The sequence below is a fragment of the Halichoeres trimaculatus genome, unplaced genomic scaffold (assembly GCF_033239565.1).
Source record: "Halichoeres trimaculatus isolate MK-OKI-2021-1 unplaced genomic scaffold, fHalTri1.1 fHalTri1_scaffold_21, whole genome shotgun sequence".
Taxonomy (NCBI): domain Eukaryota; kingdom Metazoa; phylum Chordata; class Actinopteri; order Labriformes; family Labridae; genus Halichoeres; species Halichoeres trimaculatus.
In genome coordinates this window covers 19,642,072-19,714,160 of record NW_027437199.1, presented here as the reverse complement: position 1 = coordinate 19,714,160, position 72,089 = coordinate 19,642,072, and the positions used below count along the sequence as shown (strand labels likewise).

The 72,089-nt window shown below is 40.8% G+C and overlaps 1 protein-coding gene across 1 annotated transcript; it reads right to left on the bottom strand.

The window, feature by feature from the left end:
* Positions 1 to 14,598: 14,598 nt before the first annotated feature.
* Positions 14,599 to 70,862, bottom strand: pdzrn4 (PDZ domain containing ring finger 4). Its single transcript, XM_074698189.1, has 9 exons — positions 70,431 to 70,862; positions 36,337 to 36,605; positions 34,329 to 34,431; positions 25,304 to 25,402; positions 21,961 to 22,023; positions 18,900 to 19,001; positions 18,585 to 18,701; positions 15,519 to 16,571; positions 14,599 to 15,434 (listed from the first exon to the last, which is right to left on the bottom strand). The coding sequence occupies exons 1-9, from the start codon at positions 70,497 to 70,499 to the stop codon at positions 14,862 to 14,864; spliced, it is 2,448 nt and encodes an 815-aa protein (XP_074554290.1). The 5' UTR covers positions 70,500 to 70,862; the 3' UTR covers positions 14,599 to 14,861.
* Between the last annotated feature and the right edge of the window lie 1,227 nt (positions 70,863 to 72,089).

The following is a 72,089-nucleotide window of genomic DNA, read 5'->3' as shown; positions in this document are numbered from 1 at the left end:
AATGAAGGAAAGAATCAGATCAGGAAGTGAGACTTAATTTCAAAAGACTTCAGGGGATTGAAGCAGCTTTAATTTGAGTTCTAAGATATTTCTCAAAAAAATATAAAAAAAATGAAAATTAAAAAAAAAAATAATAATAACAATAATAATAATAATAATAATAATAATAATAATAATAATAATAATAATAAAATAAGATAAAAAAATTGTCAGTGTTTTTCTAAATGAGACAAACGTGAAAAATAATAAAATAAAATAGATAAAATAATAATATAAATAAGAAATAAGAATTAAAAAAACATCTCTAAGTAATTTATCTAAGTATTGTGATGAAGATACGAAATTTATTGAACTCTAGTGCAAAAATCTTGAAGTAAAGGAGCTTTTACCTCATTTACCAGATGTTATTTGGTTTTATTCTTTATCAATCTACTCTAGACTCGAGCCCTCTTCCTCCTTCCTCCTCCTCCATCTTCCAGAGGATCCAGACTTTAACTACCCCCCTATAATTGCTCTGGCTGTGAGGATCTATTCCCAAGTGCTTTTGTTGAACAATAGGAGCAGCTAATGTAAAAATGTCAAAGGTTAAACTCCTACACGGGCATTAAAATGTAATTAAACCTTTGTCCCAACACAAGGAGAAGAAACACAAACATGTACTGCAAACAGTCTGAATGCACAAGGGGAAATGTAGGGTAATGTTGAAAAGGTTTTATGCATTTTAAACTACCTCCTTCTTTAAGTAATACCAGTATCTGTATCCAGGTACCAGCGTTAAAGAGGGGGTATTCTGCTTTCTCATATTGTAAACATGGATATGAAGTGCCAATACTGGATGTTCATGATAAACGTGTGCAGATTTTCAAACCTCTGCATATTCATATGTTGTAGAAAACCCTGAATCTGACTGATCACAACACCCTTTTCTCACAAAAACAAAACAAAAAAAAACAAAACGTCAGATTCTCATGAGATCTCTTTAAGATTTGCAGAAGGGATGAGATCGTCATGGATGAGGTGCACCTTAAACATTGAGGCCTGGGGGTTTGTGGAGCAAGGAGTCTTAAAGAGAAAGCAACTAAAACTAAATGTTTTCAGACAGAGGCTAAAGTTAGGGTTTTCAAAACACTAATGAGAGGAAAACAAAGATTTTGTTTCTTGGAATGTTAAAGGGTTTAAAACAAGAAAGACTTCATATCCATTGCATTTAAAAAGTGAAAGTTAAAGGGTTAATGTTGGTATGTGTTTTGGCAACCTATACTGGTATCTGAACCACTTAACAATACTAACATTAATCTTTAATACCAAAAAAAATGTCTGAACTGAATAGTAGTGCTGTCAAGAGATTAAAAGAATTAATCAAGTTAAACACATGTCGAATCTGTGATTGATCATGATTAACCTCACATTTCCTTTGAGCTTAATAAAGTCTACAGATACAATCTATTAAATACTACAATTGACTTGGGTTTTGTTTGAGTGGTGCTGTCAAACTATTAACATATTGAATCAGATTAATCACAGTATTGCTGTGTTTATTAATCATGTCTTATTTTGCATGAGCAAACAGACTCGGAAAAAAAAGGAAATATTTTTTTGCACTTAATGTGTCAATGAAGTACCTTTAATAATTCATGTTAACAAAAAAAATTGTGCTTGTTGATGGAGCCTTGTAGAGACAACTACAACCTTTGTAAAAACCCTGTCCTCAATAATATTAATGGGTCTGGAGTTCATTGCAATCCATTTTGCACCTTTGTCAATTTCTCTGAGGTTGACTGACTGACTCTACAGCCTGCAGAGTGTGCAAAATAATTAATGTTGGTCAACTATTCTTTTTTATTAATTTAATTTAATTTAATTTAATTAATTTAATTAATTTAATTAATTTAATTAATTTAATTAATTTAATTAATTTAATTAAATTAAATTAAATTTAATATTTATCAATTAAGTTGTCAATTAATTAATTAATTATTCTTTCTGTATTTAAATCTACTAGGACAAACTGCCCAAAATGGGTTTCCAGTGACATTTTAGGGATTTTGAGTTATTCTGCACAACACATGAGTTAATTGACTTAAAATTTTTAACTAGATTAATCATGATGATGGGAAGATTTTGACAGCCTAATGAGCACTAAAATATTCACAATGGATATTAAAGAGGGAGTATTGTGCTTTTTTGGTCTTTATCTGTCCAGCTGGTGTCTCCGAAGTAGCTTTATATGATTTACAGCTATAAGCAAAAATAATTTTAAAAAGGTTGTTGGAGCTATTTAGGTTTTACTTAATTCAACATATTTTTCAATGAAATAAATCGACTCAAAAACTTTTCTACCAAACAGTGGAGCTGCAAGTCAAAGGGTTAAAACCAATACAGATATTTTAGTATCATGTCTAGATGAAGATAAATGAACTCACTACTGGTAACTAAAACCTTAATTAGCTTAAGTTTCCATGGAAACCACAGATATTGGCATTCACATCCAAACCCAAAGTTAGCTGTATCACCACTGATACATCAGAATTCGTTTTCAACACTGATACATCAATTTTTTGTGTGATGACACAAACATCTAAAAAGTACTTGTTAATAATATATTAACATCTTTATTCTATGAAGAACAACAATATTGCTAGCAGAGTGTGTACAGTTCAGCTTAGCTTGCAAAGTAAATTTTAACTTGGTATTTTTTTTTATCATACTCATACTCAAAGGTTCCTCAGTTTCAGCCAGAACACCAAGGGCTGAAATAATTTCCTGAGACAGAAAATCATGAAACACCTGTCTGTTGAAGGCTGTGAGGCTACCGCATCCCTCTCTGGAACCACGTCTGCACAGGTGATGATATCCCCTGGCTATCCAGAGCCAAACCACAGCGATGGAGGCTTTTAAATAAGCAGGATTAATCATTTGATCGTACCTGTGATTGCTCTCCAACAAACTTATAATGGCGTGAATGCATGTTGGGGGAGCATGTTGATGTCCTCGGAGGATGTGGGCTACAGGAGAAACCATTAACTATTTGCATTTAGATTGTGTGTTAGCTCACAATATAGACATCCAGATTCAGACATGGGAAGAGATTCAGACACGAGGAGGGCCCATGAGATAGTCGTCTGAGGGAGCATGTGTGGATGTTTTGTGCGTACATGCAGTGAAGGTGGTCTCGTGTTAATAGCCATGTCTACCCCCAGGTTCTCCTCAGGTCTCTGCTATCAGCGATGAAGGATTGGAGGAGCGTAGCGTTAGCTCTGCTGTAGCTTATTGCTTATTAGTTGGCCTGGACTTCCCTGAGGACAACATGGAGGTAAATGTAAGGGGGATTTAAGGACGTTTCGTCTGATGTATGGGGGGATTACATGGTTATAAGGAGGCCTGCAGGGAGGCTTTGATGTTTAGAGAGGCAACCAGCTGAGGGGAAGGAAACATGAGGATACAAAAAGCACAATATCGAGTGTGTTTCTGTCTGTAATTAATCGAGAATTACATGATGTACGTTTATTGTGCACAAAACCTTTGTCTCTGTTCATGTTTTCACCACAGTCTCACCCAGAGACACTTCTGCATCTTTAGAAACCGCCGCATCAGTCTTCCTCCCTCTCAGCTTCACTTCATCAAACCATAAGTACGTGCGAGACTTTCGCTCCATCAGATCACCAGAGGGCCAAGCAGCGTCGACTTTTACATGACGAATCTTCTCATAACAGCGGCAGCATCGATCAGTTTGTGGAGCAAATGTAAGTTTGTTAGTCAGGGAGACAAATGTAACGTGTTGAATGTAGAGTTTGTCTCTATTGACTGTCTGTTGAGCTGATATTTACAGAGCTCTGCTGTGAGAAACACTTCATCAGTGGAATCGATCCCTGAGCAAACACTCCTCTGTTCTGCTGTCAGAGCCGCCGCAGCATCCAGATATTCCTCCATGTTTTATTTAATTTATTATTATCATGTTCACCTTCAGTCTTCCTCTTCCTTTTTGGCGCTGTCTTCACCACAACCTCACAGAGCTGCTCCTCACGACGCACGGATCAATTACTCTGAGTGGGATCTGACTTTGTCTCATTTCCTTTCCTCATTTTTCATAGCTTCAGAGGGATTATCAGGGCGGCGGCACCATCTGTGCACCTTTACTCGAACAGAAAGAGGAGGAAATGGTGTTGGAGACGGTCTCGTGGAGGCACGTGTTCCTCTGGAAATGGGTTTGCCTCTGGAATCAATTTGCTTTCGTTAGGCCTAATGACACTTAGTTAGGCTCCAATTTCCAAGCAAAGCTGTGAGCTGAGGATGAAGAGACTTGGAGAAAACACTTCAGGATCCATATCACTACTACAACGCTCTTCCAGCGGATATTTCCTTACCCAAACCCTCAAGACCTCAGCTGTTACTCACCCGAGACATTTTCTTTTCCACTGTGTTTTTTTTTTATTATTAGTTAGATTTCTAGATTGAAGCAAATTTGAAGCATAAAGAAAATAATTCCTAAAGGACTTAAAGATCAGGATGGAGAAAGTGTTGCGAAACTACTTTTATAGCCTGCCAAGAAATGCTCTAAAATTGATAAATGAAAAAAATGTTGTTACCACCACAGGCCCTTAGCATGCTGGCAAAGCAGAATATGCTTTTAATGGAAATAGATCCTGAAGTAACGTCACAGAGGGGAAAAAAAAGTTAATAAAAACCCCTGGATTTTAAAAACACATTTGACTTTTTATGAATGATAAAAGATAAACCATGATGATGTCAACGAGTAATAATTAGCATGATGACTGTGAGCTAAAGAAAAATTGGGGTCAAAATACAACAAACACACCTCACCCTCTTCTCCCATCCACACCAAACAAAAGCTAACAGGTGGCTTCTAATGAATGCCGCTGTGATGATTTGGTTTATTTCTTGTCTATTTCAGGATTTAGGTTTTCTTGTGTGTCTGTCTTGTGGATGTATCTGGAGTTTCTTTGTAATTATTCCATGTAATTAGAGTGTAAAGCTGCGTTTCCACCAAGCAGTCCAGTATGGATCCTGTTTGTGTTTCCACAGTCAACCATGCCCCCTCGTGATAGGCAGCATGTATTAACCCGCTAATAAATCCAACGAAGAAGAAACTAGTAGTAGTAAAGTAGCTCCACCTTCTGGGACTGGATTGGTTTAGTCTGGCACCCTAACGTAAGTGTCCCGAAAAGTGGGAGGGCTTGTCTTGGTTATTAGGGGATCCCAGGATTTGTCAGTGGAAATGTCACAAAATGTGTGCCGTACTGAGACGAAGTGAACTGAACTGCTTGGTGGAAACAAGCCTTTAGAGGGCTGTGTCAGACCAAAACAACTTAACATGATCCAAAAAGTCACTGCCTGTGGCTCATTGTACTGACTCTGATAGGATGGCGCTTCACGATGGCATACCTGGGCCATGCATGTGCCTTAAAGGGGCTGTGAAGAGGTTGAAAGTATTCTTGAAAAAGTCTCTCTTCTAGATTTATGCCTGGTCGTAACCCACACTTTAAAAAGAGATTGTCAGTGCCTATATTGCTGGTTAAGGTTATTTTAAACTGCTACTTCTTAGCTTCAAGGTTGGGTCGACCAAGACCAGATTAATTTATGGCACATCTATGTCTCTATGACAACACCACGCCGTCTGACGGGAGAGAGAGATCTGTGTTTTTCTCTGCTGAAAACGATTTCTGTGATTAATTTTGTAGTGATGGTGACACTGGAGCCTAACTGTCAGACAGAAAAAGGACAGAAGAGCAGACGAAAGATAAACAGGAGAGAGATAGAGCACGAGCTAAAAGCTAAAACACAGGTTAATCTGTTTGTGATAATGTTCATGCAGCAGTTATTCTGCAGTGGTCTGTTCAAACTTGAGAGTCTATCAATAAAATGAAGAGTGAGGTTACGTTAGCTCTGCTTGGTAGATGACTGGTATCAGGCTGTCAGCTGTCCTGAATATAGACAGCTACTGAACTATACAAACTGACAGTGTTAACTTGCTGTCACGTTAGCCTACAGATACCTCAGAGCACCACACTACATATAGCCAGCTACTACAATGTCTGCTTGATGTCACGCTTTATACCGTATCACTACGTAACTGTACTGATAAATACCTTACCTCAGAGCGTTGTATCCAGTAAAAAGTTGTCTTGAGCAAAGAAAATTTGCTTTGATCAGATCTCCATTTAATTCCAAAACAAGCACACGCCTCGCCAAAAATAATTTACAACAATATGCAGAGACTCCGGGCAAGAAGGTGGCGAGGGAGTGCAATTAAAACAGATCATCCTCACAGCATCTTTAAGTCTAGTTCAGATTAGAGTAGTATGACAGCCGGGCAATGGTGCTGCAGTGGGGGAGAGCAATCGTGCTTGAATACAGCACAGTTCATGGCCAGTGTGACCGCGCCCTCAGACCCCCTTACACCTTCTGTATTTTGCACAGTGCTCATTGTCCCAGCAGAAAGCCAAACACGACCAAAGACACACAAAGACACCAGGCTGAATGTCAGACTCAAACTGCACAAAGAAACGTATTTGCACTTTAAGCTGCTTCTTGAGCAATACTCTTGTGTTGTCACGTCCGAGGTCAGGATACACTCTTCACACTGGCTTTAAGACGCAGAGGGCTGCAGCCAGTTGATGTCTAATCTGAAGAAACCCTGTTATTGTCAGACCCTGGTTGTTTCTGTCCTCTGTGTGAGAACACAGACTTTGATCCAGCAGTTCAAAGTTTAGACACAGATGACCTTTATCAAAGGGAAACAAACCTTTTTCTCTCAGTGTGACAAAGCCTCTTCAGGACGTCTGTTTCCTCTCTTGTACGGTGAACTGCATCATCGCCATTGTCCCTGACCTCAAAGGCCTGAACCTCCATCAGTGTGTTTGACTGCAGCAGACAAAACCAGAGATCACACAGTGGGTGAAGAAAGAGTTTGAAAAAAGGAGACATCACGTATACTGGAAAGTACAATATTTACAAAAGGTAAGACATCTCAGCTCCAGTGCTGCTGCAGAATTGCAAAAAGCTGTTTCTTCACAGATTTATTTATGCATTGCATGTTTAGTAAAATAATTGCAAACTTGTTTGATAGAATACTCAACTTCTTTTTGCAGCTGTGGTACACAAACTGTTATTACACTGCTGCTGCAAACATCCTTTAACTGAACGTTTTGCAGGAAACCAGGCTGCAGAAAAATAGTGTTTTTCCTCTTCTGCTCAAGGGGGCTTTGATTCCCCCGAGCAGAGCGGAGCAGAGACGGTGTTCCCTGCACAACACTCGAAACCACTGAGCCCACCAGGACGCCTGCAGTAAAGCAGTGATAACAGAGCAGGATAAGGAGCAGTCAGCCGGATCAATAGTTGAGCACATCACGGGCTAATCAAAGCCTGCACCCCACAGGAGACCCTGAAACAGAATATGTTTGTCTCTGCGGATAAACCTGGTGTCAGGGAGGCTGGATTACGAAACCAGCTGCAACCAAGCCCTGCCTGCTGGTGCCACCGGATTCAGGAAGAAAGCCAACTTTTGTGATCAAGATAGGATAGAAATAAGATATTAATATATTAATAAATAATTAATATTACAGTTAAAGAGCTCGGTAACGCTTTAAATACTCGTGTCTTGACTACATTTGACAACTCATGCCGGCTGTGAGTTCACTCTATAGACTGTATAGCGTGGACAGCTTGGCTCGCCCATTTACCATTATACGGTTTTGAAGCCAGAGTCTGCACAGTAGAGGCTCTGAGGAACTCAGAATCTGAGTGGAGCTGTGAGACAATAATAATTTTTTTTTCTTCTGAGAATCTTATCTCTTCTTGGCTCTCCCTCTCAACATATTTTACAATCCCCGAAAAAAAATACACAAGAACGGCAGCTGTCAATCATCGTTTAACATAACGTAAAGCCCCATGTTTAACCTCTTATAATTAATGAAAATGAAACTTTTCAGAAAATAAGGGCTTTAATACAAGGCAGCAAAATAATATCTTCAAATCACCACAACAACCGGACGTGAGACATTTCAACAAAAAGTATTCATTCATTCATTGTCAAACCAGGGGGGAAAAAACAAAACAAAACAAAAAAAAAAAAAAAAAAAAAACTTTTTTCAAGTGACTGCAAAACACCACCACAGGAAGCTACCTAGCTTCACTCATGAAACTTTCAGGAACAACAAACAAACAAAGGATGCTAATGGTGAAGTCATGCTTGTAAGGTGAAGACAAGAGATTTTAGAATGGGACAAAAAGGGAGACAGACTGAAATGGTGTAATTTAAAAATAAAAGTAACATCTTCATGTCCTCATAGATTTGGTGATATCTTCTTTATAATCACTACCCTACAAATCATCAGGAGACAAAAATCATTTCTGACAACAACATTAAAAAGCTTCATCAAATAAAGAAAGAAACACCAGATTTTCAAGTTTTTCATCTTTAATGGAGCAGCCGAGGCTCTGAGATATTTTCATAACGACATCCTCTGTATAATCACGCTTAAAGACACCCACACCCACACAAAAAATGTCACCTACCACCCGTCAAACCGTCTAAAGTAAAGCACACCTGACTTTGTTCTAGTCCCGCTCATTCCCAGCTGCTTCAAAGGCATCATTAGATTAAAGCCAGCCGGGGATAGCGTGCTTTTTCATCTGCTGCAGAGAGAGGCAGCTCAGCTGCTGGAATTTGAATGAGACAGAGCTAAATGAGAAGAATGGCTGAAGAGGGGACTGGAAGTAAAGATGTGACAGATTCGACTGTATGTTGGGAACAACATCCAGCTGTGAGGATGACTTTAGGTTTGTGGATAGGGTTTCCAACAGAGATCAACCTGACTATTCTACAAACAGGAAAGAGTGAGTAAACAAATGTCACTCTCTGAAGAGGAGGCACCTCTCACAGTTTTCTCTTTTTTTAAGGAGAACATTTTGTCACGTTACCTGGACTGAACCCTTCTTTCTTTTTTTCTTTTTTTTTTTTTTTTAAACTCTGTTCTTTTGCTGAGGGACTGGTGAGTTTTTGTCCCCATTTCCTGACTGCCCATCCACCCTACAACTTTATTTATCTTTTTAGCTTGTAACGCTAACTTTTCCACCTTATAATCAGTCCTTACTATAAGCTAGGTTTGTGGTTCCAAAAGTAGGGGTTGAGACCCTCTGGTGGGTCTATTCAAGTCAATGTGTCAACCAACACTCTGTCTGCTCTATTGTGGTCTGACTTTGTCACTGCTCTGGCCTCTGTTCCGCGCACGGCGCTTCCTGTGTGAACTTAGCGTAACGTTGGTGTATTGTTGAATTGTCCCATAAGAGGGGTATACAGTCTCTGATAGACCCATTTAAGGGGTCATCAGCTGAAAAGTTTAGGAATAAGGCTGACCTGTTGTCTTGTTTTGGATTTTTAGTTTTTAAATTAATAAGAAATATTGACATTTCTTATTATTTAACTCTTAAAAAAGACGGGTACGTTCTAAACTTGCCCTAAAAAAATCTCCAAATTTAAAGATTCAACTTCAGATGCTGTTATGGTTTGCACTTCAGGGCCAGCACATACAGGAGCAGTTACAGCTATGGTCTATGACTTGGGAGCTTGGTAAGTATTAATGACATAGTTTTTGAGGCTGTTATGGTCTGATGGTCCAATCTACACAATATAAAAAGCAAAAAGAACAAAAAATATCCATTCAGTCCATCAGCTGCAAAATGGCACAATGATTGACCAATCCAAACTGCCGTTCCCCTCATTTCGGGTTTGTGCGTGAGTCCATCCAATCCCCTGTTTCCCCTGCTCCGCATCGTTCCGCCATGGTCCCGCCTCGTCCTTCCCCACTACCCCTCACACGCCAGTTAGCTTCTCAGCTACCGAAGCAGCATGGAGCCAGAGAAGACCGAAACTAGGAAGCTGTTACTGTCACCCTTCACAGTAAAGGGAAAACAATGAAAAAGTTTCAAGGAAAAGGCTGAAGCAAGGAAGAGTTCTGAGCGATACAGGTGCCAACCGAGACAGAAGGAGAGAAATGTCTAATGACTAAACGTTGCTGGTTGGAACTGGTAGGCTCTGTCAATAAATTTTAGCATAAGTTAGCCACACATCTTTAGCATTGTAAACTGAGCTAGTGAAGACACGCTGAGAAAGGTAAAGCCTTGCCCACAGTCGGCTCTACTCTGATCAGCTGGCAGTGGCAACGCCAGACCTGCTTCGCTGGCTAATTCATGGTTTTATTTGCACCAATTGAAAAAGCTACCACCGTGTGTTACAAGGGGGATGACTGTCTTGTTTGTGACATTTTCTGCTGGTCAGCTTATTGCTCTGTCGGAGGGGGCGTGTTGTTAGGAGGCGAGGAAGGGTGATATGACCTGGGGGGCGGGATCTTGGAACACAGGGGTAAGAGGGAGCTTTTTTTTGCGCTTTCCAAATCTATCTCACCTGCCAAACTAGGATTCAGATTGTAGACCACTGCTTTAAAGTGTATATAATATGAGTATTTTTTGATTGGTTTGTGATCATTTTTACATTTTAAAATGTATCAAAGCTAGCAACTTGAATGATACGTTTTGTTAAAAGAACATAATTTTCAATGCCACGTTTTGGTTTTTTTTTTTCATTACTTTGCCACTCTGACCTTGCTGATTGTTACATCAATTTTATGAAAGTTATTTCCTTGTTTTGTAATTGCACTTTTGTAAATATTTTTCATTGCACTAGGGAGGCTTTCAACCACTAAATATCACATATGGTGTCAGAGGGTGTCGCCCTTTGTAGCATATACAATCAATACTCTTCTACAGTTTTTCTCCTCATAAACATTATTTTACCTTATGTCTACAAAAAAAGCTCATGTATTTCTAAAACTTCAACATTGTCTAACTGCACGTATAGAAACCAAGCCTCTGCTACACCACATGATACCACTGTGACAGATCAATATTCAAATACATCCAGTTATCTTCACCGTGCACATTTGGATTAATTATTTATAAAAGTAGCTTTTGAGTCTCCAATTATTCCTCGGTTGCTGCTCTGTTTCTGTCACACAGATATATGTGAGGTTGGACATTATACATTGGAGAAATAGATAAAGGGAGTGTGTGGGGTTCCGTTACCTGATTTCACATTATGCATAAAGCGTTTTGCTATAGGGGTGTCAGTCTGATGTGTCTCATTAATTCCTCGTCTCAGTGAGCTGTGGACAGATGCAGCGCAGTGACAGAGGATGAGGAGTCTCCACCAGTTTCTCTTTAATGTTTTGATGCAGGGCTGGGGTTAGCTTTAAAGCCTCATATTGCTTAGTGGACACACAGCAGCCATAAGCCCTCTGTGATGTCTGAGGGTGAAGATGGAGATCTGGAGCAGACAGGTGTGGGGCTTCTCCAGGTGCAGCAATCATTGCAGTTTACATGCTTCTCCCATGTGTTCAATTAGCAGTCATTTCCTGTGTAATCTCTGACAAACAGACTGTGTTTTTTAGAGTTTAGGGGATTGTGCAGTAAGTTGGCAGCACAATGAAGGCTCTTCCTGCAGTTTGTATCTTAGATCGACAGCCAGCCTTCCTCCTCTCATCCTCTGCTCTCTGTGCCTGAATGTGTGTCAGGCAGAGGATCAAAAATGCGTTGTTCCCTGCATGAAGCAAGAGATTTTCCACACAGAGAGCACATTTTTATTTTAGAGCAGGGAGATGCGAATGTTGAGTTGTACCTCTGAAATTCGAGCATGTAAACAGCTGGATGGAGGATAAGATGGAGACATCTCTGGCTGCGTGCTGAGCGTCACAATCTTGTATTTCTGACACTAAGAAGAGGAAGACGACACAGATCATGTGTAGCTGCAAGGTGATGTGTTTTGTGTGGAAAAAGGTAACCAGAAGGTCAAAGCCATGCACATGCTCAGATGAACACTTCCCACATGGTACAGCTGAGACAGACAATGGATCAATCCTGAAAGATATGGATGAAGTCTTCTGGAAATACTGAGCCCAAACAAGCTTTGTTCAAGTTTGGACCTCAAAATGGACCTTTAGCCTCTTTGCAGACAGCTACAGGGTGATCTGTAGTCATGCCCTTATATGGGCAAAACCATTCCTCCACTTGAGAGTAAGGCCTGTGGTCACACTACTCCAATATTAACCAGACTTAAGGCACAGCATGGCCCGCTTACTGTGAAGCATCTGTTTACACAAACTGCCATCTCTTCAGAGTCAGCACAATAAGATACAGAGATGTTAGGTCTTTTTTGTCCCCTCTAATACTCCTGCTATTGTTTCAAATGGTTGTCGAGAGGAGCGGTGGCAGCGATCATACGTCATGGATCATACCTCATGCCCACATGCTTGTGCAGTGTACCACGCTGAAGCCCACCTCTCTGAGGTGTGCCAAACAGAGAAGTGAATTGTGCTCAAGTACGACACACTTGCGGTCACACTGGCCAAATGATCAATGACCCAAAAGACTTTAGGGTTAAAGCGTGCTGAAGCACAACAAAGTTTGCCAGTGTTTAATAACTTTAAAAGTAACAAGATATATGTGTATATAAAAAACCCTCCATTGTGTTTTGATATAGAAATGAACTATTCCGACCCAAGTCTTTTTTTAAACCAAGCTTTAAACATCTATTTCTGTTGCAAAGACTTTGGGTTTTTTGAATGGATGTCTATGTAGTTTCCAGTACTTTTGCAGTCAGCCCCAAGTGGACCCTCGAGGAAGTGCAGTGTGTAAATGTCACCTGAGGCAACTCAGATGTCATTATCTGAAAGGCAAATCAGATGTTGTTTTATCTGAAGAAATTGAGGTGTTTTAATGTCGACAAAAAGTTTCTTAAAATGTTTTCTTTCTTTTTTTTTTGAGTCCATTCTGACTTTTGCAGGAATTTGTTGGTTTGGTAACCTCAGCATCTCAAACTAAAACAGGCTGAGGAATATTGTTAAACTCTGACAAAAAAACATTGGCATAAGGCTAAATAAATTTGACTTTGCTTTTAAAGCTAAAACCACTCAGTTCAGGGCCATTCTGGGAAAACCTCTCCATCCTCTACATTCAGAGTTCAAGTTTCTCAGACTAAGAGAAGGTACACTTTCACATGTAAGGCCAAATTAAACATATCTTTAATCATTTGTCCAAGTGACCATTGTTGTTTACAGGCTGTAGGCGAGACTGATTGAAATGATGCACAAGTGAAATGTGCTAACTCTGTATTTATTTATTTAGTTATTCATTTATTCATTTTTTGTATTGTGCCATACTTTTTTAATGCTTTTTCACTGTGTTTAAGTTGTAAGAATGTATGTTTTAACTCCTGTTGCAATTCAAATTGACCTTAGGGGACAATACAGATTTTCAATTTAATCCTATCTTCATTGACTTTATCTTTTTTCATTGGAGGTTGCTGTTTGGAAAACCCGGTGACTGCATAAGTCAAGATGATATATCATCTGGGTTCCTTGAGAAAATTTAAAACAAAAACTGTTCAGACATTTAGGCATAAAATATTAGTGATCACCTGTGTAGTGGCACAATAGGGAATTACAGGTAAGTATCAAAGTCATTATGATTTACAAGGACACCATAAATATTATCTAAAAAATTGTTAAAGCTATTAATTCAAAAGCCATCAGACAATTTAAGCAAAAAAAAAAAAAAAAAAAAAAAAAAACTTCATTGTGGCATACAAAGAAATTGCAAGTTTCTTCAATGGACTTTATATATTTTTACCGCATTTCAGAGGAATATTTGTATGCAAAGTAAATACTTACAGTAAAGTCTTTGTTTGTATAATTATTTTATTAAAAACATCACCATTAACAAATACTGAACTCAAGGCCTCTTCATGAACTTTACAGAGAGAAGCAGCAGGTCTGAGTTAAGAGGCTGTGGTTTGATGCATCGTTCAACAGCTGCTTCATATGGAACGTTTATAACATGAACAGAATAAACAGAAATTAATTTACAATAAATATAAATAACATTAAGACAATATAAATATGGATTTATTTAACATTTGAACATAATTCACACATTCATGGTTTGTGGTTTGGGTTGACCCAATGGCTACTGGAGTCAGTGTTGGACAAACTTCGAAACTGTTTAATTTCAGAGATTGTAAAGAGGTAAAACGGTTTCCAAAACATGCCCCCAAGCTAATGGGCAAGCAGATGTTTTAAGACGGTGTCATTAATCCATTACTTGATCATTTCTGAGATGTGCTTTTGTTGGTTTTTGTCCTTCACTAATTCCAGTGTTTCTTGTTTCTCTTTGTGTTGTGGTGTCATAAACACAGTACAATCAAACAGCATCAACTCTGACCTCGGCGTTACAAACATAAATAAGAAATCCCAATAGACAGTTCATCGACATTCAGTGTAAAACTTCCCTTACAAAAAGTCACTTAGTTTACAAAGTGTGAAAATATCGTATATTCGTTATAAAAAATGCCACCTCGAACAAGGCGAGTGAAGTCACTTCATATGCATCAAAACAAAAGACCGGAGAGTACAGGAACACCAAACAATGTGTACAAAAGGTTCCTGATGGCGCTGGTAGTAGCGCTACACAGCAGCAGTTGTGCATCGTATACATGAATTAACTTTCAGTTCGTCACTTCTCTCAGTTCGAACTGAAATGCTACAAAAGTCAGCTGCTGTCAGAATCCAGTGCATTAGCAAAAAGCCAGTGTAAAGACAGTGTAACGTCAACGGTTAAGGTCTTGTGAGGAAAGCGTGAACAGACTGTTCAAACATTCGTAAAGTGATAGTTACAAAGTTGCCCTCAGGATGCTACAAAGTCTAGACACTTTTTGTACACAAACAGTTGCTCTTTAAACTCAGATTGCCTGGTGATCAAGTGTTCGGTTCATGACAGTCTGCTGAGCTGTGTCACACAGTTGTAACGGACAGGAAGGCGTTGTGTACTTTGGAGCCCTCTGGGACTCTCGCTCCATGACTCATCAGCTCCTGAATTGTCATCCAGTTGTCCAGGATCTTCTTGTTTCGCTTCTTCATCATCTTCTTGTGACTGAGCTCCAGGATATTGATCTCTTTCTTGCCCTCGGCCCCGCTGGCTGGCCCCTCCTTCAGACACTCGAGCCGGCTCTTCTGCATGAACTCCCTCCTCTTCCTTTGCTCCCTGGCCCGTGCCAAGTGCTGTTTCCTCTCCTCTTTGCTCCAGTAGCGACCCATCTTCATCTCGCTCATTGCGTCATCATCCGTGGTCATGCCTCCACTCCTCTCCTCCCGGATCCTGAGCGCCCGTTCCCTTAGGATGCGGTCACGAGCAGGCCTTCGGGCCACGTACCGTGTGCCATCAGCACGCACTTTGACCTTCCACTCCAGACGGGGTTCCCCAGGGCGCCCTCCTCGGTGCACCGGATCTCTGCAGACGCTGAGCAGACTAAGCTGGCTCTGGGAGTACTCCAGGGATGAGTGCTGTTGTAGCAGCTGCATGTAGCTCTGAAACACAGAGACAAATGTTTAAACAGAATCATCTTCAGAGGTGCTAACAGCAAATCTGCATCCTGTTGATATGATACCTACCTGGAGCTGTCTGGATCCTCCTTGGCCTGTGTAGGGGGTGGTCTGATAGGGAGAACCATAGGGAAGTCCTCTCCTGGAGTCTCTTGTCCGACCTTTCTTCTCACACCTCTCATCGTCTGCAGGAAGGGCAGGGTCTGACTCAGACCTGGAAGGGTTACTTTGTTCCGGGCTACTTGAGATAACAGGGCCTGGGTCTGCTGGTCTGCCTCGATTTGATGTACCTTGGGGCTTCGGGATAGGGATGGGGCTGGAAGGTGTGGAAGAAGCCAGTCTGAGGTTTTTCTGGTTGGTGACGTTGATATGTCTCTGAAGGGAGTGATCAGGAGACCTCTCCATACCAAGCGGTGTCGACCGTGCACTTTCTGCTGTGTTGTAGGCACTGGAGCTGTCCTTCTCTCTGATCTTATCACTATCAGACCTCTCTGGGTACTCATGGATGTCAGCTAACCTGCCGTACCGCTTGTGTCCATCTTTGGGGCTCCGTCCTGGTGAGGAGGACTGTGGTGGATCTATCTGGTGGGTCTGACGGAGCTGATGTGCCTGCATGATGCTTTGGCACTCCAGCTCGATGCTACGCAGTTCTTCGTTAAGCATCCTCAACTCCTGCTCCACTCCTTTCCCTTCCTCAAGATCATCTACGTCTTCCGAGTCTCCACCTGCTTGCTCAGTGAGACTACACTCTATACTGTGTCGGATCGAGTACACCCCACACTCGCCTCCGTTACGGATTTGACACTTGAGCTCCAGAAGCTGCTGGAAGCGGTTCTCTAACCCTAGAACTCCTCCTCCCCCGTTACGAATACTGAGAACCCCATCGTGGCTTTGACCTTTGGACAGTGTCCTTAGACTCTGGCTGTCCTGTGGCGTGGGTCCTCGTCTTGTGTGTGGATGCTCTGCCCGCCATCGTTCCCTTAGGCAGTGGGCTGGGCTCCTCCTTTGAACTCTGGCTAGAAGAGGCTGGTGCTCTGGACTGTCTGTACTGCGGCCAAACCCGCTGTCTTGGTTGTTGGAAGAACAGGTAGCAGTGTCTGTTGTCTCGTCTTCAATCTGATGCTGGTTTCAAAAGAAAAACAGAACACTTTTTGATTGCTTGTACAAATTTCTTAGGATTAGGGATTCAAATACAAAGTATGTTTGTAGATTTTCAGTATACCTCTGAAAAGTACCTCGACAAAAACATTTAAGGCCAATGCAAGAAGCAATGTCTCGTTCATGTTTGAAGTCAGTTTGTTGAGGTATGGGCAGTTGATGGCAATGTACTTTCAGCCAGATGCAACAAATTTCCCACATCAATAAGAGTTGTTCAATTATGAGACCCATGTGGGTATTAAGAACTAGTACTATCCACACTATGTGATCCGCAAGCAAGCTAGTTAGTGCTCTAATTCAATACAGCAGTACATGACCCAGAAATCTACTACATGAATATAAATTATATATTGGGAATAAAGATGTTTTATCCTATAATAACTTTTTGTTCTCAATGTGTCTACAACACAGAGACCAGTTTGGTGTTGATCTGATTAAAAAACAAACAAACAAACAAACAAAAACTAGGGTAAGTTGTTTAAAGTACAGACCCTAAAGATTGAAAAAAAAAAAAAAGGCAAAACTTGAAAATTTAGCTAAACTTTAGGGCCTCCTGTAAGGATTTCAGCACATTGATGAGACTTTTTTGCAGGTATTGACATGGTAGTTATAAACCAAGATTGCCATGCATGTAAGCTAGAGTTGGCTGAGGGGCTGACTCTTTTTTTTTTTTTTTTCTACATTTTTTGGGGCTCTATAGGGGTTGCTTTGGTACAACAGAAGATTAGGGCAACATAAAAAAAAAAATAGAAAAATACATTTATGAGTTTAATCTCATGAATTTACTAGAATAAGGTCAGAAAATTTACGAGAATAAAGTTATTACCTTGAGCTAACCTGTAGGTTTTCAAAAGATCCAAGACATGTAGCATAAAAACATGAGATCACGTATGAGTAATATGACTCTGATGATGCTACAGCTCTACTGGGTGAAGTTTTTTGATATTCCTGTATTTCATAATTTTGGTGTTGCAATTTGCAGACATTTCATTCAAGTGAGAGGCAGCTGTTCATAGAGACCAAAGCAAGAAGAAAATAAGTTCTTAGCATGGAGACTACCTTGCAATGATAGCAGAGAGGTGAAAAGCAATGTTCTCCTGATGAGTTATTGGTCAGGGAGAGTTTTATCTGTGAATATCTTTCTAACTTTACTGAAGTTCTTCACAAAGCCCCAATTTCTTAGACATCTTTTCAGGGTCTTTATACTTATTGTTGTGCTGATGTGCCAAAATATAAAATGACTCCTTTATTGTGAAATAAAGTTCAACTTCACAAGACTTCACTGTCCTCATTTTTGCACAGGGAGCTGTTGCTCTCCTGATAGCCTAGGTAAAGAGTGAAAAAATACTTTTTTCTCGTAAATTTACAACTTTAAATGTGTGAGTTTATGACTTTATTCTTATAAATTTATGAGATTAATATCGTAAATAATCTTTTTGTTGTTGTTTTTTTGAACATGGCCCTAATCCACCATTGCACCATGGAGTACGTATTTGCATGAAACCAATGGATTCCTACATTTTTCACCATGACTTACTTTGGTACAAAATGTTGTTTAAAGACAAGCATGTTTGAGCTCAAGCCAGCTTTGTGGCTGATAATCTCATTTAAATCATAGATTTCGAATGGGCAAATATACAAAAGTGAGACTATTACAATGAGGAAAGAAAGTCTGATCAGTTATGAACTCAAACATTAGCCATAGCTCAGCTGCAGAAGCCACAATCTTCAGCTAACCTGCTCCAAAAGCTGTTTACAGTTGTTGGAATGCAAGAGTGTCAAGTATCCTGGTATTAAAATTAGGGTTTTTATACTTCTGAGAAGTCAGGCAAAAAGCTGATAGTTGGGGAGGAAAGATTTTAAAATTACATCAGTGAATTTTCAAACTCTTAAAGCTCTGTCGTCTTTTTTCCTGTCAGCTGTTCAACTTTTTCCCGTCTCTTATTTTGACAACTGCCTCCAAGCTCACGCTCTCACCTCGTCTCCCCTGTCAAAGTTGTTCTCCCTCTGCTTCCTCCTCTCCTCCAGGATCTCCATCTTCAGCTCCTCCACCAGCTGCTGCTGCTCGTCATTCAGCCAAACCTCCTCCTCCAGCTGAAAATCACAACATCTCATCAGAAAAGTCTTTCTTTCAGCATCCATGTGTGTGTGTGTGTGTGTGTAGCAACCAGAAAACCACTCTGACAGTTTGAGGGAGAGGAGAAGGCACTTAGCAGGCAGGTGTTGTTATCAGACATGACGTAGGTTGTCAGGAGAGGGCAAAGGAGGCTGTGTTTGTGTGAGAGTGTTTACCTGGATTTCTGGTCTTGTCACCAGAAGTATGATGCTCCTTGCGTCTTCACTTGACAGCAAGGCAACAGCTTTCTCTCTGTCTTGCACCTCGCAGCCATTTATCTGTACATCAAAAGACGAGTGGTAGACGGTCATTCGAGGAGGAGTGAACTCGTAGAAAGTCGCAGCGCATACTCCAAACGGAGTCGTCTGTAATTTAACTGTCATCATCTTCAATTAAAGTGACATGAAAGGAAAATGAGCATAATACATGTAACCATTGTTTCCATTTCTACAAGACACACCTTGAGTAATCACATGCTGACACGTCTTTCTTTGTTGTGCTCTTTCTCCCCATTTATCTCCCTCCGTTTGTCTCTTCAACACTTTACTTTCTTAATATGTCTCATCTACTGCCTGTCTCTTCTCCCGTCTGCCATCACCTCCTCCAACTCCCTGCAATCCCCCAGAAAAGGCGCAGAGAGACTTGGTAAGGGGAGTCAATTGCGAGTGCGTAGTCGGACTTGGCTACAGTCTGCTCTCACTGCACATCCAGACACACAATTAACTGTTCTCTGACAGGTGGCGTTCATCTTTTCTTCAGCAGAGTAATGGGGCTGTCAGAAGAAGATAATAGGGCCAGGAGTACAGCCGGCCCTGCTGCCCACAATCATTCACACAAATGGGACACAGAAACACTCGCTGAGAGGGCGGAGGTACTCCAGAGTGATGTAGTGTACACAGTGAATATGGAGGGGGAGTAATGTTGGTACACTGTCATACAGACTGGAAGTGAGTAAAATTGTTGCTCACAGTGAGAGTACATTAGTTTAGAGCTAGATTTCACGTATCCTGTTCAGGAACATCCAAAGAGAAACAGATTCATTTCAGGACAGAGATGTGTCAGCATCTGCAGCATGATTTAAATCAGTGAGATAGAAATGAATATTAATACCACTTTTTAACAGCAGGGGGTGCTAGCTCCCTTTGATGTCTCTTCTTTGACATCATTAGACCTCAAAGAAAACAACATCTAAAACCAATATTTTATGTGGAATAATGAAAAAAAAATATTAAAGGGAGGATTAAAGAAAATAAAAGGTTAAGACTGTATAAATGTGGGCGTGGTCTCAGTGACATCACCCATTGGTTTTAGAGGAGGGGTTTTGAAGCCAAACATTGGGTTAATCCTAAATCAATCACCCTGTTTGTGTGGAACTTTATGAATTCCTAGACTTTAAATCTTCAGAACAGACACGTTTCAAAAAAAGCTACCCCTCTAGAGTTTGAATTGCTAAACATAGATAAATCTTTTTACTTCTTTTTTTTTTTTTTTTTTTTGTATCAGACATTTTAACACAAGAGTTCATGGGGAATCCTTGGCTTTTCCAGAAAGTCCGAATGAACAATCCAGATACTGCAGATCTGACCATGGATGCTGGAATTCTGCTTGGGTTTAATCATAGACTGTACCTATAGATGGATGTCATATTGACCTAAGTAGCAAAGCCAAGTCGACAGGTTGCAGCAATGATCATACAGACCTACAGAGCAGCTGAGGGATCATTTCTGTTTATATATACGTGTACACTATGTGTTTGAATCAAAGCCTGTATGAATTTTATTATTATTATTCCAATCTCTGGTCTACATGCGCCGCTAAAATCAAACAGAATAGTCAATAGTGCATCACGAGATTTTTCAAAGCTGGAGGACGACAGTTTGCTTATCACGGTGTTGCAATACTCTGTATTGCGAGTTTTTCGTCCGTCCAGTCTTGAAATTATGTTAATTTCTTTCAAAGTTTGGATCAAAAACGAACTTTCCGCAGCAGTCCAGTGCTGACGGCTCGCCGCCATTTTTAAAGTTGAGGAACATCTCTAGTTGTCTAACGTCATATCTGAGCATGTACTGAAAGAACGCACCCTGACAAATTTCCGTTTGAGTGGATACATGATACCTCAATAGGTTTGGGGACAGGAATATGCCACCCCTATGAAACGGATTAAATGTCCATTCAGATTGGCACTTTTCTTTCAGAATGAGGTGTATACAAAGGTTAAACCGAATGTAAGCAGAATATTTGGGTCCATGTAAACGTGGCTAGTGATAAACAACAAGCCCATTAGTACTCATCTTAAAGTTTTAAACTTTTCATCCAAAGTAAATAAAAGCAGCAAAAGAGAACAGATACATCTAAGCCCGTGGCTTTATCCAGCATTTCAACAACACCTGTGGGTACGCTAATGGCAGAATTGCCACACCTCTTCCGCTGTTTAAAGGATAGCAGACATCATACTCGTGTTACCCTTTAGGACTAAATATACAAAAAGAACAGATTTTATGGAATCTAATGTATAATTTGGAAAAGCATGACAATGTCAGGATAAACAGAACATTTAAATTTCTATCACTGTTTATGTGGAGTATGCACGTACAATTTGAATCTTTTGGATAGCAGTTTTGATAGTTCTGCATCCAGCTAACACGACAGCCAAATAGGTCGTTTAGTAATGATCCTTTATGGTCCCTTCTGTGTAAAAGTGGACCCAGGGCGTAAAGACTAAAACTCCACCAGCCAGAGTCCTTGGCTTCAATTTGGGGATGCACCAATCCCAGTACTGGTATCAGGTATAGGCCTGTTGCAGCCTCTCAAAACTTGATCGGGTATCGTTTGGAAAGGATTGATTCAAACTTGACACTAAGGCTAAAGTATGATTTTATTTACAGTATGAAATTTTTCACTCAAACATTAAGTCCTGTAAGTTCTGAAATGCTGTTTTTTCCAAACTGCAGGTAAACATTCAAACACTTTATACATGACATAGATATCAACTTCAGTATTTCAATATGTATTCATTTTTTGGCCTTTTACTGAAAACATTACTAATCTTATCCCACAGTAGGACATGCAGGTTATTATTTTATCACTGGATACCCAAAGCCCAGGTACCACTATCGGGACCATAAAAGTTGGATCGATGGATCCCTACTTCACTTCCATACAACAGTTAGAGCTGGAGAAGTGTCGTCCATCTATGAAAACAGTCACCGGTTTATTCACTGAGACAAAAATACACACCTGTAGAATACGATCTCCTTCTTTGATGCGCCCGTCTCTCGCTGCGATGCTGTTCGGCTCAACCTGCACAGAACAAGAATATAAAATCAATGCTGACAGCTGGGCCTTGTGTCTCTCTGTTCTTAAAAAATAAGAGCACTGATGTGTCACTCTTAACACCTGCTGTCGAAATAAAGGTCTGTTTTCTCTCTGACAACCTTGTATTCTTGAACAATACAGGTGAGTTTTAAAGGCTTCACATTCATACTCCACTTAGAAGCAGGTGAGTGACACTGACTGAGGCAACATCCAAGTCTTTGACGTGGTACAAAAGAATATTGTGACTGCAGAAAAACCAGAGGAGACAGTACAGGAATAAAAAAAACAGCAGCTTGAGTCGTGTGCAGCTCAGACTTGATTCTGTCGTCTCTGAAGGAATCAACACGTTTTGCAAAATGCAGACAATATGCAGCGCATCAACAATCATTTCATGCACTTTGTTTTTCCTGCATGCAAGATCAAGACAGGGAGCAACACGGCGAAAAACAAAAGTAGAAATGCAGAAAATAACTTGTGCACTCCCCAAAGTGGCACAAAAATCCCTGCATGTATACATTTTAATGAGGGAGAATTAGCATTTTTATCCTTTTATCAAACAAACAAAAAAAATAAATGCATTTCTTCCATGCAGACTTCTTCCACCTTCTGTTAGGGTTCAGCAGGTGTAGGTGTTTTATTAACAGTTAAAATTCAAGAAACAGAAAAACAAGAGAAAGCTAGAAAAACACTCATCAAGTTTGTTTTTTTCTTTTTACAAATCCTGCAAGGAGCCAAATCCTCTGCCGATCTGTGGCGTGTGCGTTCCTCCAGCAGCTGTCTAATCCTCCTAACAGCTCACACACCCTTTCCTTTTTGTTCCCTGACAGGATTGAAAACGCACCTGCAGTCATTCTCCCGAACACTTGTCTCATTTACTCGGTTTGTAATGCTCAAAGCTCCCATAATTCAATCTTTTGTTCTTGTTTGTCTGAGACACTAGAGTAATGTTTTTAATTCGTCTTATCAACCATTTGGCAAAGAGGAAGTCTCATTTTCTGAGCTGCAAATGGATTTCAAAAAGGAATCTTGGTATTGTCTCCCGTCTTTACTTAGTTTGGTATTCAGACAGGGAACAGGAAATGGGATAATGTGTCATTTCACATGCAGTCTGAGGGAAAGGGTTGGAGGTTGTTGCTCAGAGCTAATTAAAACCTTCAATTAAAACATGTAAGAGGAGGAGGGACGGGAATGACGGGACAGGAATCGCATTTCAAACCTGACTTCCTCCTCGGCCGTGCATGATCATTCAGAGCTGATATTTGACTGGCAAACATTTCTGTCTGCTTTTTCTTTAATTCACTCCGTCTTGCTCTCTGCTCCAGGATGTAAAGACGAAAATTCAAATGGGATTTCAAACCATCTTTTAATAAAAAGGGGAACTGATCACGGGAGTCTGAGCTCGATCTGAGGAACATGCAGGCTTTTCTATATCAGACCTCATCAGGGCTTTCACCCCAGTGCGCATCATTTGATTTTACAGTAGAGTAAATACGTTTTGTGGGGGATAATTATGAGGTAGAGAGAAGCAATTACCACGGAAATTCAGAAACAGTTTACAGATCCCTGTCGTTCAAAGGTTTAACCTGGATCAGACTGATTCAATTTCACTTTCTCCTTTTTTTTGTCCTGAAAAGTTGACGTCATTCAGTGCTCCTTCAGTCTCAGTTATCAAACCTAAACTTGGTGAGACCATCCTTATCTGTGTGCAGACTTCACCAGATAACTATATTTGGATTCCAGTGCTCTTAGATATACTCTGTCCACAGGAGGCGCCAAAATCAACACAAACTGAAGGATTCGCACAATTATTTCACACTTGATATGTCCCAGCTTTACATTTTGCGCAGCTTTCTCTTCTTTTGTTGTTTGATTTTGTTTTATATTTTTGTCAATTTTGTCAACATTCGATCCTTGTATATATGTTTGGATGAAATAAATCGTATTTAAAAGTGTTTTACAGTGTTTTCTGCTATTTTATTTGAAACAATTCATTGATTTTTAACGTATTATGACCTACGTTTTAAAATACTTTATTCCTGTAATTCAGCCTGTATCATGCACTCTACTGGAAACAGGATCAACAACAGGATGGAAACAGGATCAGGACAACTTATATCAGATTTATTCAGACTAGTTTTCTTTAAAATGACCAACTAGAATTCTTAACAGAAAAAAGGAGGCTTTCATTTTTTTATTCAACTAAATCTATAATTAAATGTAGGTGTAGGCAAAATAATCAGAATCAGAAATACTTCATTGATCCCTGGGGGGAATGGGAAACAATCTCAAACAAAAATGTCTATCCATTTGTTTTCTTAACTGCTTATCCTGTTCAGGGTTGTGGGTGACTGGAGCCTATCCCAGCTGTCGTTGGGCGGAGTACACCCTGGACTGGTCACTGGCCAATCACAGGGCTGACAGAGAGACAGAAAACCTCTCACACACACACTAATACCTAGGAACAATTTAGAGTGTTCAATTAACCTGGTGAGCATGTTTTTGGACTGTGGGAGGAAGCCGTAGAGAACCCGGAGAGAACCCACACATGCACGGGGAGAACATGCAAACTCCACACAGAAAGGCCGAACCAGCCAAGCTGGGAATCGAACTGTGTTGGGTGAAGTCACTTTGGCTCTTATTTATTTATCATTTTTTTATTTTAAAGATGTTCTGTGTGTCTGGGGTCTAACTTCCTTCAACAGGGTTCAGAATACACAAGGTCCCATATTTCTTTCAATTTCATGTGTAATGTACTTTTTGTTATTTTCTTGCACTATGACCCTTTAGGTTTTGTTTTAGGAAGATCATGGCAAAACCTTTAAAAACAAATAGCCAGAGCCTGTATGTACGTCCAGCCATTAGCAATGAAAACAGACTGTCAATACCAATTGTAAAAAAAAAAAAAAAAGAAAAAAGAAAAGATGGGTGAGTTAATAGAGCACTGAATTGATGGTGATAGACCCCACCATTGCACAACCACATGATGACCTATACGATATGTATACATATACAGTACAAAGAGAACAGATATTTAGGGATCCAATGAATCCTTTGAAAAAGTTTTACAATTTTGAGACATAGGCCTACAGCAAATTTAGATTTAGGATACAACATTTCTCATTATTAATTGCTGTTTAAGTGGAATAAGCAAAGAGCAATTTGTATTGGTCAAATAACAGTGCATTATGTCTAATGGTCCCATTCCTGTAATGACTGAATGTGCATATGGGCCTAGAAAAAAAGCAGCAGGAACATCTGTCTCTACCTGGCTGACGTAGATACCGATGTCCTCCTCGTCATCTGTTCTGTAGCACAGCGTCAGGCCGAGCTTCTCCTGGCTGTTTGGTCTGCACAGTTCCACTTCCTGTTACACACAAACACAGAAATATCTCCATCACACATTTCCACCTGATATGACCCATTAGGTTCCTGTCCTGAGTGGATCTGATGATTTCAAACCCATCTTTTCAAAAATACTTAATACAGAACAGCTGACACAACACAGACCTGCTTAATTTTTATGCTCTGTTTCTCTAATCACTTCTGGAAGGTGTTGTGGCTCTGTAGTCCTACATAATAAAATTCTGCTGTAGGCAAAGAGGATCTATGGTAATGGTCTACTTATGCACAACATCCAGGGAACACACTAATGTCTGTTTAGCTGGCTGGATACTAAAGGAGGGAAAACACCTTCAGGTAATACATGTCATCAAACACAAATCACGTCATTCTTCTTTGGCTCATCAGAAAGTGATGTAACACAGCTTTTGACTTGGTATAAATGTCTCTTTAACAAACTCCAGGGCAGTACAACAAACAGAAAAACCTTTATTAGCATCATAACTTGATTTGTACCCTTCAGGTAGTTAGCTTTCATTTTCAGTCAGTCCTCGATTCTGCTTTTAGCTCAGATTTTTTCTCCACCAGCTAATTTAGAAAGTTTCATCCATTAGCGGCTAAATGCTCTGCTGTGTTGTCGAGCTTGTTGCTAACATTTTGGAGCTACCTTTAATGTCGAAAGCTGCCTGCAAGCTGACACTCTTAACAGGAACTGCAGTAAATTATGAAAGCAGTTAGCTAAAAAGATCATAACAAGCTAACTGTCTTTAGAGCTAAAGGAAGCTGCAGTAAACTTTGACGGCAGTTAGCTAAAAAGATCAAATAAGCTAACTATCTTTGAAGCTAAAGGTAAGTGCAGTAAACTATGGAAGTAGTCAGCTAAAGATATTAAATAAGCTAACTTTCTTTGGAGCTAAAGTGAGCAGCAATAAACTATGATAGCAGTTAGCTTAAAAGATAAAATGAGCTAACTATCTTTGAAGCTAAAGGGAGCTGCAGTAAACTTTGATAGCAATTAGCTTAAAAGATTAAATTATCTAACTTTCTTTGGAGCTAAAGGGAGCTGCAGTAAACTATGATAGCAGTTAGCGAAAAAAGATTTAAATAAGCTAACTATCTTTGGAGCTAAAGGTAGCTGCAGTGTTGTATGTTGTCAACAAAGAGTTGGACAAAGCTGCTAGCCACATTGCTTCTATCTTGGCATTCATTGAGTTAAAGTTTTGGGGATTGCTAGTTGCATCGGTGGAGATTTTTTTTGTCTTGTTTTGCTTCTTGGTTCCTTGTCAACAAAGTAATAGTCTTGCATATTGCTACATTAAACTTCGCACACACAGACACAAACCCAGCATGTGTTCTGTGTATCAACGAAATACATGCATGTTGGTCCCACACCAAAAACCAGCATGTGGCCCCATACAGAGCAGCTTTTTGATGAATTTAGAGATGGTATTTCACAGGTCCCTCCTCTCCCAAAGGACATGTCTCTAAATTTAGCCTCAGCTAGCTACTAGCTTCTTTTGATCTCCTCTGAGTGTAAAGGTAATCAAATAAAGATAACTCCGGGGTAATCTTTATTAACCCCATGCAGCATAATTCATTTGGGGGGAGGAGGGGGATGGTGGGTAACAAGGGGGATCAGAGCGCGGAGCAAGAAGAAAACCCCAGCCCCTGAGTTTTTTTTTTTTCCCCGTCATGGGAAACCCAGATAGCTGAGATTGACAGCGCAAGTAATTAATTTCTGTGGCATTTAACCCCCTGTGCAGACAGGCCTGACCTTCAAACGCTGGGGTGTGTTAGGAGTTAATATTATTATCACACACTGCACAGGTTTTGACTACCCTTAATACAGTTTCTGATTAAAACAAACCCCGCCAGTCGAATCAAACGGCTTCAGTCCACTCTAAGAGCTCAGGTTGAAAGCTGACTAGCATTAGCATCACATGACTAGACTCTAATTCATGCCTCTAAGTTTCAACTATGGCACGGCAGCTGCTCCAAAGAGCAGTTTCACACGGGTCATAATAGATTCTGACACTTCCAGGAATTCATCTTCATCATCTTCTGTATCTGGTTTCCTGATTTTTAGCAAGAGAGCTCAAATTAACCACATGCTACCAAGGTAAATGAGGAATAGAGACCCATGACAAGGATGGCACTCCGTCTTTTAGAGCCACATTAAACATCTGTCGGAAGCATTTCAGCCTAATATGCAATTAACAATTACGTCATGTTTCAGTGAAAAGAAACGACCGCCCGTGCTAATGTCCATCAAGGCTCATTGTTTCCTCTTTCGCAGACGATGATGTCCTTTCAGCTGTCGCTTTTTACAGCCCCGGTCTTGAAGATGGACTGGTGATTATTTAGCCAGGAAGGGTTTACAATTTATTTTTAAATGACAAGTGTCTTGTTGTGCTGTTTTCTCATCTGCTTAAGTGCAAACCAATTAGCAACATTAGGAGGGGAATGGCTATTGACCGACTCCACACGAACCATTCGATGCTGGCAGGGGGTGACAAGAGAGTTTGCCATCAGGCTTATCTTGGATTGGGTTGGACGTTATTGATTTGTAAAGAAAAACAAGGTTAGGAACTTGATTTATAGATTCAAACAGGTGAACATATTTATCAGGCTGAGTTTGTGTAGACTGTACATTGCTCCTGTTTATTTTCCCTATCTGGCTCTGCAGTTGGAGAGACCTGTAGACTGTTTTTCCACATGTTTTATTTTATATACATTTTATTGCTCTTTTTCGTGCCTTTTAATTATCTTTTAGTTTTATTTTATGTTTTCAATTGTTTTTTTGTATTTCACATGTAGTGTTCTTTTGTCTCATGTTAGCTGCTACGTTTTTTATATTTTATCCTGTTTATTTTTTCACTGTGGTCAACAGGGTCTGTTATTAAAGTGCTTAAGAAACTATAAAAGGACTCAGAGTGCAGACCTCCACCAATCATATTGTGATTGTCACCAACATTTTAGTCCTACTTTAATGTTATACTCCCTTTCAGCAGACTGTCTGCTACAATTTGGTGTTAGTTGCAGGTTTGTATGATAATTTGTTTCCTATCAGTGTTGAAAATTATGATGACCCAGTACATGTTTCATATTCCAGATCTTAGTATCCAGAATATTGCCAGGATCTGGATCGTACTTTTACATCTGTCAGAAATTATGGTGACCTTGTCTTGTATTGTTTTGCAAAGCAATCCGACCATTTATCGTGGAGTTATATGCACATATGGTGAAAACGGCCCTATCTCACAATGATAAAGAATCCTTTAACAAAGTCCTGGATCCGGATGGTGAGCTGGATCACCTCCAAATTTTAGTCACTTCTTCCTTATCCCATTTTGAATATTTCCTGAAAATTTCATCAAGATCCGTTTGTTATTTTGAGTTATGTTGTTCACAGACAGACAGAAAAACTCTCCCAAAAACATAACCTCTTTGGCGGAGGTTATAAAGTTGGAGTTGGAATTGGAACCACAAACTTTAGCTAACACTCTGTTGCTGATGCAGTTGTGCCATAACAAGCGGCAACCTCCGGTCTAATAATATGAGACAAGGGTGAAGTGCTAAAATCTGCTGTTTCTCAAGTGTCCACTTGAGGCTGGCTCCGGAAGTACCTGGAGTCACATTCACACCAAGCCAAAAAAAAGCCATTTTCAAAGCAGAAATAAACCCATTGACAGCCTGGTTTAAAAAATATCTCCTGTCTGAGTCGCTAATTTTACTGTTGACACACACTTTACGGGGGATGAATTTTCTTTCTAACTCGGTAGTTCAGAGGATATTAAGATCGTGAGTTCGCCCAATCAAAGGCACAGCTCAGGGTCATGTGACCAACAGGCGCTCTATAGCTCTACACAAAGCTCTTGCCATTATCAATATGTACGCTACAGCCAACATGCTTCATTTACCGTTTCAGAAACAGATGGGTGACGATGAGGAGACTACGTTCATGTTTTATACAGTTTATGGCCTTAACCCCACTTTGCTTACATCTGTACTCAGCTGGTAGGGCTGAAGCCGACCGCTTCATCAGCCAAACTGTTAAACTCTAGATATTTCACAACCACAGGGATGGAAGTAGAGGAGGGGAAGACAGCTGAAGTAAGACAACAGAGACTTAAGGAGAGGAGATATAAGCTACGTCTTCCCTCTCTCATTATAGACAACATGAGATCTGCTAAATAAGCTGGATTATGAATCAAGTATTTCTGAGTTTGGTTCTGATGAAAATGGTAGCTACCTATACATTTTTGAGGGTGAGAGTATACTCGCTCATTAAGACCATTTTTCAAATCTTACGTCCCCATTCCAAGTTTCCAATCTCTCATAAGAGCAATTTTAAATCACAAGCGTCTCTTATGTTTGTGTTGGTCATAGCTTGATCAGGGATCAAATGTGTCCCTGCTGTATATTCACACATAAAAAGCTCAGTGGACTCTTTGTTCCAACACCATCCCTTGCATACTGATAATTATTTTGTTTTGGATGATTTTTAAAAATCCAGCCTTTGATGTTTGGCACACGCTGACGATCCATAACGAGGACGTGATTGTTTTGTATAATTTGGCAAACGGCTACTTCACTTGTTTCTTCTGCCATTTCATTAACCGGGCTATACAATCTGGTGACCATACTGCATATTTATTAAAATCAGCCTTTAAAGTTAATATTCATAACCTAAGGGGATGCAAACACAAGGAACTCAAACTTTCCCGGAAAGCTTTGTCCTCTTATCTGAATATTCTACCCACATCTTTTTACACCTAAAGTCTGGTATGTGGCATTACCGTAGATTGTTAGGTTTTGGAAGGAAGCAGGAATAACCTGACAGCAGTAATCCTCATGTGGACAATCCGAGCGGAGTGAAGCCAAACCTGTCAGAGGTAATGTTCCTCTGAAAGGCAGCTCTGTTCAGTTCCATCCGAGAGGAAAAGCCATTCATGTTTCAGTTAGATACACACGGATGGGCAGAGGTAAGTGAGGAAGGGTGGTTTGGTGTGTGTGTGTGTGTGTGTGTGTGTGTCGGGCGGGAGTTTGACAGTCAGTGTGTTAGCTTTGTAAAGCCGACCTTGTTCTCATACTACTGCTATTACTCCCCACACCCACCCACCTCTACCACCACCACACACTGGAGACTCCTTCACCCAGATGATGCTATAAGGTGAGGCCACAGCTGGCAGCAGAGGAATCCTAATGACACACAGTACAGTTCACTGAGCCAGGAAGTGCTTATTAAAGCAGGGAAGGGACTGACTGTAGCAAACATCACTCATCACTGTCACCCAGTGTGACTTGGAGGTCCACTGTCTGAGGGGTGTGATGTGTCTGTCACATTAGGGGCACAGAGCAATGACTGTATCTGTGACTGCGCAGCATGACACAGCTCAAAATATTCAAAGAGCCGAAATAAAAGGACAGGAACAGATTACAAATCAATGAATGAATCAATGCTGATTTCATCTCTGTGCTGTCAACAGGTTAATTATACCAGTTATCCAATACTTAAGCTTTTAACCTTTTAATGTGCAGATGCCTATCTGTTAAGCATCAGCATTTTACTGTACTAAGTGCTAATTAGCAAATGTGTTATGTGTTACTACTTTTCTCAGGGAAGCCTTGTTTCAGTTCGGTCTGTCTGGGTACGGCACACATTTTGTGTTGTTACCTTTGACTAAAACAGGGATAGATCTAGGGTTGCCACTTTTGGGGCAGAAAAATAAGGGACACCCTTAGCAGCAGGGGGGATCTGGCCTGAATGCCAACATTAGAGTGGGGCACCAGTTATGGTAATGTATCAGTTAAAGTTTCATGTCAATATGTAAGAATTTCAAAATATTTTTTTCAAAATGTATTCTGTCCTGTCTGTCCTTTTGTTTTTTTTTCCTTCAATCATAAATGATACTAGTTATCAAAATTGTATTGAACTTTTTTTATGTTGTACTAATGAAACGTCTGTATTCTTGATGTATCAGTAAGAAATAACCAATCTGAGAAAATATATTCAGTAAAACACTGAGGCAGCTTAAAAATAATTCATACCTTTTAAAATCTCATTCCATTGATTCTTTTAGTAGGATTGACTTTTCCAAACTAATCATATTTTATTAGTTATTTAAAAGATTCCTGTATGTGGAGAGCAGTGGCGGCTGCTGGTCAGTCAAGAAAGGGAAACTCATTTTTTTCTGGCCTACATCATAAATTTGTTTATTTAAACGTAAATTCTACTCTCCGTTCCTTTTCAAGAAAATGATCTGTGACCCTGTCGTACCAACCAGGTGTTTTTTCCAGGGATTTTGCCAGTGTTCTCTCAACCCTTGTCGTTTGAAAGGTAAACTCCCTTGGGATCGACAAAGCCTCCGGATCAGTCCAGAACAACTCAGAAGATGCTCCGGTGGACGGTTATACTTCAAGATCGCTGACTGGCTCATTTCACTGTCAATCAAAAAGGGATTCAGCCTCAGACAGATCATCCAATCATCATGCAGAAGCCCAGCGTCCAGGCCAGCCCACTGCCTCATAGACCTTCAGAGACGCTTAGCGTCCGATGGGCGGGACAAGGCCCAACGTTTATCCAATGACCGTCCAGTTTCCACAGTGGAACAACCCACTCTACGCTTCCCTGCTGAAGTCAGAAGACGCTCAGCGTCCGACTGTGGTTAAAGCGCTGAGACGCTGTGGGGATGAATGAGAAGGAGGTGGAGCCAGTTACCTGTGATAGGAGCTGATTCTGAACAAAAGATGAAGGAATTCTAGCGCATATTTTCTCAATGAAATGTACACACAGCAGTACATAACACCACTTTTTTGGGGACATTTTAGGGGGAGCTGAGCTTCCCTTGCAGTCTTAGCGTAATCACCACTGCTGGAGATGCTTCAGGTATGACGAACTGTGAGTGTCATTTGTTTGTCCTGATGTTGCAGTATTATTGCTCTCTAGCCCCATGCTGTCGGATATCCAACAGGCCACCATGTACCACAGAATTAGCACTTGGCGACAGATTTTATTGTGTTTTTTGAAATTGTTTCACTCACACTGTCATATCAGTCATTTTGAACTTTCAATTCACGTCTGTGTTTCTGCATCCTTTGCTTTTTAATGTGGCACGGGGCGGAGTACCGAATGCAGCCACAGACATGTGTACTTCTAATTTCCTGTGACTTTCTTTCACCCAATTAATGATGAGCACTTATTCCACGTTTAAAATCAACCAAACAACTGCCTTTTCAGGTGGGCGGACCCAAACAAATGTTGAATTCAGGCAGAGTGGCGCTGTGTTCAAGGCAAACTAAAAATATGCAAAAAATTGCGTCTGTATTTTACGGGACGGGTGGCAACCCTAGACTGATCCCAAAATTAGCCACCCATACTCTCCCAGATTTTGGTACCCTTCTGTTTGGGTGCAAGACATACCAATGCTTGGTCTTGGTCAAAAGAATCGTCACTTCCTGTGCGACAGAGGCTGTATTTCTCCTCGTGGCACACAGCCTTCTCCGCAATGAAGCTTGATTGTGTGTAACAAAGAACCACATGCCAATCAGTAAGAAGTCAACTTTGTTTTCTTCTTCGTTGGATTTATTAGTAGGGTACACTGTGTCGTACTACTATGCCGCCATGCCATTATGTAGCTGATGCAACTACCAGCTTACACGCCACATACCAAAAAGGGCATGACTGGTTGTAGAAACACAAACAGGATCAGGCATAGCCAAGTTTTACAACATGAGGGCCCAAATACCAGAAATCCTACTCTTCCTTTAAGAGGATACTATTTTATGTGGTTTGAGTGTTGTCTCCTCAACCGGCCTTGGAGCGATCAATTCAGGGGATAATTTAATTAACGCCATTATTAAAAAATGATAATTCAGTGGCTGAAACTCAATTTTAAAGTAACCTGGCTTATTAAAATGAGGAAGGTTGAATCATTCTGTAACATTCTTACTCAAACCTTCAAAATGCTATTTCACATTTTCTTTTTTTCTTTCTTTTTTTTTCTTTGTTGGCTGTGGTTTGAAAGCTCCCTAAATCCATTCTGATATCAGTGAGGGCCTTCTTTTTTCAATAAAAGAAACTCACATTTTCTGTTCAGCTTGAAGTGGCTGCCTGAAAAGGGACACAAACAATTTCTGAAGGACGGAGCATGATGAAAGAGAAACTACTGGGCTGTGAATGAAACGCACTGATAATACAAGAGAGGCCATTTGGAGGAGTTCTTTCGCTTCCATTGGATGAAGAATAGCCTTCCATCTCAAACCCCGGGACCCTGTGTCTTCTGCACAAACTGTTCTATATGTTCAGCTTTCACGAGTGGACTCCAATGTTCTTTTATTGTGTCATTGAGGGAGTGATAAACATCATGTTTGTTGGGTTTAGCCTTGGGTAATCTCTTCCGATTGTGTATTAGTGATGTAAAAGTGACGTTGGTCTAAATGCATAAATGAAAAAAAAAATTAGCCTCATGATTCATAAAACGGCTTGAATAACAAGTGTGGTAAAGCTTCCGGAAAATTGCACCAAAAGAAAAACTATTTTTTCTCTCACTGGTGTTTTAGAAAACCCTTATTTAGCCTTTGTCTGAAATGCTTCACTTTAGCTTCTGTCTCTTTAAGACTCCCTGCTCTAAAAACCCCCATCCCTCTGATTGGCCAGCCCTCTGGCGGCCTTTCTGAGGCAGAGCTTGGTGTTTAAGGCCTGCTCCTCCAACGTATTACAAACCAATTAGGTGATTTTTATACCGTGAGCTCGTCATTTTAGTAAGTCTCCTGCAGATCTCACAACACTTTAAGATCAGGGTGATCAGTTTACAGACAGATTCAGGGATTTCTACTTCATATGATTATGTAGAGGTTTTAAAATCTACACTTGTTCAGTCTGAATATCAACACAAGATGAAAGCTTCACACAGGAGCTTTAAAATCAAAACAGGAAGTAGATACTGTACCTCATATTCATACTCTTCAGTCCTCTCCACCTCTGCTGGAGTATTGGACAGGTATTCCGGACATTCATAGAACTCGTGCTCCATGGTGTGGATGGAATGACAGCTGAAGGGAAAAGAATAAGATAGTTACCCGTCGTCGACAACGTCAATGTTTTGTATGTTTTTCAACAGGGTGGGCTAGAGAAGGGTCTGGCAAAGCTTATCCATCAAACTAAACTAGTGTACAGACAAACTGACTGGACAAACTAAGTGGTGCTTAGTTTATAGTCCCATTTCCACCTAGTGGTTTAGTTCGGTTTGTCTTGGTACAGCAGGTATTTTGTGGTGTTTCCACTGACTAATCCTGGGATAGGTCCCAAATTACCGACCCATACCGTCCTACTCTTTAGTACCCCTCTGTTGGGGTACCAGACACACTGATCTGACCCCAGAAAGCGGAGCTAAAAACACTGCAGTCCACTGATTGGTTGAAAGAATCGTCACTTCTTGTGCGACTGTGGCTGCTGTATATCTCCTCGTGGCACACAGACTTCTCTGAAAAAAAGCTTGATTGTTCTTTGTAACTTAAGACGTGTTTCTACCGAGCAGTCCGGTTCGATTCAGTACGGTTTGGTACAGTTAAGCCTGATCCCATTTGCATTTCCACAGCAGAACTCGTGGCAGAACTCAAGTGGTAGGCGGTGCGTAAGCCGGGTGCCAAAAAAGCTGTTAAACAATCGTGTGACGTAGATGGATCCGTTCAGTCTGGTATCCATGCGAAAGGGTCCCAAAAAGTGGGACGGCTCGTCTCGGTTATTTGGGGATCTGTCCCAGGATAATTAAGTGGAAATGCCACAAAATGCGCGCCGTACCGAGACAAACTGGTCTGCTTGGTGGAAACGCGGTTAAAGAGCCACATGCCAATCACAAAGAAGGCGAATTGCTGGATGTCTTCCATTGTTACTCTTTGTTTAATGAGTCACGTTTTTGTTCTTTGTTGGATTTATTAGTGAGGTACACTGTGTTGCGCTGCTATGGGACCACGCTACTACATAACTAATGCGGCTATCAGTATCCAAGTATCCAGCTTGCACACTGTCTACCAAGAAGGGGCACTGCTGGCTGTGGAAACACAAACAGGAACAGGCTTTTCCGATCCAACCTGTACCAAACTGTACTGATTCTTCCCGGGCTGCTTGGTGGAAACAGGGCTAATGACAGACATTGCAAGTTGGATGAATCCAGACAGCTCACACTCAAACGGAGTGTGTTTTGCAATTGTGAGTAAAGACAACATAGATCATGGAGAGGATCAAAGAATGAGCTTTGGATCATTCAAAATGCTCTGAAAGGCTGGCAGCCAATGAGTTAAAGGTAATTGATATATTCTGAGAAGCTGAGAAGCATGGGATTCTGGGATTGTTAAGTTATTTAAAGTCTATAAGAAACTTTAACACAAATTGGAATAATGTAATTTTTACGAGTTAATCAAGAAACCTTCACATAAAAGTTTCCTTATATTCACAGTTCTTTGCTCCGAAGCTGAAAACTAGTCCTGCAGATTGTGACCATCCACCTCGTTTAAGCTGTGACCCCTATAAATTCTCCCCATGATAACTGCCTGGCTGTGAACACTGACCAGGACTGGCAGATTTGTAGATTTATTGGACAAATTGATTTCATCAGTTCCCCAGCAAAGCCCTATAAATAGGCCCTGAATGGAAGGAGCTCCAGAATGCCCGCTCCATCAGCCCATTGGCTTTTAATCGCCCAGCAAAAGCTCCCATTAAAGAAAATGGATGTAGCACACAGAAGCAATTATTGCAAGCAGGTTTGGCTCTGCATAATGATATCACCAGGACAGAGCACGGAGATATGCAGGGGGGGGTTCACATGGATACAGACGATAATGAATAAATTGAAATGAAAGAGAACGGAGAACCCTGAGGGTAAAACTCGGGTTTAAGTTAATTAAACAAACTATTTTCTTGTTTGAGGTGAGAAAATGTTATGATTAATGTTCAGGTACCTGTCAGACAAAAGGAAGGGGCAGATATCAGGGACAGGCGGCGTCACAGGCCGGAGTTTCGCCAGCGCCATGATGTGTTCGAAAGTGATGTCCGTCTGCGTGCAAACGTCCACCACACACACATCCTCTGGTGTTCCGTTGTGTGTGTGGGAAACAGCAGCCGCGGATCGCGTTGGGGTCCGCCGCAGAACTTGGACAACGATGGGGTCTCGCCTGATGGCCTCCACAGCTTCATCATGGTCGGCCTTGGAGAAGTCTCTCGCATTCACCTGAAGAGGAAGACCAAGACACCCTGTCAACCTTCTTACAACACTGGACAAAGATGCAAACAATTTTCTTTAGCAGCCTCGTCACTGTGGATATTTATTTACCATTGATAAAAGAGACCTTTTTACACTTATTTAACACCCGATTTCTTTTTTAAAACCCTCATTTATCCAAGGTCGATCCAGCACACATACAGCGACCTGTTTCCCATTCACACCTGGGAGCCTCACAGTTCCTCCATGTGTATCCACCGCGTCGTACGCCAAAGCAGCACAAGCTAAGTGCTTTTCATAAAGGGCACTTCAGCAGTAACTCTTAATGGAGGAAGTGCATTACATATTCTCCTGTTTTCATGCACACAGTTCATTTCCACAGCAAGCTGACCAACGACTGACAAATGTGCTTTTTTAACCTTAAGGCTGCTGCAGAATTCCCACAGGCTGAATAATGTGCTGTAGCGCTGAGGGAGGAAAAAAACACTTGTTAAGCACATTTTATTTAATTCTGTTTGCACCAACATTCAAATCAGTCTTCTCAAAATGCATTATTTACATCACATCCTCCAGCATTAGGCCCATTAGACTGTGAATTATAGCAACAATACTGATAACAGCAAAAAGCAAACTAGGTGGAGCTGTGTGGGGAGTATACGTAGAGCTTACTTCATTTACAGGATTCAAGGAGGTTGAGCCACAAGGGAGTCAGAGGAGAGGAGACGTCATACTGACAGATGTCAAAACCAACACAGCTACAGTACGCTGATTACTCACCAACGCTATAAGCTGAACCCAATTAGTTTAACCTCTCTTCGCCGAGCGTGGTTCATTTTCACATCCTGAAATGATCGTTCACATTGATTTCTGGATGCCCCTGAGTGTCAAAGTGTGAGTCCAGGGCTCAAATGTTGAATGTCAACATCATTTAGAGGAGGAGCACTTTGAAAAATAATACGATGCTAAATTATCAAACAGCTTAATCTTGTAAAGCTGCAGCCAGTTAGACGATACATTGGTGGATTTATTTAGTTTAAGCTTGATAGATCTTAAATGCTCAACAACAACACAATGACTTGACTTTTTGAGGTAAATTGTGAGCTTTAAAGTGTTGCAAACATTGACTGTATAAAAAATGGATGTCATCTTGCTTGGCTCGAAGTGAGGTCTCCACAAAAACTGCTCCCCCTGGTGACTGGCTGCAGTATAGATTAAAAAATCTGACTTTCCAGCCATTCCAGATGGGCTCATAGCTGTCAAGTGTCCGGTTTTGGCCGGGAAACTACCGTATTTTACCCCTCTTTCCCACCGTCCTCCTGTATAACTGTCTTCCCGTAATTCTCCGTATTAAAAACAAAACAAACAAACAGAGGGGTCCTGTAAATATCTTGAAAAATGGGACAGCAAATTTTCTCTCACAAAGAGAAGCAAGATGGGGCACAGTCATGCATTTTGTAAGATTTGTAACTGCGACTTGTAATGTGTTGACTTGTGAATGACCTGAAAATATGTGAAATAAATAAATTTGCTTCACATACTCTTTTGTGTTTATTTAGGCTGTGTTTTAATGTAGGAGTATTCACAGCTATTAATATCAACAAAGGTAGGCCTATCAGAACCTGATCACCTAACTAATTAGTAAGCTGTTGACAAGTTGTTTTTTTAGATATCTTGTACTCCTGTCTTAAAAAGTAAGGGATACTGGAGCTTGGTTGTGGTGGTGGGACAGCTCACAGCAAGCGCTGGAAAATTTGCCTTATTTTCAAATCCAAAACTTGACAGGTATGGATGGGCTGTGGTCAAACTTTAAAAAATGAATACACCTCGTAGAAATGTTTCTCACGTCCAATTGTTGTGGTGATTTGAGGGTATCATTTGGCTTCCTTGGGTTCAAGTCCTCTTTCTTTCTGAAAGTTTCGTTTTCATTAGTTATAAGAGGTTAAAAACGAGGTTTTACTCAATGTTTAACAATGATTGACAGCTGCTGTTCTCGTGTATTTTTTTCAGGGATTGTAAAACATGTTGGAAGGTGAAGTCAAGAACAGATTAGACTCTTGAAAAAGAAAGGGTCCAAGCCAGGGTTCGAATCCAGCCTGTGGCCTCTTTCCTGCCTGTAACTCCCCACTCCTGCTACTGTTTCCTGCTTGATCCACTGTCCTCTCTTCTCTGATTAAAGGCACAAAAGCCCAAATAAATAACTCTGACATATTCTCACCATATCGCCCCCTAATGGAGAACATGTTCCTTGGACAGAAGCAGAGTTCGCTAATGTTTACACAGCATGTGACACTACAGAAAACTGACCACTGATCATCTGGTATCAAGAGACACCTGTGGGACCAGTGAGCTTAGATTTCATCAGTCTGTGATGATGGAGGATGCTTGTGCAGATGGACTTTTACTAGAAATTGCTAAAAAAAAAAAAAAAAAAAGATGACTAATAAAGCATACATATTACTTTAGTAAATATGGCAGTAATTTCATTTCACAAAATCAAACGTGGTCCTCTTTGAAAGAAGTTTGGACGCCCCAAACCAAGCGGCCACCTGGAGCTGTGATGGTAACTAACTCATTGCTGCATCAAACCAGTGACCTCTGTGATTTCTACAGGGTTTTTTTCTGCACCATAAAAGTCGTCCTCCAAACATGTTAACTTTATTTCATCCTCCTCTTTTCACCTTTGAGCACGTCAGAACGAGCACACAGAAAGTTCTCCAACATTTGAAAGTTGTAATGAGGTCCAGATGGACACATTAATCTCCAATCAGAGCGAACGCTCTCAAAGGCGGGGGAGTGATTGTGCCGGTACACCTGCCAGTATGTTTACCTGCTGTTGTTCCTCTATTCAATCTGCCTGTTGATGAGCTAACTGGGGGCTGATTAATAGCTAGCAGATGTGACAAAGACTGGGGATAATGGCTCAGAACGGGCTGGTTTTGTGTGTGTGCGTGTGTTTAGTACATCATATACACTGACTTTTCAAAGCATTATGGGATAATTAAACCACAAATGAGGAGATAAAGAGGAGCAGACAAGTGGGATAAGGGTTTTAAAGCTTGCAGCTGATTGAGATGTAGAGTTGGGAAGTGTTGCACAATTAGGACGTCCATTCACACATTTGTTTCCATATGCTTCAGTGGACCTGTTGGTTTCATTCAACTACTAAACATTACAGTCCATCAGGAAAGATTTTGGCTTCACTGAAGCACCATCCTTCTCCGTGCAGCTTCCTGGTGTTATTATTTTGTTCACTCCTTCAAAGACTCTTCCACCGTGGGGATGCTTTTTCATCCTCCTGTCTGCTCAGGTGAGATTTCTCTTCTGAGACGTGTAGGTGTGCCGATGCCGTCAATATCAGAACAGTAATTTCATTTTGATTACAAGTTCCTTTTCTTATTACTTCACCACTCCTGTGACCATCCTGCCAGGGAGACAATATCAGCTCATTACATCATGGGATATCACCCTGAGAGCTCCACGAGAACACTAAAAATAGTCGGCACCTCGCAGCACTCCATCGGGAGCGCTGTAATGAACCAACAATCCTGCGCAGCCTTCATATACCTCTCAAGTTAAAGGTTATCTTTGCCAATAAAAAAATGGTTCCCGGTAGTCCCACAGCAAAGCTTCCTGTCTGTCCAAACAGACATCCTAAAGGTCAGAGTTCAAAGCGCTGTGATACAGTTTGAAGGGAGACAATATGTTGTAGCTTTTGTATGTGAGTGTCATCATTGATCTACCGACGGACTGTAAATGTCATTTGCGTCTTATCAAGATGCTCTTTGTTCTTGTTACTACTCCTCAAGTCTGTCTGATGCATTTGTTTCCCTTTTCTTTCTCTTACCAATCTTTACCATCAAAGCCAGAGGGGATGAAACATCATGACAGTCAAGAAAACCTGGAAGGACTTATAGAGTTCCTACACGACTTGACTTGAATTGTGCCCAGCATTCTTGGACATTTGGGGCAAAATTAATGAGAATTTTATGGGTTAAAAGAAGAAAAACATCATTTTATACACATTTCCAGTGTTTGAGATGAATTTCAAAACTGCCCTTAAATAAATGTTTTCTCATGATCTAATCTCATCTTGATGCACTATGACAACCAAGGTACAGAGAAAGGAACAAACATCCTTTAACAGTCAGAAACCTCAAACAGAACCAGACTCAAGTTAGACAGATGTCCCCTGAGATCGTGGTTTTCTTTCATTTCTGTTTAATTCAAATTCTATTTAACCAGGAAAACACAATTTCGAGTCAATATCTCTTCAATAAGAGCATCCTGACTGAGGCGTGCAACGGCACTTTCCAACAAAGTTAGGAACACTAAATTGATAAAATTTGCCAACATCTCCTTTAAAACATTTAAAGGGACCAAACCACTCAAATAAAAAAGCCTCCTGCTGAAGAGTCCAGACCGCAGGAGAAGCGTGCCTAAAACTCTGTTTCCCTGTTTCAGGATCCACTCTGGGGACAGAGGGAAAAAGGAATTTAGTGACTGGGTCACAGAGCATAGTCCTTGGTCTGGCTAGTGTCTTCACACTCTCCAGACCAAGGACTCCCCTACCTAGTGGAGAGACTGGACCTACTACGTATAGCCACACCTTGTAAGTGTGCATTCAGTAATGATTTATTCTGGGGAACCTGACAGTGCCAGTGTGAAAGATGCTGCCCCGTGATTGGCAGAGCAGCGCTTAAGGCCGGTCTTCCTCTGTCTTGAGGAGCTAGAAGTAAATGCTGAGCGAACCTCAAACGGCAACCCCTGGTCTAAGAATACGAAGTGCGGAAGGGCTAAAATCTGCTGTTTCTCCAGTGTCCACTTGAGGCTGACTCCAGAAGTACAGGAAATCACATTCACACCAAGACAAAAAAAAAAAAAAAAAACATTTTTAAAGCAGAAACTAATGTATTTCCAGTCTGGTTCAAAAAACGTCTCCTGTCTGAATCGCTAATTTTACTATCAGCTCACACTGTACAGGGAAGAAATTTTTCTAACACAGCAAGAAGAAGATATTAGATAGAAGACATTAAGATTGCGAGCTCGCCCAATCAGAAGCACAGCTCAGGTCAAGTGACTGACAGCTGCCCTATAGCTGTACTCGAAGCCCTTGCCACTTCCAATGAGGCCGCTATAGCCCATTTGCTCCATTTTTTATTTCAGAAAAAGACAGTTGACATCGGGGAGACTACATCCACGTTTTATACAGTCTGTGGTGAACCTGTGTGTAGTTTGAGAGAGCTGCTGTGTTGCTGAATGAGTTCATTTCTGACTGAAAGATAAGGTCTTTGGCCTCTGTGTATTTACTGATGTGTGTTCCAAGACAACAACAGGAGTAACAATTTAAATATTTTTGGGAATAATTACTCAAAAATACAAAAAAAATTGCTTTATTAACCAAAAATGTTACAGACCCCCTGCAGTACCTCCACTGACCCCTTGGGGCAACAAACCTCTGTTGTGGACCTCTGATCAAATGAATGAATTACCCAAAAGACATGCCAGTGATTTATTCACAAGGTAGAGAGTTTAACTTTATTTAATGCTATATCTATTTACACTTTTAATGATTTCAAGCGCTTTTATCAATATGTTTTATTAGCTTTTATGACTTGTTCATGTATGAAGCGTTTTGTTGCTGAAATGTGCTGTATAAATGTCTTTTCAGCTGAGCTATAGCCTATTTTAAAACTCCACCTGTGACAACAACCTGCTGCCGACAAGGTTAGCTCTGCTAAGTAAGCGCGGTGATCTATCCAGGGTTAAAAGAGCATCTGATTTCTCTTCATCTTCTGAAAACTCCAGAGTATTTCTTCGATTCGTGTGAGCTCTGATATTCAACTTCCTGCTACAACGACTCTATTTTTTAAGGTCACGCATATTAAGCAGCGAGTCTCAGCCACCCACTAATAATGCAACATTTTGCTGCCTGTGATGCACCAATTACACACGTGATTGACTATGAGAGGGTTAGCAGCCGAGCATGGTGTGGAAACGGCTATTACATGTGTGGAGATGGGGTTGAAAGTAGCACAGTGAAGCCGATCGGTGTCGGGCCCTAAGGCTTCCAATATGCTCAAATCTGAGGGCACATGTCAGGCTTTAAATGTGTCACCGGATGGGATCAGTAGGCCACTAAGAAGGCTAAATGTTGTTTCCACTTCTGAATACAAACAGGGGTGATAAGAGAGGCCGGGAGATAAGAGAGTGTGTGTGTGTGTGTATGTGGATGCGTTAGCTGCTCAGAGATAAGAGCATGATGGAAACCACTCAACCTCACAGCTAAATCTGACAGATACGATGTCATTGTGAGCAAATGGAAGCAGACACACACACACACAGACCACAAACACACTCGTCTTAAGCTTCACACCAGCTCCTCTGAGACTTAAAACAGCTCTACAATGCTGTTGTTTGCATCCACTGAATAAGAGCAATATTTCAGACTGAATGGGCTAACAATGGAGCAGGAAACAATAAGCTGCCGCTGAGGGACCCCCATTCACATCGACCTCGTCTGCCCCTGAGGAAACAAAGCAGCGCGCTCCCTAACACAATCCCCCAGATCATGATTTCCCTGAACTTTAGCTTAACACAAGCAAAACTGTTTCTTATTCATTGAAATCGACACGCTGTGAATATCAAGGAAGCGCAGGTGGTGCACTCAGACAATCTGCCAAATCTCATTTTTCCTCACCGTACTGAGAATATTCAAGAGTCTGCTCTCATATGACAAGGGCTCAATGTCAGGAATGTCTCATTTCAATAATAAAAGTCTTTGACATGCAATATCAGCTGCAGCAGCAAACGGAGGAGAAGATGAAGGATTCATAAATTTGAGTGGCAGGTTGTGCAACTGGTTGACCGAGCTCGGTGAGCTGGATCAAACTGACCCTTGACTTGAGCGGGATGAGAAAACCAATGTGTATTTGTGACAAGCCTCCGAAGCAAGCTGGGATAACAGGAAGGAGGAGAGAGGTCAAGTTTTTCTTATTACACTGTGTGTCTCAAAAGAAAACTGGTTTACTGTCAGCTAAGTTGTGGAAAAAAACAATTCAAGGACTGGAATCTAAGGAAAAGAAATGTCTTATAAGAAATAATGAGCCACATTTTCCTGACAAGTCCCTAAAAATCTTATTTTGAGGTTAAAACTCCAAAATGACACCTTGGTCCCTGAAAATCTGCCAATAAGGTAAGAAAATGTGTTTGTCAGCTCCTCAAATATGAAATATATTTTAATACAAGAAACTGGAGCTTTAGCTATAATTTGCCAGGTTAATGGGGCTCAAGTTGAGACAAATTTTACAAAATAAAATTTAAAAAAAAAAAAAAAAAAAAAAAAAGACAAACACTTGGACAACTTTTTATCTAAAGAGTTTTTAAGAGTTCATGCTACCCACCTATTGTTCTCCAGTGCTGATGCTCTCCTCATTCATGTTCATTTTGACTGTTTGTTGTTTTGTGTTAAAGGCAAAGTTGTATTTTGAAAACAAACCGTATGGTTTTTTAAATTAGTTAAAGCCCACATCTTCCTGTGCTGCTCAATTTGCTTTGTGCATCAGTGATGGGAAGTTCATCTCTTTTCAGAGAGCTGATTCTTTTGGCACGGCTCCCAAAGCGAGTCCCAAAGACTCTCTCTGCTCCTGAACGCATCTTAATTGAGTATTATTTGTAGCCTTGTGTTAAAGCCTAAGCTGGCAAATCTGAATGATTTGTGTATTGACTAACCCTTTTGCATCAAGTGCTTTCATGAAAAGCCTCATAAATACCCTTTTTGTATGTTTGTTCTGTCATGATAGCAGGCATTCTTACTTTAATTTAACGTCCAAATTTTTTGCACCAAAGATACCCCCCCCCCAAAAAAAATAAAAATAAATAAATAAATAAAAATAAAAATAAAAATAAAAGTAAATAAATATATATATATTTTTTTTTTAAATTAAAAAATTAAAAAAAAAAAAAAAAACAGTTGAGATGTGGATCTAGATGCTGCTTCATTTGTGGATTTTGCTCAGATTTATTCTTTTTCACGACCCCAACACACTTTCCTCCCGTGCGCTGTTTGCTAAGTCACTCACTGAGTAGGGACAAGACGCTATACCTGACCAAGTGTCCCCTCTCTCTGTTATCACATAATGGTATGGCCCTATATCCTCACATGTGATTGGCTGCCATGCTGGTAATCAAAACCAAGGTCTACCTTGAGCACAGCGACTGAGTGAGAGCTGAAAGGAAAAAAGTTTGGAGCCGGCTCTCTCTGGATGGGAGTTGGCACTTCTGATTCATTACAAAGTATCAGCTCTGAAATACACCAGATATGTCTGCAGTGTGACTCTGCTGTGCTGCGTCTTCACTGCATTTGTCAGCTCACACTAGCTGTGTGTTCAGTCCGACAAGCGGTTTGACCGACAGTCAGCTGGAGTCACAGACCGAGGAGTTCCTGCTCTTCATTTATGTTGGGCTGTAAAACCTCAAACCTGTTGACTACTGGCCTGGCTCTGCTTGTTATGTCCATTTATCATCATAGTCAAGCTAAATACGAACTGATTTTGACACGATTTGTTTTATTTTTAAGTCACCGGGTGTTTTTAGGTAGTTTCGGGTCATAACTTCCTGTCCAGCTTCATCCTCCCTACGCTCAATTGATGCGTCACAGCTCTGCTTCCATCAAAAATAGGATGGACCAGCCACACAGACATACTGCAACATAACAGATCCAGTGTAAGTTGACATGTTGATTTGAATGAAACTGATTTGATCCGAAACATAATGGAGAGGCACTGGAGAAGTATCCTGTGTATTTTAGCCATTAAAACCCACATTTTGACTCGGCAATTACAATATGGCCAACAATTAGCCTCCTTACTCTGTTCAGGAACAGACAGGTGACACCATAGAGGCTACGTCCTTATGTTCTACAGGCTTTGGAGTTAACTCATTGACTTCAACAGAAACCTATCAAATCAGAAGCCATGACGGAGCGCAGGAGAGCATGTTTTGGACTGTTGGAGGAAGCAGGAGGACGCACACATGCTTACGAAGAACTAGAACTCCACACAAGAAAACCCGAAGAGTCGCACAAAGAACTTTGGCAACAATGCAAACCACTGCACCACCATGCCACATTCACTCTGCTGTGATTCAAACTTCCAAACGCTCTGACAGCACGGAGTAAAAAACACAAACTAACTCCAAAATTACCTTTGCTGTCTGTACAATTACACCACCTGCCATTTCAAAGGAGAGAATCCTGCAGCTCTGTGCGAGACGTGACGGGGAGGGTTGAAAATGTATAATTCATCACAATAACAGCCAATTTCAAGCTGAGCGTAATAACTCTGGTGTAAATGACTGTCGTTACGCCGTGGTCTGATTAAATTTAACACATATTTAAAGAGCATTCCAGTCTTGTCTTAGACGCGTCCTGTTCGCTCGGTGCTGCTCTAACTTCAGTCTCATAGTGTTGGATACAGACCAATTATGCTGGAGCAGCGGGGATGGAGTCAAGGGTGCTTTTTATTCTTACTGTAACAGTTTGGGAGAGCGTGTTTCAGCCATACGGACACTTATAATTTAGACAACTGCTACACTTGAGGGCTATTATATGCAGTTATTATACCAATTTGCTGAAAACTGTCTTAAATGTCCCGCTCATTACAACCATTTGGGGGAGTCAAATGCTATATTTCAACTTCACGTCTCCTACCTGTGCAATTTTCCTTCGTTTTTAAAAAAGATTCACTCCTCAAAGAAAAAAGCCTGACTCAACTTAAAAAGTGCAAAAGGAAGATGGCAGAGATTCCAGCTCTGTTTTGCATTTTCAGCTCAGCATCCCCCTCCTCAATCGTTCCCCATGCATTGTACGGCTCTGCTGTTTTACATTTCTGTATCACACCAATTAATCAAAGTGACAAGGTATTTAATGAGAGGCAATTAGAGTGTTAACCAAAATGCAAATCAGATGGAGTGAGTGCAGAGGGTGGTGGAGGAGACGTGGGTCCCTGTTGCTAGTAATGTTGGCAGCGTGGGGTTCATGTGTGTGTGTGTGTGTGTGTGCTTATGTGAAAAGCTGTGGCAGCGGGTTCAAGGAGATTTCACTCAATGCTCATTTTAAGACCCCAGCACACCAAATAGAGTTCGACAGCCCCTGTATTTACGAGCTCATCCGCACCCATGATTGCATCTTCGTCGACATCTGTGTACAAGTTGTAACGAGTGTCCTTCACATTTTTTTCACAGACACGAGCTCCTGCACAACAGGCAAAAAACAACCAATTAGTTCTGCATGGAGGAAGACGACATGACAACGTGAAACATGGATTTAATGGCTGCAGTCAGGGAGGATGCTAACCAGCCTGCGCAGGTTAATCCCTCCAACATCACACGGTATCTGCGAGAGACAAGATTAGACTATGTTTTCTCCTGGAATCACTCCTCAAAGAGCTGGCATGTTTTGGCCTTTAGATGTTTGCTTCAGAGAGCTGAAAAATGTATGAACTGTAAAAAGAAGAGATGAATGTTGCAGCAGAGAACAGAGCATAGACCTGCTGAAGCTAACACACTGCTGTTCTGTCCTTCAGTCGGGTTTCCTGCATCCAAACCTCTCATTGAGGCATCTGCACCGCTCAAGTGTCCTTCAACAAAATTGACTTTGCTGCTACAGCTGGAAATCCCCGTGAAGAGCTAAAGGAAAAGATTATTTCCAACATATCCCAGGTTTACAGTTCTTCATTACGGCTGCAATGATCCCATGGAAAGAGCACAGACTTCCTATAGCAATTATCCTTAAAGGAAAATTGAAGGATTAATGTTGACAGGCTTTTTATTTTTTTCCAAAGCCATGTAGGAGATAATTTTTCTCAGGCACACAAACAATGAAATGATCTGTTTGCCACTTTGCAAATCTCTGTTGTCTTGATGAGGGATGGCTCAAGAATCGTACTGTCATGGTTTGGGTTTCAGTTGGGTTATTCTGGGTTTTGGATTTGAGGTTCTTGGTTTATACTAGTGATTCTTGTGTTGATCCTAGTTATTCTTGTTGAATGTTCTGTGCCTCTTGTTTTTGTCCTTAGTTTGTGTTCCTTATGGTTTTGATTTGGTCCTTGTCATGTGTAAGTCTTGTTGTGATTATTTTTTAGTGTTTCTGAGTCTTTAATGTATTTAGTCTCTGTCTTGAGTTTCTCTGTGTTTGGTTTGGTTCTCCTTGGGTTTCCCTCCTTGTTGATTGCTCCTCATGTGTTTCACCTGTGTCTTGTTTCACACCTGTGTTGATCACTCCCCTGTGTATAAAGGTTGCGTTTACACAACGCCAAAAACAGTCAAATCCACATTTCGTCGCGTTTTGGCCTTGTGTTTAGATGAGACCGCGTTGCGTTTGTTCCGAAAGTGGAAACTTTTGAAAATTCTCTCCAGAGTGGAGGGTATAAACACAGAGCAGAGCGTTTCAGGGTGAAATGCTGACGTCACTGCATGCGCACTTGCAGTTCCAAGTGAAGGTTGCGCGTGCAGCCACATCTTCCAGTTAAGTAATTCCGGTCCAGTTGGTGGCAGTAATACGCCTCAAGGTTGGATTGTCAACCGTCTCACACAATCAAACGGTAGAAAAAGAAAGAACAACCACAACAATGACGGCTGACTTCTGATGAGCATACATACACACATATATCCACATCGCCAACTACTGGCCTGGCATGGCCACTACATCGTTGTGACTTGTCCTCTTGGAGTCGTATGAACGTGGATCGTTTTCACGCTGTCCTCATGTAAACGTGGGTGGCTATTGGAAACGCAAAGGAAGAATTTTTGCAGGAGTCTCCGTGTAAACGTGGCCTGAGTCTCTGTGCTGCTCATTGTTGGTTCATCGTTAGCTGTCACTCTGGCTGTCCTGCTTCGTGTCTTGTGTGCTGCCTGTGCTTTGGTTCCTCTTGAGTATTGAGTGTTTTTGGTTTTGTTTATGTAGTTAGTTTTTTGAGTTTTGGGATTTTAAGTTTTGAGTTCAGTGAAAATAAAAGTTTTGTTTTATCTGCATCTGGGTTCTTATCTCTTGTTTTCCTGGGTTTCCTGACACTTACATTGATATCCTTGTTTGTCAGCGCAGGAATTACCAACATGAATAATAAATTCGAGCAAGTTATTCATTTTTTTTTTATCACACTAGGTTCTAGTAAGGTCATAGTTTGTGTTTAAGCTGCAGCCGTGCTCCCAGCAAGCAGCTCCCATTATTAGCTACAATCATGATGCTGTAATGCTCTACTACCCAGATCTAAATAAACACAGATGAAAATGTTCTAATGTTGCACACTTTGGCTGTATTTTGATTTAATAAATGGGGATCCAGTGGTATGTTGGCTGTATCTGGTTTGATTCAGGATGGGTAACTTTCACATTTAAAGCGATACAGTACCAATGCCCCATACCTGGCAAGTGGTATTGGTACTTAACGGAACCAATTTCTGTACTTTTGTTTTGTTTGTTGTTTTGTTTTTATGTGGTCATAATGTTTTTTCCAGAATGGAAAATTCTTCCACTTTCTCCCAGTCACAAGGATGTGTTTATATTTTACAGAAATTGGTCGGTACCAGTGCTGGGATGATACGCTATTCTTGTGATTTGATTCTATTACCATTTTTGGGGTGCCAATTGGATTTAAATTGCAATTCTATGATATTTATGATTTTTTAGATTTTAGTGTACTTTTTCAACACCAGACCACGTGAGAAAGATAAACGATGATGATAACATCTACAGACTACATTGGGAGACATATTTTCCAATAAAATGCACATCATGTGAGTCAGAAAGAAATATTTTACCCTCTGCTGGGGAAATGTGATAACTTTTTCCAATCCAGTTAATAAACAAAGACTGAAATTAAGGAATCTGAAAAAAACAAAACAAAAAAAAAAACATTTTTTTTGATAAAGAATCACGATTATGATATCACCACACCAAAAAATCCCAATATATTTATTTTCATTTTTTTTTTTTTCCCACCTCTAGTGGTACAGTCTATGGTGGTTACCTATAAAAGTATCTAATTCAGAACCCATCTCTAGGTTTGATCCTCTAGATCAAAGTATTACTAACACTGACATGTGGATGTTAATCTGCGAGGAGAAGTGTTGGCAGGTGATGCAAATGTTGGCCACACTCAGCAAGCAATGATGGCATCATTTACCTTTAGCCCTGTGCTCAATTTTGAATTTCTTCTGAGTATTTTCAGACTTTTAGATCAGTCATCTGTCACTTTGAATCCTTACTCAAGTCCTAGCCTCCAAACTGTTTTCCAGCCCTGCAGACTTTGTAACTGACCAACAGATGACCTTAGTGCATGGTAAACAACACACAAAACCCAGATTTGCTGTGAATGACTCATACTACTACTTTTAAACCTTATTTTAGACATTCTGAGGATGACAACAGCTTGCTTTTTCATGCTGCAGGAGTATGACGTTAGCTGGAGCGAGCCCTGAGAAGACTGTGAATATCAACAGCATGGGATTTAACAGCCATCTGTCCTTGTTCACCTCCAACAGAAAACAACATATCCCCAATTAAATGCAACATATTGCTGTCTGTTTTTATTAAATTCATTGTTAAATATTGCACTTAGTGGCAATTTTATCACAAGATGTGACTTACATGAATTCATCCATTGACTAAGAAATGGATCTCAATATAATGTCACAATTTAATCTTAATTTGAGGTACTTTTTTTTTATTAATCTTTAAACTCCATTATTATTATTTTATCATCAATTTATTCTGGTTTGAACTTTTAATTTCTTCAGTAAAGGGTCAAACGTTTTCTTTCATCAGGCTTTGTAAATTGTCAGTCTATTTCTCTCATTTAGATTCATATTACAACTCTGGTGAGGAACTCTCTGTTAATGATGCTTTTGGAGCCCCCTGTTGACAAAGAAGTATGTCACATGTCCTTTTTAACACTTTAAAGACTGTGTGAGATAATTGGAATAATCAATGTTCATAGTATTTTTCTAACTGATAACCAATCACTGGTATTGTTTTCGGTCTATTTTATAATTAGTAAAAAAAAAATCCACAACAAGGTGTTCAGAGTTTGGAAGCACAGCTTTAATTGTGCTGCAATAATGTCTGATTGTTGATAAACTGCAATGGTTCAGATTAAAGATGTTTCCTGTCACCTCATTAGTCTTTTTGTTTCTTTTGTTCTGTTCCTTCACTGTTTTCTTTGTCTTGCTTTGTAGGTGTTTGTTCTTCTTTTTGTCATTTGTCGCCGCTCTTTGTTGCCTCTTTCATTTAGATTCACAGTGTAAAAACACTCCATGCTTCCAAAGTGCTTCAGAAACAGACAGTATATCCTGTTCTGTTTCACCTTTCTCCTCTTTGTGTTTGTCTCGAGGGTTTTCCCATCTCTCGCTCTTCACATTCCCCACCCCAGCAGCTCGCCGTCTCCAGAGCAGCAGAGCCGTGCACGCTGACATCAGAGACTGTTGACTTGTGACTGTCATTCCAAGCAGCCATTTCTGATGTAAGTGGAGGGAAATCAAAGGTTATCATGTGCCAGTGAACGCATTAAGAACCAGATCATTTCCTGCTCCTCGTAGCACTTCTGTGTGCACGGTGGGCTTCCTTTCAATTAAGCTTCACGAACACATACTTCACAAGAATGGAGCCTGATTTGTCTTTTATTATGATGTTTCAAAATTATGATACACAGCCTTCATTTTCTTTTATCAAACTCTTTGCTGGTGTTATTTAAAGCGGTATCAAACTCCTACTTTAAAGCAAATTAATGCAAATGAAGTCATCTTCTGTTTTGATGTAGCACAGTTGTACAAAGATATTGTATCTGACATATTATTGGTTACTAATTTAGACAGTTAATTTACCATAGCAATACTTTCCAGCTAGTATAGCTAGGAGGTAGCTAAAAGCCTTTAATCCAAAAGGGTTTGAAATCAACCTCATGCCTCACTGCACTTCCACTGTTTATAGTGTTGTCGATAACACCACAGTGTGATTAAAGAGGGGTATTGTGCAAATTTTTCGACTCTATTGCATCCTCATTTCTCTCACTGGTGTTTTAGAAAACCCTTATTTTAGCCTCAGTCTGTAATATTTTCTTCAAGTGGCTGTCTCTTTAAGGCTCCCAGCTTCTTGAACCCCCTTCCCTCTGATTGGCCAGCTTTCTGGAGGTTAGGGCTACGTTAACCTTGGTGTTTAAGGCCTGCCCCCTCAACATGTAATGAAGTGGTTAAGAGATCCTTTTTGTGATGACCTCATCGCATCAGCAAGTCTCATGAAGATCTCATGCTAATATGAAAACAAAGTGTTTTGATCTGTTTACAGACAAATTGAAGGATTTCTCAAACACGTAGAGCAGGGGTGGCCAACCTGTGGCCTGCAAGCCACGTGCGGCTCTTCGATCTATTCATAAAAATAAATAAAAAGTTATGAGTAGTGGTGTGCTGATCAATCCAAGATATATATATATATATGATATACTGATGCCAACGTTGGTTCAGTTTTGATCAATATTTGGGTGTACAGATTGATACTTAAGTTTCAGTTTCTTTTCTCTAGTATAAATTTAAACACACAAACACAATAAATCTCGCTTTGAAAATTGGAAATGTTCTGATTTTCATTTTTATGTCTTTCCATTTATGCATGAGAGGAAGTGTGTTTGTAAGACACTGTACGTGACGTGGCTCTCCGTAGCACCACCGTCATTTTTGTGGCTCTTGGCGTCTCACTTGTTGGCCACCCCTGACAAAGAGGTTTGACAATGTGCACATTTTTAGTCTGAACATCCAGCATTGTAATTGTATATTTATGTTTAGAACATGTGAAAGCACGATACCCCTCTTTAATGTTGATAATGGGTCTGTTTTACAACATATTTAGGCCACAACCTGCAACATGAGGTCATGGCAGGAAGACAGACAAGTCAAGAGGTTTTCTTCACACTGACTCATTTTATCTTAGTCTAGCTCAGCACCTCCTGCTCCCTGGCAGCTTTCTTCAGTTTCCTTCATAAAATGACTAACAGCCTCAGCCCGGTGGGCTCATACATCATGGCAGGGCCACCGTGTCTGTGTTTAACTAATAGGCTTTGTGTCATGAAGCAGCCATGTTTGGCACGGGTTATGACAAACTGCATCAACAAGACATTCATTACCCTCAACATCCTAGCAACCAAATCACAATTACCGTGGATCCACGAGTGAGCATCCAGCCCCACTGACACACTCCTATTCCACACACAACACGTCGCCGATGCATAAATTAGCCTTCTTTTGTCACATTGGGGGGTTGAAAATTAGCGTGGTTTGTTGTGATGAGACAGGGCGCACTGACTGCGAAACTTCTTCCTGACAAATCAATTGAAGTCACTTTCATTTCCACTCTGCCTGCCACAGAACTCATGAATGTTGTTTGTGCGTCGGGGGATTCGCTGGATGTGTTTGTGTGTATTTACGCATGTTTGCTTGTGTGTGTGGGTGCAGTCATGCAGATACTCGTCTTGACTGACTAATGTACTTGGCCTGCACAGCACCAGGACTCTATTGTTGCACCGTGTCCTCCCCACAGTCATTAGATCGCCATTAATCTCTCATCTGCCATTATAACAACAGCCAGTGAGCCGGGCTGAACAATACAACGAGCCCCTTCCTCCAGCCCCCTGACACAAACTAGCAATGAGTTTGAATTAGGCTCTCGGGGGTCACCGATTAGACCCACATAATTCATGCAGACGGCCGAGTTCACAAAGAGGTTATGTGTTACTCCTCTACATGGGAAACTCAGTTTCATACATTCTCTAGCCGAGCACATCCTCCAGGCTTGTCCTCTATTCAACTCAAAGAGCAAAGTTGGGGATGAGCTGCATTCTTTAAATTGTTGGGAGACACCAGTACAAGCAGAAACTAACAATGATCTAAGGCGTTGAGTCCCAAAGAAGCAACTGAAAGAACTGTAGGACGGTTTGCTGGTGCTCATATAAGTCTTTACATGTGAGGTTGGCTCTTTACGCTTCTATTTCCTTTCTGTAGCTGTTTTAACTTTTGTAGATCTGAATTCAGGTCTCCACACACTGAGTTTGTTTAATTTGTCCGAAAGTGACACTCGTTAGAGGCCTTTGCACACCAATGGCGATGCTAATAAAACGAAATTGCGAAAAAATTTGGAGGCGTCATATTTAAACTCTGCAGTGATTCACCTCCAATCAATGTCTTTGTAATTGTTGTTTTTGTAGTTTTTATGTCTTTTGTTGTAAAGAACCAGGTGCTGGGAAGCAAACACAATCAATGTTGAATGTTTTGGTAGCTGAAGTGTCAACAACGAGCGTTTTAATTGGTCGGATGTGTACTTGTTGTAAGCAAAACTTTGGAAAAATCGACCTTGGCCGCAATTTTGCTCAGCGAAAGAACATTGCTGGTGTGAAAGCTTACATTGAAAAACAGTACCTTTGAAAAAAAAAAAAAACAACAACCTGCGAAGCATTAGCACGAAAAATACGTGTCTGGTGTGCAAGGGCTTGAAATATAAAATCAATCCCATGTTCTGTCAATCTTGTTTGCACACTTACACCAAAACTTTCATCTATCATTATGTTTTTTGGAACAGGTTCAATTTTTGCTGTTGCAGATTTTTGCATCTGCCCAGCTCATCTCCAGGGTTGATGGACTATTTAGAGACACCTTATGCTACTTGTAACACCATGTTGCAAGTAGAATTTTCTGATGCATTTTCTGTTACTTTGGGTTATGTTTAGATGATGAATGTGCATCTGTGTCTGACAGCCACTCATCAGGATCAATGGCTTGATCACTGTTTTAAATTCCATTTGTCTCGAACTGTGAATTTTCATAAGTTTTTGAAAAATAAACGCATCAGATTCAGTGTGCAAGTTGTTTTGCGTTATTTATTCATTTATTTTTTTGATTATGGATCCAAAAAACGCATCCAAAAGTAACAGACGCAAAGACCTGTACAGCTAAATTCCACAAGATGCGTAGCACATAGATCTCCACTCCATCACAGCACTAGATCACATAGATTTTCATTCAAGTCAAACTTACACTGGATCCGCTCTGTTGCAGGGCCCTCCAGCTGCGAGGCTTGTTCGTACAGTGGCGGGTAAGTGCCGGAAGATTTGCAAAGGCTGCAACACAAATGCAAGAGCAAAAACACAACAGAAGTACAGTATCCACAATGGATGTTAATATAGGTTTATTTTCCAACAGACACAGAAAAGTTGTGAAAGTAAAGTTGAAAGTGAATAAATGATTGTTCTCTTTTTCAAATATAGCTTCATAGGGATCTCACCTTGTGATATCCATAGTACTTATGTTCCTTTATTTAATGGTAATGTATCATCTTATATTTATTGTTGTGAATCAGTCATGTCATAACGTTAGCATTAGGGCTATATTTATCATGACTGAAGTTAAACAAAACAGTAATTTACTTTCTTTCACAACTTTCTGTGTCCATTGGGATAACTGGCTTCTTAACTTCTGTTATGTTGCGGCTTTTGCATTTGTCTTGTTGCTTTTGCTTATCAGCTGACACCTGCAGGCCACAGTAGGTTTGGCAGGTTGCAGGTTATACGCAGCCATCCTATTTTTGCCAGACGCCGGAGCTGTGACGCATAAAGTCAGCGTAGGTAAGATCACACAGGGCAGGAAGTTGTGCATGGAAGCTACTCAAAACATCCAGAGACTTTCAAAATAAAACAAACCCTGTTACAACCAGATCGTATTTAGCCTGACTTCAACAACAAGAAGTCAACAGCCCAATGTGAATGAAAAGAGACTTATCAATGGGGTAGAAAATGTGGGAACTCCTCAGAATTACAGCTAGCTGTCTGGATCAAACACGCAACCAATGTGAGTAGACAAACACAGTCAATACACAACAGAGTGGAGCCAGACTGCAGACATATTTGGTGTATTAGAGGCATAATAGAGCTATAGGACTGACACCATGTGCACTAATGAGGACGCTGACAAACAGGATGTTGACTAGCAAAGACCAGAGAAGATTTATACTGAGTATAACTCTTTGTATACTCCTAAAAATTTAACAAAACCCATCACAAAATTGTAAAATCTTCAACTCAAACTGAATAAAAACTGAAAGAAGGGGGAAAATATTCAACACCAGACTAAGAAACCCCCTAGAAACATGTTAATCATCTGCTGTTTTAGCATAAATCTGTGAAACAATGATTCTGACTTTTAAATTGGGGAAAGGAAGCATGCCTGTTCAAAGCAGGGGTTTTTTTTCTTTCTTTTTCTTCTTCTTCTTTTTTTTTGTAATGAACCTTTGTAACACACATGAGCACAGATTGGTTAAAGGCAAAAAAAAGCCTGCTCCAGATTCAGGGGCATAATTAGCAAAGCATGCTAAAGCTTGGAAAGTGAAAACATTTTACTGAAGAGTGGGAAAATAAAAGATTCATGTGCTGCTTTTTGCATAAAATTAAGTTCCCCCCGGATGCCCAGAATGTGAACTCCAGTTTTTTCCCCCCTCCACCCACCAAATCTCTGCTTTTTTTCTAATTTTAAAGTGATGCATGTTTATGCTCAGTGGAAGCACCTAGCCCATTAGCATTATTCATAACATGAGGCTTCCTCAGTCGCCCTTTGGTGGAGAAGAAAAACGACTTCACACCCCGCTAACTGTGAGCGGGCGAGAGGAGCCATGAAAAATACCTCCTCCCCAAAAGCCTGGATGGTTAGTTAAGTGAGAGATACACAATGCTGCAATTTACCCCCATTCAACCTGCCTTCATCAAAACCTGGCCTGTATCCACAGCTTCAGGAAGCTGGGTGTAAACCGTCAATATGACTGAGTGAATGGGTAATCACATCCGCCTCTAACCTATTATCACTGGGATGATGGTGTGTGAGGGCTTACTGTGGGTAATTTTAGGACGGTGTCTCAGATTGACTCCTTGAATCAAATATTTGTTCCTCAAAATGGGTCACATGGCTAATTTTGTGCAGGCCCCCACAGAACGAGACCCTGAAGCAGTTTGGAAATGATGATGAATGACTAATGGTGCGTACCTGTGGGAAGACGTGATTGATTTTTTAACATTTTGTTGACGATGTAACGCTCTTCTACAGTAAATGATTAAGCCCAAAGCCAAATGTGCAGACCCAGTTCACAAACAACTATTTAACACCCTGCACAATCTGCAAACAACTGATACAGTATGATCTGATTCTAAGAAACAGCTGAGATGGGGTATACGTCAAACATAGTGTTCAATACCTGGTTGTGTTAAATGCTTGTTTCTGGTTGGTTGAAACATCTTATTAGTGGTGATTATAAACCACAAAAGCAACACCAAACACAATCTGGTCATATTTTCTATCAAATTAGTTTTCCAATCTGTTTAGGACATCTCATTTTCTGCCTGTTAACAATGTGGCTAAAAAATATTGTCCCTATTAGCATCTACAGAAACACCAGAAACCACCCAAGCACCGAACCAAAAAGCAGATTTTTAAGTTGGCAAACTTACAAGTTTTGCCCATATAAGGATATGACTGACTTGACTGACAGGTGGGCTGGCTGAAAAGAGGCTAAGGCCGTGTACACGGGTAGCCAGATATAAGGGAAAGATCGTATATCTTTATCCATATAGACCTGTTGCCTACACTTTCAGTTTTACATCACTGAAAACAATGTTTTCTGAAAACTCCGGCCGAAGTGAAGATCTTGGAAAACTCTGGTCTTGTGGTTTTGTGTAGATGCCAGGAAAGAGAGTTTATGGTTCTCAAATGTCACAGCTTAATAACGGGGTCCATTCTTATTGGCTTGCACGAGTGTTGCGTCTGTAAATTATGGCTTTAACATGCTTCAAACTACACTCACTGGCAGATCTGCCCACTGCATGTGGATGAAGGTATTTTTAAAAATGAATGAGGGGGGATATTTGTTTTTGAAAATCCCCAGCTACGTGTGTACAAGGCGTAGACTTCCACTTCTTTACTTCATCCTAAAGGCTGGGCTTGCTTTCCGAACAAACGCACTGCACAGGAATGAGACGCCTGGAATCAGTATGAGAACATATAAGTGGCTTTAATACTTTTTAACACTCCGAGCAGGGCCTGTTCGCAAACTGCTGAGGTGGTGTTCCGCAAACGCATCTAAACATGGTGCTAAACAAGAGCAGGAGAAGTTGTTTGCATTGCTAACTTCTTTATTTTGCCATTTTCTCTTCTGATGAGTTTGGCCACAATTTTACGCCATCACATGTCATCACGGCCATCTCAAATTACAGTGTTTGTACTTTGGACACTAGGAGCCCCTGTTCGTCTTAGTGTGTTTGTGCGGAAGTTAGACATTTTCAGATGTGCACGATATGGAAATTTTCCTGCCTTGAAAAAGACCACATGAGGGGGCGAGGTGACTAAAACAACATCATTCGTCCACATAAAGCCATGCAGACCTTGCAGACTGGTCTAGCATAAGCCAAGCTTAACTTAAACAAAGCTAGGTTAAGTTCATCATAAACAATGTGGCCCCCACCAACAGTAAGAGATGACATCGCCGACACTACCTCCATGTATTATATAGTCTAAGGATGGTAGTTGGATTAAAACAACTCTTGAACTTAAGGCGATAAAAGTCCAGCAGGCCCAAATATCAGTCTTTTCACTAGAAGCTAGTCCATCTGTTCCTCAGAAATACCAAACTGTTGTAGTGTAGGAAATGTATAGTGTGGTGGTAATTGATAGAAGAAAGAGCTTCACGTCTGCATGGGAACTGCACATGGCTGTACACAAAAGATGTTTTCCTGAAGGTTCCTACAGTTTAATCCCTAAAAACCAGACGCTGTCCAATACAATTTGCACTCTGAGTTTCATGGTTGTTGGATGGAGATGATGAAATACTTCAGAGTTAAAAACGCTGGGATTTGTTGGACCAACGCAATGCAAAAAGTCAAACGTTGAGTGTTTGATGGAACACCTGAAACACTCTCTGAGGCTGATCCTTATGTTGGTTTTAGAGGCAGAGACAGCCTCAGAGTGGTGTCGCTTTAACGCCAAAAGCTTCTGAATAAAATCATTGTGGAAAGTTGTTTCAGTAAAATTAAAAAACTTTGTCTGGTGGTGTTTTTCTCTTTACAGGGGCTCACAACCTTTGAGGACAGCCATCGACAAACGTCACTCCACTTCAGCTGGCCTGGATGGACTGAACTTTTGAGATTTCATGACCACATGCTCTAACCCAAACACTAATTTATCTCATAGTTGTAGTTGTCACCCACTGAGTGTGTGATCTTGATAATCCCAACATTTCCCGAGCTTAAGACTGACACATCTGCACCACGAATGAGAAAACCTCATAGATTTCATCAAACTTACACCAACAACAAAGACCCAGTCGCTGTGCCTCTATCCTCAGGGCATTTCCCACATCAACATGAGGCTTATGGTTACACCCTGCGCTAAATGTAATCACTCCCCCACTATGCAGATGGTTTAGTGTTATTCTATCTCCAACCAGAGTCAATGCCAGGCTCTGAGAGGGCCTAATGACTCCAAAACCCAAGTTGGTTAAGTTGGAATTGGACACCAGCGTCATGCTGAAACCCAATCTCCCCCTTAGACCACCTGGACCAGGATCCACCCTGAGGGTTTGAAACCACCTTGGCATTGGTGAGACAACAGGCGGTGAGCTCTTAGCATCGAAGTGGTTTTGTCTGTAGAGCTGATCTCATAGTCTGTGACATGTTGATGTGTGTGATTCAAGGCTAACGTTACGTCCTAAAGAGTCGCACATGATGGCACAAAAAGAGCAGAAAACATCGAGGTTTTCTTTTATAGCTTCACTGACATTTGGTCTCAAACAAGAGTTGCGCCTTGGCTGCCAAAACTCTTCCAAAGATCTGACTCAGAGCATTTTTATGCAAATGTGAATGTTTTTATGTCTAAAACTTGTGTTAGAGCATTTCCCCCTGCATGAAGCTGAATATCCGGGGGGGATTTTTGTGTGTGTGCATTCTTGCAGCAGCAGCGTGTGGCAGCAAACGCCTACAACAGATCCATAACAGCTCCAGATGGTTTGATCTAACATCTGTCTGACCTGACGAAACAAAGCCTGCAGCGTGGGGCCAGAAGGCGTATTATTGGGTTATTCCGGCATGAGGTTGCCTTCAAACCTTATTACAGTCAGGGGCTGACAGCACACACACTGAGACCAGACAAAATTAGTGTCTCTATCCGACACGTGAGTGACAGAAAGTGTCTGTGTTTCTCTTTGCAGGGTTTCTCCAACACACCGAGGCACCTCAGAGGGCCGGGTCAGACGGAAGTGCTTTAATGAGTCGGATAGAGACAAACAGAGGAGAAAGACAGACAGGAGCAGTGGAATGGAACAGAATGGAAAGAGTGTCTGGTGGCTGATATGTGATTGAAGGAGGAGGAGGAGGAGGAGGGTGAGTGTGTTTGGGAAAGACGGAAGGTGGAATCAGGAAAATAGAGGGATTTAAAAGACTTATCGACTCCACTTCCTCGCTCTGGTCTCCCCGTCATGCTGTACTCCTGTGCTATCTCCCCTTTTCTCCCTTTCACCACCTCTATCATCTTGGCCAGGCCACATGGCCGATCGGTGGGTATGGTAATCAGCTACAGGCTGATAACAACTGATAACTCCTCTTGTTGGGAGCTAAGAGCTTGAATGACATTTTTACGCAGCCGTAAAACAGGAAAACACGCCATAAAGCTGATGAATGGACAGACCTTGTGTGAATGTACACAGTGTGTGCAAATAGGCATCTCCTGGCTGTGTTGTGTAGTTGTGTGTTAATGCCTCCTTTGCCTTGTCTGGAAAAGGAGGCGAAGGGAGGAGGAGGAGGGGGTGAGGAGTGTCACTCTGCCCACAGAAAGGGCTTTCATCCTGGGCTTATCAGAGCCAACGCAGGGGGAGATCGTTGGCCGGTGAAGCGAAACGGCGACTGTTGTCGTCCCCCCTCCTCCATACCGGGACCAGTCTGACTTTGTGATCCCCCTCACACACACACACGTAGAGGATAGTGTGTGAGGGTTGCTTCCAGACAAAGAAGAAGCCAAAAAAATGTATAGCAGGCTCAAAAGTGTGTTTATTCTTCATTTTCCCCATTTTTAACGCTAAGAAACGGTTAGCATTTACAAGCTGTTAAACCCTGATGCTGAATAATCACCTACTTCCTGTTTACACCTTTGGCGTGCAACCAGAAGACGTGCAACCCGCGGTGCCGTCAATGAGGCCATATGCACCTCTAAATCATGCTGCATTATCGCCATGCTGTGCTGCAACGAGCAACTATAACCATGATGGAGGACGCCAGATGATCTGCGCGCGGCTGCAGAGAACATTTCCATAATGCTACATTAACACTTTTAGAGGAGGGGGCGAAACTGCGTATTATTTCCCCACCTTACAGCGGTCATAAACTTCTCTTTTTACAGTGTTGTCTCTTTCCTGTGCCAGCGGGAGTGTTTGAGTGAGTGCGAGCTGGAGAGACTTGTCAAGTGGAATTACACTCACAGGTGAAAAGGTCACACCACATGACCCGTACAGACAAGAGGACGACTTGTTAAGCCAAAAAATGCACCAGAAATGGAAAGGTCACTTCAGTCAATACTTGAAAAAGCTCAAAACCCCGTCAGAGAGGAGAGAAAAGGAGGAGGTGTACTGAAGAATCAAGAGGTTACAGTGATATTCTCTTCCAGCTCTGCAGCATAACTTCAGCGGGAGCTTCATCTGTTCTCTTTCCTCTTCACTGACTTCACCGAGAGCACCGCCGACATATTTCATTTCCCTATCAGGACAAAGCCATGCTCCAGGTCTGAGGCGGCCATATGGAGGTGACGGCTGTGTGGGTCTGACCACGGCTTCCTCTGCACCGTGTGCTGCTCTGTGGACTCCATAGGTGGTGGCGGGGTGAAGGGGTGTCTGTCTCGCCCCCTCCATGCTGTTGAACAGGCTGGACATGTGGTACAGCATCTGTCTCTGGAGCACAGACCCTCACTGAAGGCTGAGGTAGCATCAAATGAGCAAATATTTATATTTAAAGTTAAAGGCTGCTATTATAAAGACCTGATAAACCTTTGTGTACTGCAGATAATCACATGTGTGAGCTAATAGTTCACGTTTGTGTCAGACGTCAGAGTCTTGGCTTCAGTGCAGTCTGAGGGGGCAGGAAACCTAACCTACATTTGGACACCTGGACAACCTGCTTTACTGATCTTCACCTTTATTAATCACCAACACAGTATCCCAAAAACTTTCCCTCTGACAATTGACCGTCTTCAAGATGTGTGTGTTTGTTCAGCTAAAGGATAAAAATGCTGGGACCCTTACATGTCAGCACCAAAACTACCAGCTGGTTGGACAAATCATCAATGTTTTACTTTGACACAAAAATATCTACTACAGGGATGTAAATAAGCACAGATGATAGTTAGCATCTTGTAGCATAACACTGTCCCAAAGTGATCTGGAAAACAAAGTTGAAGTTGTGTGAAGGCTGAACTGACCCACAGGAGAAGTGTGTTACCAGCACAGACAAGGAGACGTTAAACCCCGACTCTATGAAAGACTGAAAGCTGGTGGTGCTAGCTCTACAAAACTTAGTAATATTATAATTATTAGGGGTGGAAGAAAAAAAAAATAATTGTATCATAGTATCAGGATTTTTTTCTTTAATGGTTTAAAAGCATGATTTTTGGTTAAAAAATCTTTCCTTTTTTTTCAAATTTAAGTCCTTCATTTTAGTCTTTGTTTAACAAAGTTGAGATTTGAGATCCCCTGAATAATTCTTAAATAACTGATTCTCATGTGATGTGCATTTTTTATTTATTTATTTATTTATTTATTTAATTTAATTTAATTTTATTTATTTTTTATTTTTTTTATTTTGGGAGGGGGGGTGTTGTCTGTAGACATCGTCATTATCATTCAACTTGTCCACATGGTCTGGTGTTGAAAAAAAAAAAAAAAAAAAACTAAAAATATAAAAAATTAGAAGAATTGCAATTTAAATCAATTTGGCACCTTAAAAATTGTAAAAGAATCAACATGCAATGGCCGGCCTGCAGATGCATCTGGTGTATTTGAAGAATGATAGTGGAGCAGGTTGGGTAGATATGCAGGGAGCCATTGGAGGTTCTAGTGCACAGGGGGTGGAGTGGTCTTGTGAGCAGATCTGCAGTTGTGAGTGGGTGAGTGTGAGCAGACGGACTGCAGAGCTCTGGATATACTGAAGTTTATTTGGAACTTTTTGAGATGAACCGTACAGAAAACTAATAAATAAGTCAACTTTGGATGTGATAAATGTGTGAATCAGTATTTCAGAAAGGTGGTGGGTGGAGACAGGCAATATTTTAGAGGTGGAAAAGGGCAGATTTGGTTACTTGGTGTTTTGTTAAAAGTTGAGGTGGCTGTCAATAATGTGAGCCTTGCAGGCCAATTTATCACAGTGTGTGAGAAAATTATGTCAAATTAAACTCAATGTTGTAATAAGGAAGTAATTATGTGTAAAATATTTACATGTATAATTCAAATATACAAGATAGATTAGATTTACACACTGAGGAGTTCACTTGGAAGGTGCAACCAGTTTCTGGACGTATTGAAAATGCCCACAAATGGTTGTTCCCATCTACTTAAAGTCACATGTCTCTAAATTTGTTGATGTGTTTTTAATCAATAGTAAAAATACAAATAAAATGCTCAAAATATTATGCTTAAACTTGACAATTTTCCAAGTGTTTTAATACCTTAAGCTGAGTCAGTTGATCAGGATTTACATCTTTATTTCTATGACTAAGAAATGAGTCTCTTTCAGATGCTCAGCACTGAGTTTCTATTTGTAGTGAAACAAAAAGAAAAGGCTCTTTTTGTGCTGCCCCAAACACAAATGTTCCTTCAAAACTGCATTTCAAGATGTTTTCAAGTCTTTTCTGAAATTGAAACTCAGCAGCAGTTTCTTTGGGTAGCCTTCGAAGTCATAAGTGTGGCATTAGAGGAAAGAAAAACTGGTTCATCAGTGAAAGTTGAAGAAGTTTAAAGAAGAAATTTGTGTGATCTGAGGAAATAACACAGAAAGAATTTTTTGTGCATTATTTCATCCAAAAGTGTACAGTATAAAAAAGATGATAAAATATCCAAAAGCTCAAGTATGAACAACGCGCATAAGGAGAAAAACTGCACCTGTCTCTTCTGCACAGCTTGGTTTGAGTTTATCACTATTCTGAATGAAGAAACAAACACGTCTCTTACACCAACACATACGTGATAGTAAGTGACTGTTACATCCTGCAGACTGTATTGTTCTCCTGTTTGAAACAACAACACTGAATTTGAAAAGAACAAAAAGGAACAAAACACATGAGTCTAGCAAGGCGCTGCAGGCCAGAGGCTGAGGAGACAATTTAACACAGCCACAAGCAAAATACATGGAATAGCAATTGCGACAGCCAGAATGGAGCCCTGGGGTGTGAGTGTGCAGACACACACATATGCAAACACACACAAACCCCACAAATGAAATGTTGAATGTAAATAGTCTGACGAGAGTCGTAAATCTCTGGCTGGCCACTGGGCAGCTGGGGTCGGTCAGTGCTGTCAGAGCGGTGCAGCTGTGTGAACAGAGATAGTCACTGTGGAGGAGGGGGGGGGGTGAGGCACGCCTGGAGGCTGAAAAGTGGAATTGGCCTCTGAAATGCTCCGTTACTTTCTCAGAATGAAAGGTGCTGAAGAGGTCGGTTCAACACACCATATATCTGTTTAAAGGCGGGAATCATTACCATGTCTCCCAAATAGCTGCAATTCGTTTTACAGACCGGTCAATGTTTCATCCATGGAGGATGTTAGACATTTGTAGAGTTCAAAACCACCTCACAGACTTCTGCCAGTATGACTCTGTTGAAATTTTGGACCTAATAGACTGTGGACTTAACACTTACTGCCAATGTTAATTGAATGAATGGATACCAAGCGTAAATGCTACTGCTCCAGAGTTGAAAATGGGTCAGGTGTTGCTGCCATGCACATAGTGTTGCGTTTCCATCGTCCATGTGTCCAAACACTTGCCTACATCAGGCAAAGAATTGCTCAGATAGCCACAACCAAGCAATATATTTTTTTAGTTTTCTCATATAACCCTCTCTTTAAAGGACTCCTTTAAAGAGGGGGTATTCTGCTTTCCCAATATGGAAAAACATGGATATAAAGTAAGAATACTGGATGTTCAGACTGAATATACAGATTTTCAAACCTCTATATTCTCATTATGTTGTGAATCTGAACCTGAATCTGTAAACTGACAAAAACACTCCTTTCTAAATTTAGTATGAGGTCACCATGAGATTTTCACCAGACTTGCTGACATGATGAGGTCATCACGCAAGGAGCTCTTAACTGGTTCATGACACAATGAAGTCATGACCCAGTAACTCTGGCCCTGAAAGACTACTTAAAGACTGTCCAATCAGAGTGAAGGGGGTTTATGGAGCGGAGAGCCTTAAAGAGATAGTAGCTAGAATGAAGTGTTTCAGAAAGAAGCTGAAATAAGGGTTTTTGAAAACACCAGGAAAAGAAGAAGAAAAATACTTTTTGAGCTTTTATAATGTAAAGATATTACAGGGGCATTGGAGGAACAAAATTAATACTAATAAAAAGTGTGATAACTGCTATGGAAACTTTTATTTGAGATTTGACAAAGGCATCGCATGTCTACGCCAACACTTCACTGGCCTATCTCCTTTATTGATTTATGGCATCAAGTGACTAAAAAAATGGCCACCAATCTGGATTTGACAAGAGCCTACAAAGTCCAATTTAAGATCAACAAAGAACCAAATTCAAACTGGAAACAAACCAGTTTGACAAGAGTAGATCAGTCACACAGTAAAAGAGACACTCCAAAGAAAAAGTAAGAGTCGAGCTTGGCTAATTCTCAAGCCCAGCACTTTTGTAAGAAAGATCGATCTCTGTTTATCTGTTCGTATCAGCATCTTGTACTTTTCCTCGTCTATAATGAGCAGGTGGAGTCCCATTGTTCCGCACTGTTGGAAGTAAAATAGAGCAGAAACACTTTTAGAAGCAGCAGTCTTGTCAGTGTGCCAAAGTAAAATGAGCCCGACAGAGTGGGAGAGGGAGAGACTAATGAAGGTTACGTAGAGGGAAAAATTATGAAAAAAAGGAAAGAAGACGAGAAATGAGTCTGGGATGATAAAAGAGAGAAGAGACGGAGGGATTCACACGTCTCTCCGGATTTATAGAATCCCCTCAGCCACTGGTTTGGGGACAAAGTCACGCTGACACACTTACTGCCTGGTGAGCGCTCTTTCTTTCTTTCTTTCCCTCCTTCTTACTCCGTCTTTCGCACTGGTAATGAGAACTGTAGGTGTTCGTTGACTGTCATATAAACAGCACGGAGCGTTTAGCAGTGAACACACACACACATACACACATGAACACACATAATACTGTTGGCTGTCTGCCACTGTGGGAGGACACCTACAGTGTTATGAGGAAATGAGGAGAAAGCATAAGGTTCATGTTTCAGCCAAATACAACGCAAACATCTGACTTCATGCAACAATCAGATCTGAAAATGGAATGAGGAAAAAGAGAAAACTGAAACAGTTTGATGTATGTAACGACTAGTGAAGTGTAAGATTTTTCTATTGTATAATAAATCTTGAACAAAAACACTTTTTACCTCTATAACCTCACAGCTTTTATGACTGTATAATTCATAGATGTAGATTCTCACAGTCAGTGTTTGCCTTATTGGAAATACTGGACTCAACCTCACTTTGGTCAAACTAGTTTAATGCAAATAGGAGGAGTTAAGGTGGGCTTTAATCCCCTCACTAGCAGCCTCAATGCCTGTCTGTTCAGTCAGCTGTGCTTGTAATATAGCAAAACTCATAATCTGAATATCTTTCATCTTGGTACAGTGTGCGCCGACTGTAAAAACTTAAATCTTATCAAGTGGTTTTGTCTTATTATACTTGAAATGAGCCACATCCAACTGGTCAGTCCTAAAAAATGTCTTGTTTTAAGTTATTTAAAGACAAAAATTAGGTCCGAATTGCTTGTAACAATTAAAAAAAACTCTGCCAATAGAACAAGATAAATCTGCACAAGAAAGCTTAAAAAAGCTTAAAACTAGAATAATGTCTTAATACAAGTAACTTCTACCATGTTCCATTGGCAGATTTTTTTTACTCATAGCAAACAATTCAGACCTTATTTCTGTCTTTAAATAGCTTGAATCAAGACATTTTTTTAGACTGGTTAGGGGAATGTCACTGATATTAAGTCAAAAAGGACATTTTCTACAGAAAATAAGACAAAAACACTTGATAAGATTTCTTCTTTGAGCGAGGCGTTTCACCCACTAATATACTAGTATGCTACTTCAAGGGCACAGGTTGACTGGTCTTGTACAGCCACCAGCACACCAAGCGAGGATTTTATCCCTTGTTAGAAACATTGTCACCCAAACACAGTTAAGCCTCTAACCTTTCCATGTTGATACCTTAGTTTTCCAATGCCAACCAAAAAGATGGCAGGACAGACATTATAAACAAACGCGACACTTGGTATGTTTACATGCACGCTGCGGTCTGACTAAGGTCATAGCTCGATTGTAAAGTCACAGCAAGGAATCTGGTCTTTCTGTGTTTACATGCAGAAAAAAATGTTCGAGAATTCTGGCCCAGAACGTCTCACTCTACAACAATAGGTGGTGCTGCTTCAAAGGAAGCTGTGTGAGTATTAAACTAGTTTCAGCTCAGCCGAGGAGAAAGCCACACACTGACAACAATGGCAGAGATGGATGCAGCTGTAGCTCTTGTTAACTGCAATACATGTTTTTTGACTGTTGTGTTGAAGCCCAGCGACTCTTTTTTTCATGCTCATCTACTCTCTCTTCTGGATGAAATTTACTTGCAAAGAATGCCAAGGTGTACTGAAACATGTTGAGTCCTGCTGAATCCAGTTACAGTCTGATGGAGATCACATTATCTACATGTGTTAATCAAGCTATGCTCAGTCTGCTCTTGGTCTGGCTAAACTCATAGTCTGATTTTCTTCGGCCCCATGTAAACAAATCATCTGACTAACAATAAGTAATGCGTGGCACGCAGTGCATTCATTTGCATTGCATTAAAGGAGAGTTTTGGCTGTAATTTAAGGAGCAGTTGTTTTCTTATGTTTGTTAAAAAGGGTCTAATGTGACAATATAATGCTGCTGCTTTGTTGATATTGTGTCTGATTGAGATTCAATGGACTAGTACCAGTACTTTTATAACGCCTTTCTAGTCTCTCAGACTGCTTAAAGCACTTTACATTGCTAGTCTCTCATTCACCCATACACACCACATTCACACACTGATGGTGGATTCCTATGGAAACCATCAGTTTTTATCTAACACATTCACACTCATCCACACACCACTGACCAACCCAATTCAGGGTTCAGTGTCTTGCTCAAGGACACTGCAGGAGCTGGAATCAAACCCTTGACCTTCCAATTGAGAGGCGTCAACTCTACCACTGAGCCACAGCCGCCCCGTTTAATAATGGACACAATATGCCGCATAAGGCTGTTGTATGTTTCTGTCGTCATACTGAACAACAAAAAAGCCACTACATCTCTTCAATAAGGCCACGCTGCCCCTAGAGCAATGTCTTTTTAAAGTCCTTAAAAGTGCAATTGTAAGCTTTTTTATTACTATTATCATTTATTTTTTGCTACTATTGTACCAAAATTATTTTATCCATATTTGTTTTTTTATGAAGATGTTGCTCATCTGTGTTTTGTATGTATAGGAATGTTGTTCCCCACTTTATATATATATATATATATATATATATATATATATATATATATATATATATATATATATATATATATATATATATATATATATATATATATGTAAAATGTAACTTCTTTAATAATTTAGTTTAATTAATTTAATTTAATTTTATGATATATAATCTTTATATAAATGATAAAATGCTAATTTAAAAAAAGAAAGAAAGAAAGGCCACTCTGCCACATTACGTTGTTATACAAAGTGAATTGTGACTGCATGTCAGGGTGGAATGCTTCAGCCGTTTGGATTACAGTCTTTCAATGGGTGTGTATCTGATATCTGAAGCTTCAGCAGTTAGCCTCAAGTGGACACTCGAGGAACTGCAGCTTTTAGCACATCAGCCAAAGTCCGCCAACTGCAGAAGCTACACATTACTCCAGAATCAACATTTCATTAAGTGAGCATATTTCTCAAAATGCCAAATGATCTCATTAAAAAGTGTGTCTCTGAGTGTGTGATTCATTTCCCTTCACGTATCATGTCTATGAAACCGCTCAGTGGGTTAACAGACCGTATTCATTCCTCTGCTCAAGCCCGTTTATTTAATTCCCCTCCACAACACCAGCGAGTCGAGCCCTCCCAGGGTTTTCTTTAACTGACATGGTTAATTTTCTTCCACTCCAGCACAACACAGACATCCACCATCTCATTAAAGCACAGGGACAGTTAGCGTGTAATGAGCCCGAGCCCGCAGCACTGTGAGTAACATTCATAAAAGCAGCGTCTGGCGGTGATGGAGAATCTGTGAGAGGAAATGTACTCCTTTCACAGAGCCAAAACAACTCTATTGTTGAATGAAGAGGGACTATTTCCTGAAAGTGACATATCCCTGCCCCCTGTTAAACGGCCATCCAGAGTGTTCAGCAGATCAGCCTCTCCTCATAGGGCTGTATCAGGTGTCTGTAACTGTGTAAGATGATGAATGATGAATGAACCCTGCAGCTGCTGGGCTTAGATTCTCCTCTACTGTACTCCACAACTCAGCACACGTGTTTCTGTCTCACACATTCAAACATATTGCTGCTTTAAAAACACATTGGATTCCTTATATTTAAGGGTTGCATTAACAGATTAAAGCTGTTAAATAACCACTGACACATTTCTAAAGCCAATTAAAGAGATAGAAAACATCGCTGTCTACTTCTTCTTCACACTTCCTTGTAAACACATTGCAGCCAAGCCCAGAACAAGATGACAAGTTTATATTCACAAGATTTACAGCTCAGAATTGTAAATATGATCAGTCATGGATGCAATATGAGAGTGAGGCGTCTGATAGTGATGGGAACGACGAGTAACGTGTGTCTTTTGTTTGAAAGCTGCTCCATATTCATGCATATTGTAGGAATGTCATCAATAAAAAGGCAAAAGTGACTCAATCCCTGCATTTTTAACAGTGTGAAGCATCAGAATTGCTTTTTTTAATCTGACAAGTGTCACCTCAGGTCAAAGTAAGAAAACAAGTCCAGTTCTGACAAACAACAGAAGAGGAATAAAGCAGCAGAGCACATTTACGCTCCTTCTTTGAACTGTGTTGCTTCCAGACAGTCACAGGCAGAGGAGATGAGATGAATCCCCCCCGGAGCCAGCGCGGGAAAAAGAGCTGAACTTGTTCTCACATCTCTTGCTGCTGAAGAGAAATAACTAGCTGCACTCACTTTGATGGAGCGGGGAATACACACATGCTCTGACACACACACACACATGCTGGCTCTTTGCCTGCAGTAACTCATTCTTCATGCATTTGTCCATTTCCTACTTTTCTCCTGGATTCCACGCTCAGCTTCTCAGCTCTCATCCTCAAAATGTCTAACTTTGCCCATCCTTCACATTCACATCTCACTCCTGTTTTTTTTCAGACACCACTCCATGCATCACTGTGATCACTTCCTCTGCAGTCTCTCAGGTCATCACTCTGACATCTCCCACCTCCTCTCAAACTTACCTGTGCAATCTCATACAGCAGTTTGTAGTGTTCCTCCCGTTTCTGCAAGGTGCACAAATTGCAGCCCATTCTAGTTGTCAGGGAAACAGTGCTGAGAGCCCGCTGGAGTGTGTGTGCAGTCTATGGCGTGTGTGTGAGCTCCCCCTGGGGCGAAACACACTCGGGCTCCTCTTCCTCGTGCACCCCCACGCCTCTTTATCATCCGTGTATCCTCAGAGATCCCCCTCTCTGTCGCTGCCAGCGCAGGAAGCACACACACACATGCAGAGTGTGTGTCAGTTCACTGCTACAGGAGAGGTAGTTCACTCAGTGTGTGTGTGTGAGTGTGTGAGTGTTAGTTGACTTCTGTTTCCTCTCTTCCTGTCACCCCGTCCCCTTGACTCTGCCTTGCATGCCTACATACACTCTCTCCTCCAACACCTCCTCTTCTCATGTGAGCACACACTGGTTCGCACACACACTTTTGCCTCATGGAGACACACCTCCTCCTGTGGCAGGCTGCCTACACATGCCTGCTCTCCTCCAGGCTCATGAATAGACAGCTTCCTCATTGGCTGTGAGAGGAGAGGGGGCTGGGAGAAGAGGGAGGGGTCTGAGTCTTATTTGGGTGGACTCAGTTTCTGAGCATCAGTGTTGGAGCGTGTAGGGGAGGCAGAGGACACGCTTCTCACCTGAGTGTGTTTGTGTGTTTGTAAAGGAAAAAAAATGCTGCACTGACTTATGCAGGGTTAGTATTAGATACTGCATGCTTGCTGTATCATTGACTTTGCTTTTTTTCTCTCTTGTAAGGATTCAAAAAGATGCACAGTTGAAAGTCTTGGGGAAAAGTGCAGACAAAGCCTCATGTTTGACCTGTTTAACTGTCATTACTAGCTCTGTCAGGTGATAAAAAAAATTTAGTCCAATTAATTACAGGATTTGCAATTAATTAATCTAATTAATCACATTTTAATCTTGTACCTGCATAAGGTACCCAAATGAAGAATCTGAATTCTAGGACATTGGAAAATTCTACTTTATAAATAATCAAATGAATACACGAAGAAGAGAAGATTTTAAATCCACATTTTTTCAACTGGCCGGGGGAGGTGGGGTCTGGCAGAGCTTGTCAATCAATATCATGCCCATAAACTACTGTGGGTGAGAGCGGTGTGCTCTTTGGATGAGAGCTCAGCATGGATATGAGAAGAAGATGTGAGATGACAGAGACACAGTGAGATACTGCAAGTCGGAAAAGTTCAGGCAGCTCACGCTTCAACTGAGGATGTGCCGCAGTAGTTCAGAGAGAAGGAGCGGTGTGATCGTGAGAAAAGATGACAGAGATCATGGAGAGGATCAAAGGATGGAGCATCCGAGATGAACGTGATCAAAAAAGTATGATTTTTTTAATCAAAAACAGGAAGAGAGACATAAAATAAGAGAGTCCACACTTCTTAGGTAGTTTTGGTGTTTACATAGTCAAAAAAAACAATATTATTTGGGTCTTGAAAGATAAAGTTCAAGAAGCTCTGGAAATGGCTGGCAGCCAATGAGTTCATCTTACGCTAATTTTTATAAAACGTTAATTTGTGGTGTAATTAATTAATTAATCTAATTAACGCATTTAAGTGACAGCCCAAGTCATTAATGATTAACAGTTATCAGGAGGTCTGCAGCCTG

What these genes read in the sequence shown, in the direction of transcription:
- pdzrn4 (XM_074698189.1), bottom strand. Translation starts at nt 70,499, where the DNA reads ATGGGCTGCAATTTGTGCACCTTGCAGAAACGGGAGGAACACTACAAA. An exon ending in TGACAAGACCAGAAATCCAG is followed by an intron (nt 18,702 to 18,899) that starts GTAAACACTCTC and finishes TGTGATTTTCAG; the next exon opens with CTGGAGGAGGAGGTTTGGCT. An exon ending in ACTTTGACAGGGGAGACGAG is followed by an intron (nt 16,572 to 18,584) that starts GTGAGAGCGTGA and finishes TTTTGAAACCAG; the next exon opens with CATCAGATTGAAGACGAGAC.